At 34.0% G+C, this 72,089-nt stretch overlaps 1 protein-coding gene across 1 annotated transcript; it reads left to right on the forward strand.

Annotated features, from left to right (window-relative positions):
• Nucleotides 1-16,630: 16,630 nt before the first annotated feature.
• Nucleotides 16,631-59,644, forward strand: DSG3 (desmoglein 3). The gene is made up of 16 exons (XM_074277177.1): nucleotides 16,631-16,805; nucleotides 28,794-28,829; nucleotides 29,313-29,444; nucleotides 30,768-30,923; nucleotides 31,151-31,295; nucleotides 35,976-36,142; nucleotides 37,508-37,636; nucleotides 38,355-38,540; nucleotides 41,114-41,385; nucleotides 45,657-45,796; nucleotides 46,544-46,771; nucleotides 49,323-49,589; nucleotides 50,542-50,681; nucleotides 50,989-51,055; nucleotides 53,374-53,597; nucleotides 56,235-59,644. The coding sequence occupies exons 1-16, from the start codon at nucleotides 16,758-16,760 to the stop codon at nucleotides 57,132-57,134; spliced, it is 3,237 nt and encodes a 1,078-aa protein (XP_074133278.1). The 5' UTR covers nucleotides 16,631-16,757; the 3' UTR covers nucleotides 57,135-59,644.
• Nucleotides 59,645-72,089: the final 12,445 nt, after the last annotated feature.

Below are 72,089 nucleotides of genomic sequence, written 5' to 3' on the forward strand. Positions count from 1 at the left end.
AAAAGAAGCACTTTGCTTTCCAAACAGCTACAACTGGAAAGATTGAGAAATATCAACTAGTCTGTTAACATATAGCTCAAGAAAATACTAGGCATACTAAGGAAAGCCCTAAGGGAATAGGATCCAGTTAATGATATTATATTATTTAAATTAAAAATCAGTCCAAAGTATACTAGCTTGATTAAGAAACTGATAGCATAGAATAGGACTCCATCAGATAGAACAGAGACATAAACATTGAATGTATATTAGGAATTAGTCAATACTCAGAATGTACTCATGAAAAACTTATACTAAGAAGCAATTATGTTTCTTTATTTATTTATATTCAATGTCATAATGTATCCTTGTAATCTAATTTATAATTGAATTGTATGCATGTAATATTTATTTCTTTAAATTTTACATTGTACTTTTAACATTATCAGATATTTAATTATTTATCCCTATAAAATATATGTGATCAAATCTGCCCATAAGTTTGTTTCTTTAAACAAAGCTGATAAAGTAAAAATATCTTGTTCCCCAGTAGATAAAAATAATTTGGATCCTAAAAATTTAATAGATCTAGATCTGTACCATAGATTTAGGGCTGAAAGACCCTCCTATTTCACAGATAAGGAAAATGAGATCTAGAAAATGTAAAGTGCCTTGTCCAAAGTCTCCCTAGTTAGTAAGCTTCAGAGGTAAGCTTTTAACCTATTGTCTCTGGAGTCAAAGATCTTGCCCCTGTAGATGGTTACTTCAAACAAATAATACCCCTTGCCTTCATTCACAGTACTGCCACTAGCAAAATGCATATCAACAAATTCTAGGTATTTTTAGGTTTATTTTAATTAAGGAGATGGAATGATTGACACATCCCCCTCTTTGAAAGTGAGGAAGTTTTTTTTTTAATTTCTTTTTATTTTTTAACATTCTTTTCTTTTTAAAATTTTGAGTTCCAGATTGAGCTACATGTGAAAGAACGAAATGCATATTTCTATTTTGGCCATATCCCAAAAAAGAAAAAAATAAAGCTACTTCAACTTTTACTTAGAGTTCACTCTCTCCAGAGGTGAATATCATCTTTTTATCATGAGTCCTTTAGAATTTCTTTTGGATCATTGGATCGAGTGTAGCAAAATCTTTCATATATGAACATCACTGCAATATTGTTGTTACTATTTCTTCTCACTTCACTTTGTATCAGTTTATATGCATCTTACCATGTCTTTCTGAAACCACCCATTTCCCAAAATTTGTTATTTTCTTATGTCAAAATAGTATCCCATTATAATAATATTCTTCAAGGTGTTTAGCCATTCTCTGATAAGCCTCCCAAATGAAGTTTTAATGAAATAATATACATAAAATAGTTTGCAAACTTTGCATCAATGTCAAATATTATATAACTACCCTTTATATAGTTCCCATATGTACCCACCAAGAAAAGTAGATTCCTAAACATTTTGCTTCAGTGATAACCCAAAAATATAAATTCCTGGCATTTTCTTCCATAATTTACTGGTTTTCTCAGGTAACTTAAATATAACTAAAGTAATTCCAGGAGTGATTCTCCAGCCAACAATTATTTGGGTGGAACCTTTAAATGAATTTATCTCTGGGAAAATTTTCCCACCTCTTTCTTTTCTTGTCACATGAAAGATTTAGCAAGAAATATGATTCTTCTGGTAAAATTGGGCCTTTCATCTGTGTTGGCATTATCCCAATTGCCACTAAAAGAGAGCTTTTTAATAAAGGGTTTATTTTGCTATAAAGTAGGGTTAAACTGGGGCTTGATAGAAGAGAATCATGTAATGTACACGATGAATTATGAGACACATATGAGATAATAGATGTAAGACTCTTTGTGAACTTTAAAGTGCTATGTAAATGCTAGTTATTACTATTGTTGTTATCATTATCATTATCATTAGCCTACAGCTACCTGTCTTCCAGAGTGATAATGACTTCATTATCTGAGCCTTCAACTGAATTTCTGCTGAACTCATTGCATATAGAGCAATATAGGAGTGTATTGAGAAATGTTTAAAAGGAGGAGAAAGAAACTGAAGAATTATTTACAACACAGTTTTAAGTTGAAACTGCATTTTTAAAAAACATTCTGAAATCTAGTTAGGAAACCAAACAAAAAGATCAAGACCTGAGAATTTGTAAGGTAGAGCTCCTCATACTGAAATTTAACAATTGGCTCTCCCAAACTGGTTAGAGCTGACTCTAGCACATCCCTAACCAAACGTTAGAAAAAGATTGGAGTATAAAACAAAAGGCTTTAACTCCCCCACATTAGTGGCCAATGACATCCAAAAAAGTCCTGTGTAAATAGGCAAGTACTGTGCAAACATAAAACCTTTTTGGAAAAACTAACAAATCTATTATATTAATGTTTGTTGTTAAATCGTGTTGGACTCTTCCCATTTGGAGCTTTCTTGGCAAAGATATTGGAAGGGTTCATCTTTTTCTTCTTCAGCTCATTTTACAGATAAGGAAACTGAGACAGAGTTAGATGACTTGCTCAAGGTCATGCAGCTAGTAAGTATCTGAGGCAAGATTTAAATTCAAGTCTTTTTGACTCCAGGCCCAGCACTCTGTTCACTGTGCCACATAACTGCCCCCAGTTAACATACTGAGTTTTTCTAAATGCCGCTTGGTCTATCATGGAGAGTAGAATATAATAGTAGTAAAATCAAAATGTGGAATTATCTGGCCACAATTACTTTAGCACCTGAACTATCCTCTTCAACCACATAGACCTGCCAGAGAGGAGTATGTAACAGGGGTGACATTAGGAGAGCCCCTGATCAATTTAATGAGTTTCCCCAATCAATTCCTTTTTTTGAGGGGGAAAGGGAGGCAACTGGGATTAAGTGATTTACCTGTGGGTCCACAGATAGTAAATATTAAGTATCAAGAGTCTAAGGTCACATTTGGACTCAGGTCCTCCTGTCTTCAGGGCCATCTTGCTGCCCCTAAAGGAAAAATTCTTTAAGTAGATAAACATAACTCTAGACTCTTTGTTGACAGCCCCTAAGAATTCCTCTTATGGATCCCCATATCCCAGATATTTCCTAATTATTGGTTCCCTGACCCTAGCTGCCCTCCCTGTAGTCTATAAGAGTGAGCTGTGAAACATATCTTCCCCTTATCTATCACTGATTTTTTTTCTTCTTGCTTATTTTCTCTCCTTTGGATTTCCAAATTAAAGTAATGGAAAGAGAAAATTTTGTTTAAAAGAATACAAACAAATAAGGAATGCAGAGTATAAACAACTATACAAACTGTTCACATTCACTAATTATCAGGAAAAAGAATAGATGTCAAGAATCTCCTCTATCTCTGTTAAGAACAAATAAACTCTCACTGCCACAGTCCATTACATTCATTCCCACTGCCCCCCCCCATTGACTTCTGTCTTTGTTTTCTCCATTCCCTCTTTTCCTCCCCTTATTCTCTCCTTCCTTCTCCTTTACTTGAATCTGTATAGGCTGCCTGACTGTTCGGATAAGATGAATGCCTTACAAATATTTTACTCCCTTGCTAAATTCTGAATGTGTGTTTTTCAGCTTTGAGTTAGTCACTGATAATCTTGAGTTTAAGTATTTACAATTTCAAGAGTTACAGAGTTCAAGAACCAGAAACTGAATTTCCAGAGACAGATTTTCTCAGTACAATGCAATTTGGAGAAGGAAGGATCTTCATTCTCCAGCTGGAGAACCAAACCATGCCATGGTAAGACAAAATATTTGAACCTTCCAAAATCGATTTCATATTGCTATGAGCTGTTCAAATGGGATAAGCCCTAGGTAAACTGGAAATATTTGTTCAGAAGTCCTACAGAGGATCTTTACCTTTCAGAGGAAAATGATTAATTTACTGGGTTATTTAACTGTTTCAAATTTCCTTCATTTGTTTATTTCTTCCCCTAAGTCCTTTATATCTTACACATTTTCCATGTGTAAAGAAAATAAAGATCTGGACTCATATTGTATGTCATATGTGGGAAGGGATTCTGCTACACATGTAACATCCTTTCTGGAATACCCCACTCATACTTAGAGGTTGAATCCCCAAAGACCACTGTCCTCAGATCCAAAGTTCTCCATAGATATGTATTTCTAAAGCTATGACTTCCCACCCTCATGCTCTTTTAATAGTTAATCAGTAAATAAAATTACCTTCTAACAGAGCACCCTTGACAGATCAGTTTACACACCCATTTCATCCAATATGCATACAGGCCATTCTCCAAAAGAATTTTCTTCTAAGGATTACATTCAATATGAAGTAGCTCTGGGAAGGCTGGACAGTATTCTGCATTGGGATTTATAAGAAACATGACAGATCCCAACAGGAGAATTTTTTAAACAATGATATCATTCCCAAAGCTTGACAACATAGAAGTGTTTTACTCCTTGCTGCAATTGAAGAGTAATATTGTAAGAACTGAGTCTTTTTTGGGGGGAAGAGGGAACCTGTTGCCCAAATTTGTCTAAGAGAAAAGGAAATGAACTACACTTATTCAAGTGTTTGTTGGTTATTGTTCATTAGAGTCTGACTCTACATGACTTTTGTATTTTTCTTGGCAAAGATACTAGTTGTTTGCCATTTCTCTCTCCAGAATGTCTCCATCTTACAGATGAGGAACTGAGACAAGTGGGGAATAAGTGACTCCCCAGGATCACACAGCTAACAAGTGGTCTGAGGCCAAAATTTAAATCATATTTTCCTGACATCAGGCCCAGTGCTCTATAGAATAGAACAGCTAGAAGTCCAAGAAAAATTAGAGTTCTTTAAAACATAAAGGGGGATGAGGAAGGTGGAACTGAGAAAGGAGAGAGAGAGAGAGAGAGAGAGAGAGAGAGAGAGAGAGAGAGAGAGAGAGAGAGAGAGAGAGAGAAAGAAAGAAAGAAAGAAAGAAAGAAAGAAAGAAAGAAAGAAAGAAAGAAAGAAAGAAAGAAAGAAAGAAAGAAAGAAAGAAAGAAAGAAAGAAAGAAAGAAAGAAAGAAAGAAAGAAAGAAAGAAAGGAAAGGAAGGAAGGAAGGAAGGAAGGAAGGAAGGAAGGAAGGAAGGAAGGAAGGAAGGAAGGAAGGAAGGAAGGAAGGAAGGAAGCCCTGAGAGAATGTTTGTTTGTAGTATCCATATTGCATAGTTTAAATTCTGAAAATTGGCCCGGAATTAAGTTGTCAAAAGTTCAGTCTATGAAAAATCCAACGGTGCATTTATTTTGCCATTCATAACTCTCATTCCCTCAACCTGAAGTCAATTATCCAAAACTTCCAAAGAGTTTTAATTGTCAATAGTGGCCATGTATATAGAGACTAAATATAGAGGTTGGTCCTTGACAAATCCTGTGCTGAACTCAAAGTCATGAGAATCAATCACTAGCTCTATGTGTGTGACTGCAACTAGACCTTTGATTTCATTGGTGTAAGAAGGAAGGTAAGAAGTAGTTATTAAGTGCTTACCCTATGCCAAGCACTTTCTAAATACTATCTCTTTTAATTTTCACAACCCTGCTCACTTCACTGATGTAGTGACCATCACAAAATTGCACTTTTAGAGAACAATTGTCACTAAATGCTGAAGAAAGTGAATGGGAGGGCTAGCTCACCCTTTATCATCCCCAATGTCCTGACAAACCCCCAAACTAATTCAATATCCAAAAGTCTAAACTAAGCTTCAAAAAGTACATTTTAAAGAATTCAAAGAACTTATAGGTAATATCCTAAGACTAAAGTGGAAATAAGCTCAAGAGGAACAGGAGGCTTTTAAAAACAATCCACAAACAATCTGGGGAATAACATAACTTAACTTGGCTAGCTAGTCCTCAAACAATAGATGTACCTTCCATCATCAGGTATGTTCAATGGTGTGCTGGAATCAGCTATACTAGCTCCAGAGTGCTGCTAATTGTTAAATTTTCAGTGTGAAACTGAGTACTTAACACACCAGAAATGGCCAAATTTTACAAATCAGACTTTGGTCTACTGTTTTGTTAATTATTTGAACTTAAGAAAGTGATAGAGAAAAATATTAACGAATATTGAATTTAAAAATGTGTTATATGCATACTTTTGCATATGTATGTATATTCATGGAGAGAGATATATACGTGAATATATGTAAGTATCTGAGAAGATAGATATTCTCAGAAAATCAATTGTTAAACATTTACTGACACACCCTTGCCTTTATATTTAAAGCCTTTCTTGCTTGGCAGAACTATGCATTCTGCTTGCATAGCCTTCAATACCTTATTCACAATTAGGTATTTGAGAAAATAAAATATATTAGGACAAATATAAAGTTCTGAACTTGAGTTCCAAACCTCAGATCTTTGAAGAAGAAAAAAGAGATATGGCAAGAAAGTAGTTCACATAAAAATGCTCTAGGCTGACTACTTGGGCCTACAAGATCAATATGAATCAGCAGACATATGGCAGACAAAAGTTTCCATAATGTAAATAATACTAATAGAAGAATGAAATTCACTATATTCTCATTATGCATGCCCTGGGTAGCCCATATCTGAATACACAGAAACTATAGCATTCCACAAGAAGGAACATAGAATGATGGAGGGTTCAAAGTCATTCCAAACATGGACCAATTAAAGGAAGTAGAGGTATTTAGTCTAGGACACTAACATAGACTTATGAAAGCACTCTTCTCATATGAGATAGATCATTATGTGGAAGAGGAATTAGATGGTTTTTTTTTCCTGATCCCCAAAGACAAACTAAAACCAATGGATTAATAATCTAATGGAGAAGATTTTTGCTCAATAGAAAACTAAGCCAAAACTAGAACCATCCAAAATCTCATGGTGTTGTAGATTATCCATCATTAAAGGTCTTCAAGTGGAAACTATACAATCACTTTTCAAAGCATAATAAGCACATAATAAACACTTAAATTCTTCACTCATTCCCTTATTCATTCATTCATTCATCCATCCATTCATTCATAAGTAAGATTCATGTTGGAGTAAATGATTTCCTAAATTGAGAGTATATGAATCCTTGATTCTTAATGACTCATTACTGGAATATCATTTTGGGGGATGGGAGCTCATCTTCCCCCTTTCTTTAATACATTAAGAATAATATTTCCAAACCAATGGTACAAACTATTTCATTTTTAATTTAAAATAATTTAGTGGTTTTCCTTGTTCAAGATATTATTTGTTTAAATTCTAAGTCTATATCTACACTAGTTCCTACTATGAAATAAGTACCAATAATCAAAAATTTCCAGAATCATTTATGCAATAGAATCACATGTTTCAAATTATCTACTTCACTAGTATTTATGGAAAAAACACGATTCAAGTCTAAGTAATGCTGCTGCTATTCTTATTGTTCTTCTACATCTTTCCCTTCCTCTTCTTCCTCTTCTCTTCCTCCTCTTCTTTCTTCTCCTTCTTTTCCTTCTTCTTTTCCTTTCCTTGATGGCAAAGAACAACATCATCTTATTCCTTCATATCTTGGAAGCACTTTGTACATATTAGATATTTAATAAATATTAGTTGAAGTTTTATTTGATCTAAATTATTAATAACAACTGACTCTTATATAGTACTCTAAGCTTTACAAAATGCCATAAATACATTATTTCATTTGATCCTCTCAAAAATCTTGTGAACTAGATAATATAGGTGTCATTATCCTCATTTTACAGATAAATAAACTGGCACACCCAACTAGTAATGATCAAAGATGGATTTGACCTTAGACTCTCTAACCCTTTTTTGTGACAAGGCCCACTTTGGCAATCTGGTGAAATCTATTGACCAATTCTCAGAATAATGTTTTTAAATGTATAAAATAAAATAGAATTACAAAAGAAATCAATATTTAAATACAACTAATTATTTTTTTAAAAGTTAATAGACAAGTTCATGCAAAAACTATTTATAGACACCAGATTAAGAACCACTGTTCTTGACCCAACTTTTCTTTTTAAAAAAAACTTTTATTTCTATTTTTGTGGACAACATAGAGAACTATAAACTAGATAGATTCTGAAATGGTAAAAATGACATACTCAGAGAGTAATCATAAATATTCTATGCCAACTTAGAGGGATGTCTCCCATGGAGTGTTATAGGGATCTTTAATTGCCTCTTTTCAATTAAACTTTTTGACTTGGATAAAGAATCTAGTTCTCTTCAATTGCACCAATCCAGGCAACAGAAAAGTAGGCATAAAAATATTCAGAGATCATTTTTTAAATCTCAACAGATTCAAATGCCTAAAATGAAATTTGGCTATACCAAAGATTTACTGAATCCCAAAACTATGACACTCAAGTGAAATGAATCACCTTCATGCCCAAAGGCTTGACAGATTGTCTAAGCAGGTATCCATGGTGTTCTTTCACACCCAAAGCACGGGGTATGGGACAGTGCTAAAACATGGTGTCACTGAAACTATTTAACACTCACAAACTAAATTGGTTTTTGTGACTAACAGAGCAAAGTGAGTGTCCAGTTGACTCAGGAGACCTGTTGTGCTAGGAAGACAGGCTCCAGGTTTCCATGCCCTTTTGTTTTCCTTTGGGTGGAACCTTCCAGGAAAAGCCTGAACATGTTGGTGCTGCCTGGATAGCCTTGAATCAAGGACCACAAATCCAGGGTGCAGAGGTTGACGTGATGATAAAGGCTAACTTTCCTAAGAACCCACAGTAATTCTGAAATTTCTTTAAAGAAAACAAAATGATACTGATGCTCAAAGAAGGAAAACAGTGAATGACATAAAACAATGAAAGCTCATTGGCCAAATAATGCTTTCATTGAAGTCTTGGATTTATTAACAATTTAAATTTGCAATAGCTTCTAGTCAACTACCGTATGTCAATGAAGGGAATAAATGGTGTTTATACAAAAGGAGACCAATTAAACATGCCCAAAGCTGCAGAAAACATGTCTCTGTTTTTGAAGTGAAAGAAGAGTGTTTCATTGGGTTTTGTTTGAACACCAAAGAAATGCAGGTGAAATAAACAATGGCCTTTTTGCCCTGCAGTAACTATACCAGAAGGTGTTTCTTTCCACCTTTCTTTCTAATTAACATTTGGGGATGATTTTGAAACTATAGGAGATAGTGCTAATGCCAACAAAATTTGTAAAGTCTGTGTACAAGTTTAACAAATTTTTTCTAATTAAAATCTTTTTAAATCATCAAAATACCAAATAAGTTTTCCAATCAACCCTAAAGATAGTTGGGTCATGGAGCCAAGGATTGTAGATTTAGATCTCAAGACTGCCCAGTCTAGACTAGAATGTCATTGGAGTCAGTAAAGCAACAGCAAAACGAGGTCCATTTTTTGTAGGGGAGCCCAAAATGGTAGAAACATGAGAAATAAAGATTCATTAATTGTTTATTTTTGAGTATTTCCTGCTGTTAGAGCTTTGGGAAACAAAATATTTGAGAAACAAAATACTTGCTAAGAATCATGACAGATCTCAAAGTCTCTCTTAATTTTCTGTCTGTTTGGTGTTGTTGTTGTTGTTGTAATTGTTCTTGTTTTGGGGGCAAGAGAAGATGTAACCCAGGTCTCACCATACAAATCTCTCTTTTACTGCACTCCAGTCACATCTATCAAGCAACCACACCTCATATCTTGTGGTTTTGAAAAATAGGTACATGGCTCCACCTCTTATTATACCCTATGTATGGGTGGAGTGAAAGAGAAACAATCATCTGTGAAACCATGTTCCTTCAAAGATACCACCAAAAATAATTCTCTTACAATATGATTACTAGATAAACAAAAGGCATAATTTTCCCATTACTTTTAATAAGAGAAAAAGTTACATATGATTTATGACAGATATATAAAAAAGATTAAAGAAATATCCACAATGAAGTCATTTGAATTCTGGAATGATAAAATGTTATGTTCATCTAATTCAAGAACCTCACTTAGATGGGTAGACCTGAAAAAGTAAAGGAATCTTTCCAAAGTCACACACCAAGGAAGTACAGAGCCAGAGTTCAGCTCTCCAGATTTCAAATGTCACATTTTCATCTCATTCTATTTTGGCATTTTTACAATGTCTTATGATAGAATAATAATAATTAGTAGCAGTGATAATAATGATAAAACAGCATTTACATATGCTTTAAGATTTATAAATCACTTTATAAGTATCATATAATTTTATCTTCACAACAAATCCAGGTAATCAGTACAATTATCATTCTCATTTATAATTGCCGAAACAGAAGCTGAGAAGTTGTGACTTGCCTAGAGTCACACTAATAAGTATGAGAGTGAGTTGAACTCAAGTCCTCCTGAGTTCAAGTCCAACACTGTTACCCTATATCTCACTTAGCTGTCTGCAAAGAACCTTAAAAATATCATTTAACCTGAATTTATCAGAGATTTGGAGCTATAAAATCACAGATCCTCAACTGCAATCCCTCTCACTTTATAGATAGGAAACTAAGGCTCAGAGAGCCTTGCCCAAGACATGACTGCCCAAAGTAATTAGGAACAAAGTCAGGCTTTTTATCCCATTTACTCTTACCAAAATCTCTCTGACACCCATTCTTCCTCTCCAGCTTGAAACGAAACTCAGATAATTAGAGTATAAGGTTACATAATACTAGGCAAAATCACAAAACAGGCAAAGATTTTTAGGAGCTCTGACTTCTTAATTCCATGATATTCTTCTTTCTTTCTGTGGTCCCACCTCACTCTGGGAAACAGTAACATGTCACTTCCCCATTTTCTCCCCTCAGAGAAGAAAGTGATCTGAAAAACCTTGGGACCTAATGAGTTACCCCTTTCAGGAATATCAGAAGTTTAAAATAATACCTATACCTACACTAATGTATAACACAATGCCCTCCGAACTTGTAACACAAAACCAGAGAAAGAGAAAAACACTATATTGACTGAGATGCTTTGCTCAAAGCTATTAAAATCATAGCAAGTAAGCAACCACTTATTCTGCATAGTATGAAAAAATGGCATCACACAAAATTTAATACATAAGCAACACAGGATAGGCTGTTTCATCACAGTTTTACTAATATGTAGAGTTTAGATTCCAAGCCAAAAAGGAATACACTGAGTAACAATTGTACACACAAGGTCCTTTAAAAAAAGTAAAGCAGGAATCACAGAAACATGAAATTAGGCCATATAGTTCCTAAGTGAAAATCACATAATTAGGGCCACTAATTAAATTTCTTCCTGAACAAAAGAGAAATGCAAATGTGATCCTTCTTGCCAATAATTTTAGGTGCCTTCAGGAAATTATGCTAAGAGAAGATAGGTGTGATTTCCTATGTAGTCTGAATGAGACAGCAAACGTCAGTGACAGATCATGACTCTTACAAACCAAGTCTGACCCTCAGGGAGGGAACCTTGTTCATGCTCTTTTATTAAACTTAAGGTTCTAAAGTAGATCTATATGAGCAATCCAAAGCAGGGAAATGCCCCAAACTGGTAAATTCTTTTGCATAAGAAATATAATCTGAATGTTTCAATTCAAAATGATAATAGTAACATAATTACTTCTATCTTAGATACATTTTATTATTAGACCAACATAGATAATGAGCACCAAAAATAAAACAACAAGGTAGAATCTGAAAGAAATCTGCATGTTCATTTGCATAAATTAATAGACTAATGAGTTCATAGTAGATATAAAACATCTTCCAGTTTCCAGGAAGGGGCAAAATTGTGACTTTCAATTCCTTAAATAATAATAAGTATTATTATTACTAAAATTGACATATTATAAGGAATTTATTTTTTGTTCAATATCTGTCAGCTTATTGATACAGATACTCCTTTCCCAAGTCTGGATAGCAATCCCTTCATGCCTTTTTCTCAGTTTTTATGTATGTCTTGAAGTAGAAGTGGAAAGAATTCAGGGCTTATAAGCAGAGGGCTTGAATTTGAATTTTGGCTCTTCTCATTATCTTTGTGACTTTGGACAAATCATTTTAGCTTCATTTAATGTCTCTGAGCCCCAGTTTCCTCAACTATAAAATGAGAAAATTGAATTAGATAATTCTTAAAGTCTCAACTTTCACTTTCAGTACCAAACTGGGCTCCCAGAACTAGGTTCAGGGTTCTAAGAGTATCAGTAAGAAGTCACAGCTCACTTTCTTCAACACTGTTAACTTGAGCCCCAACTGGTATGCTTCTTTGCCAAGATTATCAGTTGAAAATTATTTAGTAGCTCTAAGGAGCTTTTAGAAAGGGACATTTTCTAAGACAGTACAATAAAAATAGCTGGCATGGAACACCCCCCCTTAAAAAAAAGTGTGTGATTGGGGGCAGCTAGGTGGCACAATGGGTAGAACATCAGCCCTGAAGTCAGGAGGACCTGAGTTCAAATCCAGCCTCAGTCACTTAACACTTCAGAGTTGTGTGACCCTGGGCAAGTCACTTAACCCCAATTACCACAGCAAAAAAAAAAAAAAAATAGTCTGTGATATATATTTTCCAGGTTCATATAGAGCCCAGAGGGAAATGACCTGCAACTGAAGACTCCTGGATGCTTAAAGTCCTTTTCTCCCTTTAGGGAAATGCTCAGGATTCTCTTTGTGGGCATAGAATCCTTACAGAACTATGAATTCAATCTCTCCTTGGCTACCCATAATACAGATACTGCCACTAACTGATCAAGGGCATTGTATAGGATACCACTGTAAAGGACAAACAACTCTGCACACTTCAAAAATAGGAGGAACTCCTCTAGTCCAAGTTGTTTGGAAGAGAGAAAGGATACCCAGCCATGCCCTTCAGGAATAACTTTCTCAAAGGGTTCAGCTAGAACTCCACACCAACTCCAATTTCTTGAATTCTATCTGTTCTCAACTTTTTTGATAATGTGATGATCTCCAAGTCAAACTTCCCTGGCTTATGCAACAGGATTCTTTTGTGATTTCTTTCTAGTATGGAGGCTTTTTTTTTATTTTTGCATTTAATCCAGTCTTTTGCTTGGTTTATTGAATGAATAAAGCATTTATTAAATGCTTGGTATGTACATAGGAGAATAAGACAATCCCAGTTCTCAAGGAACTCTATTCTTATGTGAGATGTTTCAACTAGAAAAAAGTCAGATAGAAAAGTATCATAGTCCTTAATCGCAAAGCACTTGTCTTTTTTTTTTTTTTTTTTTTTTTTTTTTTTTTTTTTTTGAGGCTGGGGTTAAGTGACTTGCCCAGGGTCACACAGCTAGGAAGTGTTAAGTGTCTGGGACCAGATTTGAACTCGGGTCCTCCTGAATTCAGGACTGGTGCTCTATCCATTTGTCTTTTCTTTAATGTTATCTTTATGGATAAAATTATATCCATCTCTGATGTTGAACCATTTGAAACTGTCAAAAACTTTGGTGACAAGAACATTATTTTCCAGGTCTTCAATGGCTGTGGCATCTGCAGGAACTTATGGCAGGATGCATCTCCACAGAGAGATGCTGTCAAAAGGACGTATTTGGTCTTTGAGGTGTGTGGAAAAAAGTCAGAGCTAAAATGTGGAGGATTGCTCTTAATCCCATCCTTACACTATGATCTATAGACAATCAATTAACAGGTATTTATCAAGTAACTACTATGTGCCAGACATTGTGCTCAAGCTGAACTTAGCATGCAAATGCCTTCCTACACCTCAAGTATCTCATTATAAAATGAGGGGGTTGGGCTAAATGACTTCCTAAAATATAAATCCATGACTATTTATGATCTTTTATTTCTTTATCTGAAACTGACTATTACATGATATAAACTTGAGTGGTCACCAGAAAACAAATACCATACTCCATAACAACCAGTTTGGTCAGGCTTTTTAATAGCTTGTGCTACTCTGACATAGCTTCTGAAAACCCAGGTGTTTTTCTGTTCCAAAATGGAATATTAGAGTATTGATTGATTTATTGATAAGATGGCAACCAGCACAGAAATAATTTTAATTGTAATATAAGGTAAAGTATGAAAATACCACAAGAAAAATATAAATAAAATACTATGGAATATCAAAAGAAGAAAAACCAATCAGGAAAGGTTCCATAAACAAAATGATATTTGAGCCATCTCTTGAAGTATGAGTAGGATTTTGAGAAGCAGAGCTTGAAAGAAAGGGAGTACTATGATTTGGGGTGTATTTTAAGAAGTAGACCTGAGCAAACTATAGTGCACAGAATGCATTCTAGATAAAGTGAATAGCACAAGCAAAACTGAAGAGCTTGAAAAATATAGTGCATATTTGGGGATTAACCAACACTCATGCTTGGCTAGAGTAGAGGATATACATAGGACATTTAATGGGTTCATGGAACTGAAGACTGGAAATGTGGATGGAAACCATATTATGATGGGTTTTTGAATGTCAAACCAAAATGTTTGAACTTAATTTAGTTGGCAACAAGTACCCTTGAAGAGTTTTGGACAGGGAATTGAAGCAATCAGAACAATATAATATTGACCCCTGAATAGACCCAGAACTTCCTTCCTCATTTAGACAAAGCAGCTCAGTATAACCAGGGACCACCCCCCTCACTTTATCTAGAAAGGAGCAAAAGAAACAAGCCATCCATTTTTGCAAAGGGATAATTCCATGTAAAATATATCATTGCCTGGCAGAATCACTGGATCAATAACCTACAATTAGAAGGGACCTTAGAGACCAGTTAATCAAATCATTTCATTTTATAGCAAAGTAAACTGAGGCTAAGAGAGGGGGAGATCACGAGCTGTTGTTGGTGATAAGGAAGAGTAATAATGAAAAATAGCAACACATTAAGAGATATGTCTTAAAGGAGATTGATTTGAGGGAGGAGAAAGCGAAAAGAAGAGAGAAAATGAGGATGGGTGCTGGGGCAGAGAAAGAAAAGAATAGAAAAAAGATACTAGAACTTTTCAGAATTATTCTTTTTATTCTCTATATCTGGAATGGATTTTGCAAATCCTTGGGCTTCATGCATTTCCTGAGAAGGAAAATAGCCCCCTCTTACTTAGGTATATAAACCTAAGTCTTATAAATTTAGCCCAAGATTCAAAACCCTGGCTGTAGGAAGTTCACTTGGAAGAGTTTTCTGTTTCTAAATTCTCCATGAATTATTGAAAGATCCTATAATATCCTCTACCTTCCTGTATCCCCTCACCACCTGCATCTTTGCACAAATCAAAAGGCAATTTTAAGATTTTTTAAAAATAAAGATATTTTAGCCTAGGCTTCCATCTTTCCATGGTAGTTTTAAAAAAAGAGTGGTGTCAGGGAAAGAAGGAAGGAAGGAAGGAAGGAAGGAAGGAAGGAAGGAAGGAAGGAAGGAAGGAAGGAAGGAAGGAAGGAAGGAAGGAAGGAAGGAAGGAAGGAAGGAAGGAAGGAAGGAAGGAAGGAAGGAAGAAAAGAAAGGAAAGGAAGGAAGAAAAGAAAGGAAAGCAAGGAATAAAAGGAAAGTAAAGAAAAGGAAAATTTAAAATGAAAAGCTGTATAGACAATCACTTCCTGGTGCTAGATGAGAATATCGCCAAAAAATGCAGTTCTACTGCTGGAAAAACCTGCAAAAAACCTCAAGCCTGTTCTTATGAAATTCTAGTCCAAGTTAGTGGCTTTCAAAAAAACGGATGAGCTAATTCTTCTTCAGAATCAACCCAGATCAGACTCTCCTCCCAAAAGCTTTGTCTCCTTTTCCTAAAACCGAAAAAATAAAAATGTGGACAACCTGAAAAGGAAAAATAAAAGAGGCAAATAGCAAAGGAGATTCAAGTCAAAGGTTAGAATAGGGAGCCCCTTTGAGTCCTCAGATTTTGTGATTAGTTTCCTTCTGGCTAGAAAAATTAAAGATGCCAATTACTTGGTTAATTTATCTGTAATTCCAAATGTTTCCAAGATAGAACAAGAGTTTCCATTTCAATTTTATGTCTGAGCATGTCTATGTCTATGTATGTCTATACTAATGTGATAAAATCAATATGAAAATATAAAACATAATTACTCAATTATATAATAATGATATTAATTTATGAATATAGCATTTTAAAGTTTACAAAGCACTTTACATACATTATTTCATTTGGTTTTCACAATAATCCCCAGAAGTATATAACTACAAATATTTTTTTCTCTATTCTGTAGATAAGAAAACTGAGGGTCAGAAGCATCAAGTCACTCGCCCATAGTCAACAGAATCAATAAATGCCATGACAGGATTCTAACTCAGATATCCTGACTCTAAGACCTAACCTCTCTCTACTATATAAGGCAATATATTTTTCTGGTTTCTCCAATCTTTTTTAAACTTTTTTTTCTTTGTTTAACTTCTTGCCCCCTATATGTATTTATACTGTATACATCCAAATTTCATATAAAAACAAACTTTTAAAAAAGTCTAACTATAAGGAGAAACTTGGCATCTTCTTTCTCATTATGACCAAGAGCAGCTTTTTGACTTCCATGTGATGAATTTATTATTCACTAGGCATCTTCCTATTACACTTTGTCTTCAGCCTGTGAAATTTCCTTTCAGCTTCCATCAAAGGATTCAATTCACAAGAAATGAGGTGTGTCTAAGGTTTTACCTGGAAGCAAAAATGATGCAAGCCTTTCAGGTGAGACCAACCCAGAGCTTTAGGGTGGAGAATTACATAGCTGCATGTGTACACTCTAACCTAATGAACCAGACACACTACTGAGATATAGCTTCTCCAAGTTTCTATTTCAAGAGGTTCAATAGATTAGGACTGAAAGAGATACTCATTGGGATTTGTTTGCAAGAGAAATCAGAGGCTATGGGTTGGCTTGCTTTAAATGCTGCAGGAGTTCTGGTCATTTTAATGGTAAGTTTTTTCTTTACTATCAGTAATTACAAACTGCTCCTTACATGTTATTTGCTTCTTTTAAAAAAGTTTTTATGGAAATGTTGGGTCCTACAGATATTGAGGAGAATCTATAAAAAATATAATGATGTCAATGAAAAATGTTTAAATTGAATTTTAACGGTTGAGTTTAGCCGTATTATTTTGTTTTTACTTTTCATTTGCATGTAACAATTCACATTTGTAAAAGAGCCAATTTTTTCATTTTTCTCTAAAGGAAATGCCTGTACCATCTAAACATACCAATTCATAAAAGAATCTTAGGAATTAAAGGAAATTTAGTTATCAGCTCATCCAATGTCTAGCCTACAGTAAGGGTTCTGAGTAAACAAAATAGATCCAGTTCTAATTCTCACAGTTGTCTAGACCAGATATCTTATGTCTGTTCTTGACCCCTAAAAAGTTTTTTTTTAAGATATCTAAGTTTGCAGTTGGAATTATCTTTAAATCAATGTTTTATTTTATTGGAATTTAAAGTATGCTCAATGGAGAAAGCAATAGATCTAAAATTAAGAAGACCTGAGTTCAAATTCAATCTCAGACATTAGATGTAGGACCTTCTAATTTCTTTTTGCCTCCATTTCCTCAACTATAAAAAAAAAAAAGGGAATAACAATAGGACCCCCTTCCCTGTCTTGTTATGAAGATAAAATGAGATAAATTTTGTAAAAAGTGTTTAGCACAGTACGTGGAACATAGTAGGTGCTTTCTTCATGCTCATTGTCTTCCCTTCCCTTGCAAATGGATGGGTGGATAAAGAAGCCATTTTATCAAAAGCATTTTTATAAAATATAATAAACTTTTACTAAGAAAACATATTATGCCAATACTAACCATTTTCCCACAAAAAGGAGTGAAGCCAAGTATCAATTTTTGTAAAGGTAGTTTGTAGTTTGTATTTTAGTTGTTATATGTATGTGTTTCAATATCTGCAGAGACCCAATATGTGGTTTAGACATAGATATGTGGGATATCCCAAAAGTCTTAAACTTCACTAAACTATTAAAGCTTAAAACTGCAGTAAGACTTTTGGGACATCCTGAATAAAATAGCTATAAATGGCATAAACAAAAGAGTGCTGGAACCAGCTCATATTATTGACTCTCAAAAGCCAACTGTTAAATTTTCATTGTAAGCAGTCATTCCTTAGCAATTAGCAAACACTACAAATCAGACTGGATTTATTGTTTTGTTGATTGTCTAGACTTGAAAGTGATGGGAAAAACATTAATAATGAAGATTAAACTCAAAAGCGTATGAGTATGCATATATATTTTATTGGAGTGCTCTGTTAAATATTTACCAGCACACCTCTGAATATAAATATAGGATGATAATAAACATAGATATATCTAGATCTAGATATACAGAGATACAACATTTGGACAGCTAGGTGGCATAGTATACAGGATCACAAAGAGTTGATCATGATGAAATGACTGAACAACAAAAACATCAAATATATATATATATATATATATATATATATATATATATATATATATACACACACACACATATACATGAAAATCAAATCTATTCAATTTTCTAACTCTAGACTGAAAAAATGTTATCTTAGATATTTTATTTTGTCCATTCATTTAACTCCTATCCAACTTTTCATGGCCCCAGTTGGGATTTTCTTGGTAAGGATACTAAAGTGGTTTGCCATTTCCTTTTCTAGATCTTTTTTCAGATAAAGAACTGAGACAAAGCCAGTGTCATGCGGCTATTAAGTGGTTGAGGCCAGATTTGACTAATTCCAAGCCCAATGGTCTACCTATTATACCACATATATATATATATATATATATATATATATATATATATATATATATATACATATATAATTATTATTATTATTATTAATTAACAATTATCTTTCTTTAGAAAAAATCACTTAGCCTAAGGATATTAATAAAGTGCTTGGTACATCTCAAAGTGTATTATATATATAAATGCTGATGATTACTGTTTTTATTATTATGATCATTATGGTGAAATAAATCAGGAATATAAATCAATAACCACATGATCTAGCTTTTTCACCGACTAGTTTCATAGATTTCTAGTTAGAAGAGATATCAGAAATCATCTAATACAACCCTCTTACTTCACAGATGTGGAAATTAAGGTTCAGAGTGGTCAAATGGATTTCTTAAAGTCAGAGTAGTGGGTAATATGGACTGGTCTAAAACCCAAGTCTTTTTTCTCTAAACCAAGGGCTCTTCCCCCCATATAATTCCATGTCATTCTGGGCACCAGAAAAAAATTATTTTGTACTGAGGAAATTAGAATAATTAGATCAATAGAAAGTGATAAATGTTGGTTCAAAAACAGAAAGAACTTTCAATTACAAGAGCTTCTGATAAGTGAAAGGGTATGCCTTTTGAGAAAGTGAATTCTCAATGATTGAGAGAATTAAACAAAGGCTGTATTTGAGTCTAAGGTTGGTTTCCCAATTGCCAAGATTCACTTTTTCTAATATTACATTTCTATTGTTGTTATCTCATATTTATCTATTTCTCAAGAATGTTACAGACAACTTAGAAGTTTAATGGTCTTTCCTAACAACTCCAAGGAGTAAAGAACTGGTCAAACTGCAATTTCATACATAATCAAAGTGCCCATGTCAATAAAAATCTTATACATACATACATATATATGCAGTGTACATATATGTATATATACATATATGTATACATATATGTATGTGTATATAAATTTTTAAGATTTATGAAACATTCTCCATTTAATAACCCTGCAAAAGAGGTATTCAAGGTTCATTATCATCATTTTACAGAAGAAAAAACTTAGGCTTGGAGTATCTTGCTTACACTCACACAAAGAGTTAATGTCAAAACTGAGATTTGAAGCTAAGCCTCTAGCATTCTTTCTATTATACCATACTGCCTTAAGCTTTTTGCAAGCTCCCTCCAACTTGTTACTTTACTTCCTGGGTAGTCTTAGACGGTAGTTGGGCAAAAGTCAAGACTACTGTTGAAATCTGTTTATTAAGACAAGCTCAAAAGTCCTACTTTTGCCATTATGATCCACAATTGGGACTTCCTAGGATGTGAAATGGTTTTAGGACTTTTCTGCTTTGAAGAGAACTCTTAGCCTTGAAACTGCTCTGCTCCCACAACTGTAGTTATGACCAAATCTCTAAATTACAATCAGCCCTCAAATGTGCTGCAAAAGCAGTCATAATCCAAGGGCTGTCATATCCAGGCCTGAATCCTCAGAAATTCTGAAAGTCTTGAAGAGTCTACAATACCCTAGAGTAGGGAATGCACATCCTCACAGCAATGCACACAGCAAGCTACAAGAAATGCTCAATATTCCATAATTTCCTGAAGTCCCTACTAACTGGATATTTAGCATCCTCAAGTTCATCTTGGGGCACACTCAAAATTATTTTGTGCAACATCAAGCAACAAGCAAGCATTTATTAATATGCCAGGCACTGAGGTAGGTACTGGACATACAAGTGCGATGAAGAAAAAAATCCCTATTTTTATGTTCTAATGGGGGGGGGAGACAATATGAAATATACAGCATAAATATAAAGTGAATCAAAACAAATACATACAGGGAATACATACTAAATTGTACAATAAAACTAAAATAAACCCAACAACAACAATAAAACTATAAGTTTGGTGGGAGATCAAAAGAAAAAGAGATCAGCACAGTTTTGAGTGATTCAAGTTGGGAATTTACAGACCTTATCCCTGATCATGATGTGGTGCTCATTTTATGATTTTGGGCAAGTCATCTCTTGAGCCTGGCTTCTTTATCTATCAAATAGAAATTATAATATGTGTCCTCCCTAGCTCAAAGTCTAGATATGTAAAGAAAATAAGATTATTATTTACAAAATATGCTTGCAAAAGTATGCAAAATATTATTATGAATATTGTCTTTATTAAAAAGAACAGAAATAATGATTATGATGATGAAAATGGCTATCTCCTTTAATGTTCTGATTGTTTTTGACCATGAATATTGTGTTATTTTGACAAGAAATTATGCTTAGTTTGATTCCAAAGAACAACAAAGACATTTTTTTAAAAGGTAACTGTAAAGTTAACAATAATGAAACAGCAGAAAGAATAAAAGGTGCTAATTTGTCAGCATGGGTGTGGAAATTTGACATTGTGTCAAATTGTAAGTCCTATTCAGCATTTCAACTTTCAACTCTATAGTGTAGCATCTCCAAAAAGTTTAGATCCCACACCCTAGGATTAAAAAATGTTTAAGCATGAATCTCCAAATGTGTGTATGATCAATTTATAAATTATATTTGTTTCTGTTCTAATAATTGTTTATACTGTAAAATTTACACAAAGCACAGAAATTTAGAAAGGTACAGATGAAATATTTAATCTTTGAGTGAGTGAAGAGTCACTGGAGTTTACTGAGTTAGGGGATGATATAGTTAGTAGGGAATGTCATTTTTGTAGGTATGTGGACTATTCATTGAAAATGGGAAAGATCTGAGGCAGGGAAACCAATTAAGAGGCTGTTGCAATGGTTTAAATGAGATATGATAAGAGTCTGGAAGGGGTTAGTAGCTATGTGAGTAAAGAGAAAGGACTCAGACATATTGTGGAGTTAGAAATGACAAGACTTGACAAATCATTCCGTAGATTTGGTGATTTGAGGATAGTGTGAGCATTGTAAACTTGGGTGACTAGAAAGATGGAAGAAATGAGGCAGTTTGGAAGAGAATTATGAGTTTGGAGAGGAAAATAAAATATAAGCACAATCTGCCTATGTCTCTTCATATGGTTATTTTCTCCCATTAAAAACAAACAAAAAAAAAAAACGTTTGGAATCTTACCAGGCACTCCTCCATAACATGGAACCCACTAGCAGATGGTAAACAGTAACCACAAAGAGATGGAAAGGAGGGACAGGATATGGAGATGCTGGGGGGAGAAGAATAGAAAAAGAAACTTTTCCTGCCATGGTTAGTCAGTACAAGTGTCTGGGTCAGGTAGGTAAGTAACCACAAGGTAATCACCTTGTTGAACCCACCCATAACCTACACAATCCTGAAAAACCAGAGATAAGAGGTGGAAATAGGACTGTTTAAGAGGATGGTACAGTTATATAGGAAATAGGACCCAGGTAACTGCCTCCCATTGATTGATCATGTATAACGTGGAAATCAAACCATAGACTTCCCCTCCCAGGATTATTCCATATATTCCCATTTTTGGAGATACCTTATCCATTGACTGATTGGGGGCAGGAGAGAGGGGAAATTTTTCTAATATTAGAACAAGTCATGCTATTTGTTAAGGAGTCTTTTTTTTTGTTCAAATACATTTCCATGTATAATGAAAGTGTGCACATCTAAAAACAAACATTTAGGGGCAAAATAACCTCTCTATTTGGGAAATGCTTTTGATCCATGGACAGGATTTTAATCTCCAACATTATATTTTATGCTTTACAATAAAGCATATTTTTGCCAAATACTCGATCTGAAAGCATAAATTTTTAGGGAATTTAAATTTGTTTTGTTTTATTTATAATATTAGATTAGTCCACATTCTATGCAGATTAAGTTTAGAATTTTAAACACAAGAGGAAGAGAGTTGGTTTTGAAATTAGAAAACAGGATCTTCCTCAAAGTCCTTTTTTGGCCTTGTACAACCTATGAAACCTTGGCCTAATCACTTTATATTCCTAGAACTCAATGTCCTCATTTGTAAAGTGAACCAGATGATTTCTAAGGTCTTTCAAGCTCTAAATCTAAGATCTGAATAATCTACTGTTCTGATGTAATGTTTTCAAAATTTCGATAAAACTTTCTCTAATAAAGACATGAGAAGACAGCTCCCTACCTCCTCCATTCCTTTAGAAAGATGGAGAAGAAGGGTGGAGAGAGAAGGGTCTACCAGTGTAGAACTCTGCATATATTTGCATCATATTTTTTGGAGTATTAATAAGTTTGGTATTGTTTTCTTCTTTTTTTAAAAAAGTAATTCATTGCTATAAAGTATAGCTTCTTGCAGAGTGGGGAGAGGACAGATGAAGAAGAAATTTCAAAACAATGTAAAAACAAACAAAAAAAATCAAAATTGTATTTTTTTAATTCCAAAAGCAAATATGTCTAGGTTTAAAAATCTGGGGAAAGATTCATAGATGTGTAGAATTCTAAAGCTGAAATATATCATGAATTTTTAAGGCTCTCAATACCTAGGGGTCTCCAACATGGAAACTATGACCTCCCGATGCCCATGGTCTAACCTCAAGGAATGTGTGAAAAGTCAATTAGAAGGAAGGAAGATGAGACATATCCTATTCACTCCTAGAAAGCCTATCACGGAAATTGTCTCCAATGTGATCATACCTGAATTTGACCTCCTAACACTCCCAAATCTTCCCCAATCTCTTAACTGTACAAGTTTCTAACCTTTGACCATTCTGAGCTAGATGTAGGTCCCTTAAAGCAGTTATAATCTAATCACAACCCAGATAATCCAAAATAGCAGCTGCTATACACACATACAGCACACATACACACACACACACACCCTTAGCCTGTTTATTTCTTGACTGTGTCAGGACCCACAGGGCCATTTTGAAGAGTTTTGGACTCCAAGACAGTGGCTGGTAAAATGTTCTATTCACCATTTTTCTTCATGTTTTGGGTGAGCCCAAATGAGTCATCCTGTAGCAGATACGTTGTGACAATTCTTTTCCTTCAAATTTTCCCTTCTTGCTTACTTCCTTGACTCAGTTAAGGAAACCTTCCAGGTTTACACCTTAAATATAATCTCAAACTTCCCAATTTCCCTCACACACAAATCTAATCAGTTATAAAATGGTCATTTCCATTTTCACATCTCTTGCATCTGTTCTCTTTTCAGTATTCAGACAGTTCTCATTACCTAGTCCAGACTGTCATCACCTCTTAACAGAATTACTGCAATATCTTCTTAGTTTCCTTGCCCAGTCTCTCCTATCTCCAATCTTTCCTCCATACCGCTGCATACCTCCTAAAACTCAAGTCAGAATATGTTATTATTGTGCTCAATAATCTCCAGTATTTCCCTACTAACTCTAGGATCAAAAATTATTTCATCCTCTTTTCACGAATCTATGTAAGATTTATACATAATTATCAGGTTAGTTATACTTGTATTATGTATATATGTTATATATATATATATTACTTATATACTGTTACATTTTTATTTATTTAAAATATTATTATATTTTTATTTATATATGATATATAGTATGTTGTATATATAATATATTTATATATAATTTATAAATAAGTAGATCTACATGTATTTGCTTAATTTTACTGACAGGACATTTGATCAAAATGTTTGAAGGCCACTGATCTAGTACCTTCATTTTATAAATGAGAAAATTGAAGCCCAAAGAAGTGGAAAAGTTTGTCCAAAAATCATATGGCTAATAAATAACAGGGTCAGTATTCAAATCCTGATCCAACCAACCATTATACACTATCTTAAAGAGTTTTTATTTCAAACCCCTCATTAAGAGATAAAGAAACAGAAATACAAAGAATCCAAGTGATTCATAGCTTGCCCACATTTAAATAGACAGTTAGTGTTAAACTTAACACTATAGCCCAACTGTGACTTCAAATATCCTAGATTTATAATCATAGAATTATAGGATTTAGAGTTAGAGGAGAAATTGAAGAATATGTATGATCCAGCTTCCTAATTTTGTAGTTGAGGAAACTGAGGTCTAGAAATACCAAGTGATTTGCTAGTCACAAAGATAGTAAGTGGCAAAATCCAATTTTTCAAAAAAGGAAGGGAGAGAGGGAAGAAGAAAGAAAGAAAGGAAATAAGAAGGGAGAGAGGATTTTGTTTTTCATACTGAGTTGAAAGGGAATTTTTTTTTAATAACTACACAAAAAGACAAAACCCTAAACCCATGCAGATTCCACACAATCCTCCTGATTTGGGCAGAAGCATAAGGCAAGACTGAATTATTTCTAATAATTTACATTTGTAAGGACATGTACAGTCAATGCCTTCCTTAATCATGGGGTCCATGAGATCTAATCCAGATACAAAGCATGATTTAAGAAAGCTTCTATCTACTCAAAATCATAAATGTTAACCTTTCCTTCTCCAATTCATTTTATAGATAAGGAAACCTGTAAGACAAACAGGTTAAGTGGTTTGCCTAAGGTCACACAGCTCGTGTCTAAGGCTGGACTTGAACTCAAGTCTTCCTGACTCCAGTCCCAGCATTCTATTCACTAGGCTACTTAGCTGCCCCTAGCATATGTTAGCTCTAGAATTTCCAGTTATCTAAGTAGAAGGGAGGGGTATTAACCTATAGGTATGGAATAATTATGTAGCCTCACAGTGTCAGATGGTTCTGTTTATCTTTTGTTGTTAAAAGGGAAGATCTGAAGAAAGGGGTTCTTAATTATCTTGCACTCATCCTTCACATCTAGGCAGCTCTCTTTAGATCCTCATTTCTCCCACCTTTTTTGCTATCTCCCGGTCTTCTGATAACCTATGTTATTGCTATACAAATTTTTCAAACTATATCAAAGAAGAATTTTCAGCTCTTTTTAGCACATAGTCTTGTTATTTTGTAATTTAAGCCAAGAGAGCATCCAGGAAAAAGCCTTCAATCTTACATTAAATACATTTTTTTTAATTCTTTACTTCTGAAGTGATACTCTGAAGGGATACATCAGTTCCTTATCTAAATTAGAATTTTAAAAAAGCCTTCCAACTACTTTCTACTCCCAATATGTCAATAGTAGTCCATTCAAATCATCACATGTACCCTAAGAGATTCAGTGAGCAAGAGAATTCTGCACAGCAATGTTGAAGTGAAGTATTAGCATTCTTACATACCTCACAGTAACAAAATACCTATTCTCTCTATTTATGAAGTAGAGTTGTTGTGGTAGTGGTGATAGTGGCAATCTTCATTGTTCTTATTATTGTTGTCCCTCGGGCTGTGAAATGCTTTTATGTGTGTTTTGGTATGGTAATTTTAGCTCTTGGTCCTCCTTTTTTAGTCACAGCAGGACTCAGGATTCACTAGGGATGCTACTAGACATTGAGACCTAGAATGGTCACATTTGGTATCATTCTCTGTACTTGGAACAACTTTCTTTTAAATATGAGTTTGTATTTAACATCTTTTTAATGAGTAAGGTCCTTAAGATCCTGGGGCTGCTTTCCTTTTTGACCTGGCTCTGATCTGGGGCATGCTAGCTGATTAATCTCTTAAGAACTAGACCCACCTACCTCAAGCTGAGCCGACACACAGGAGACTTATCCAAAAAGCTTTGCTTATTAAATCATGGAGTTTGAAGGTGACCAAATAATCTCTGCCTCATGATTCCAATGTTTCCCATCCATTACAAATACATTAAATGAAACTGTTAATTCATTTTCCTTGTTTTATCTTTCCTTTGGACATTTCATAGGAATATAGAAATTTGGGTTTGTGAGGATTTGTGTATTTTTTAAAAGAATTTATAAAGTACTATTGTCACAGAGAATTTGAAGTAGGCTCAGTGGGAACTAACTGTACTTTGTATACCTATAGGAAAAAAGCTAATCCTCTGGGTGGTATCAGTATAACCATGTCTCATAGCTTATGAATTGTGACTCTTGCACTTCTTCCAGTAAAGAGAACTATATTCCCCTAAGCTTTTTTCCCAAGGACTTAATAGGAGGAGATTACAAGATGGTTGCTTAATAAAGAACAGCAGAAGTGAGACAAAGACATGACCAGACCTGTTATAACCACATTTCGTAGTTTTTATTCAGAATGACAAGCACATGTCCCTTAAATATGAGCTTCATCCTAATGCCATTGTCAATCACTCAGAATCACTTGGGATGGTATTCTTTGTTCCTTGGTTCTATCCTGGGCTATAACTAGCTAACAAGCTTTTAAGAGTTAATTAATTGTTTAACCATCAATCTATATAATTACAGAGCAAGCAGACTTTGAATCAGATTTTTTTTTAATTTAAATTTTTCTCATTTTATACTTCTTTCCCCCACTGTGCCTTCATGGAGTCACTACTTAGTACAGCTACATATTTTTTAAATAAGGTTTCCCCAACATTTTAAACTTTCTCTTTAATTCAAGTAGTCATTTAACCAATAAGTAGTGACTAGTGCCTATTAATAATTATCTCTTATTATCTAAGGAATGCTTAGAACTCTGCTAAATTCTATGGTAAATAGAGAATAGTAAAGAGTATAGTATTTGGCCTTGAAGATGTCAAGAATTAGTCAAGGAGGCTATATTCACCTAATAGAATTAATGGCAAACCATAAAATATCTGTATCGAAGTCAAAGGACATGAGGCAGACTAGAAATAGTAGGAGTTCAGTGAAGGCAAGATGAATGAGGAATGTAATCTCAAGTCAAAATTCCTGGAAGAGGTGAGACATAAGCTGACTCTTTTAAGTATAGGTAAACTTTTAATGGGAAGAAGGAAGAAGAGAGAGGAACAAGATAAAAGACAATTTGGGAACAGAGATGAGAAGGATGAATTCAAGGAAAAAGGAGCCAGCAGCTCTATAATTCATTATTTTCTAGGGTTTTTTCTCTCTTTAAAAAAAAAGGCTATAACATCAAGGTCTTAAGTCTTTAAAATGTATTTTGAACAAAATTGTAATAAAAACTAACTACAAAAAATGTTTGTTATACTATGTGTAGCCATGATTCCACCTTCAACAATACTAGTAGCATAACCCTGGGCACATCATTTAACCTATCTGTCCCTCAGTTTCCTCATCTGTAAAATGATGGGGTAGAATTTGGTAATTCTCCATGTCCAGTGGTCTATCCACTGAGCAATTTAACTCCTACCTGTCTTATACTCTGGGCAATGGGGCATTCACCATTCACTTGTTATAATATTTTGACTCCAGTAGTATGAATGGGTAAGTGTGGAAAACAGATTAGCAATACATGACAAACTACATTTTTGTGAATTTGAAAGGATATAATCATCTTTATATTGATTGCCTTGACCTTCACCAGCTATATTCTCCTCACCCACCAATATCCAATAAAAGATATCTTTTTACCTTGAATACCATTAATTTTCAATGAGAAATGGTCAACATAATCTTTAAGCCTGCCTTTTTACTATGAAGTGAAAGGGACTTTGAATTTTTTAAACAAGACATTTTGACATTTAATGAAATTCATGATAATCACATTCTTCTTTAGTTTCAATAGCTTCAGGTATCCATTTTTATTTAGAAGGCGATAAGAAATTTGGAGAGCTCCAGAAACAGACTGCTGGGCATGTTTTTGCAAAGTCAATTAGTTTATTTCTTTATTAGTAAAATGATCCTTGTCAAGTAAAGAACAGGAAGAACTTGTTCCTGGGAACATGCATCGTTTCCTGGCAGTGACTTCTCTTCAACTCTTGTTCATCAAAAACCTGTCCTTTGTGAAATAGATATCTGTATATCTAGATCTGGAAAGGCATCACATTGCAATGGATAGTGATCTTGGATTCAAGCAGAACCAAATTTCTAAATATTTAAAGCCAGATTTCTATATATTTCTATATTGCAATTCATCAAATGCATTTTTTTATTTAATCATCAACTTGTCATGTATTGATTATGCAACCATTAACAAGTCAGTTAACTTCTCGGTACCCCCTAAATACTATAGTCAGGCTATAAGTTACAAACAAGTGACTGATCTACCATAGCAGAAGGAATTTACACACCAGAAGTGCCTTATATTAATGAAATCACAAGTCTAGACTCAAAACATCCTATGTGTATATGTGTGTGCATGTATATCTGTAATGTTATAGGTACAAAAACATACATGAATATATAAAAATATACATACTCATAATAATGATTATAATTTTCTTCTTAATTTCAAGAACCTAACTTAGTTCTAATTTTCTCTCAATATTTACAGGTGGTGATAGAGGTCAACTGTACATTCTGGGTAGAGGTAATGTATGAATACATCATTTTGACTGAAATACAGATAAAAATAGTTGAGACAAAAAATACAGGAAAAAATAACACATAACACTTGTGCAAATAAATGTTTTATTGGGTTTCTGCCAAATTTCTAAACAATATTTAAAACCAGATTTCTATATATTTCTATATTATAATTCATCAAATGCATTCTTCCATTTAATTATCATCTTCTTTATCCTAAATAAATAGATTAAGCAATACTTGTATACTCAAAACTCTTAAATATTCTGAGGTGTTAAAAAAAAATGAGCGCTTCCAATCTCAAGGAGCTTACAACCTTGTCAAAAATATTTAAGTACTTCTTTTGCAGACAAGTAAACAAAGATTTGATCCTAGGTCTTTTGGAGTTTAATATATATATATATATATATATATATATATATATATATATATATATATATATATATATGGACAGAACCTTTATTTTCTTTTGGGTTTTTTGAATAAGGTAAAAGAACAAAATGAAGAAAGTGGCACAGCCTTGCAGAAGCCCCTCAGAAGATATAAACGTGAATGGGTTAAATTTGCAAAACCTTGTCGAGAAAGAGAAGACAATTCAAAGAGGAATCCAATTGCTGTTGTAAGTTGCACATGAAATAGAAGTAGAAGTACCAGAAAGATTAGACTTAAACAGGAACAACAGGAAATGTTACATTTATTAATCATTTAAAATAACAAAAATCATTGTGTTTATTGAGTACCTCCTAAAGGTACTGGTTTGATATGGAGAGGAGCCATTATCTGTCATCATAATTTAGTTGGGGAATGAAAATATATTCATGAAAACTGCTAGAGAAGATTGCAAAATTGAATGTTTCTAAATGCCAAAATTAGTATGAATAATAATTCCTATAAGGGCTTCAGGGAAGGGAAGATTTAATATGAACTGGTATGGTCAAAAAAAGGTCTATGGGAGATGGGGTACTTAAACTGAGCCTTGAAGAATGGGTAAGTAGCGGTGAAGTTCTAAAGGAGTCACATGAGCAAAAATTAGTTGGAGTTGAAAATGGTCCTGGCTGGTTAGAACAGAAGATTTGTGTTGGAGAGTAGTAAAAGAGAGTTAGATGAGTAGGGAAGGCTCTGGGACAGACTTAGATTGTAGAGTACATCAAATACAGAATAAGAGGAGTTTTGTAGTCTGACCTCATTCTGCCATCACATTCTACTACCTAGCTATTATGACATACAAATTAATAAGTTTTTGGCAGGAATATATATGTATAAATATATGTACATATAAGTGTACATATATATGTGTATATATATATATATATATATACATACACGCACACATATAACTATGTTTAATAGGACTGCATTTGGCCTCAGAGGTCATTTAATATAATCCACTCATTTTACAGATGAAGAAACTGAAGAGGTTCAAAGAGTATCAGAGACAGAATCTGAACCTTGATCTCTGATACTAAAACCAATCATCTTCACTTGGCTTTCTTTCCCTTCTTCACACTTAACCCCTCAGATCTACAACCAGAGGCATTATAAAATGCTTTTAAATAACTGAAAGACCTAAATTCATTCTTGCACATATTTTAAAGATCTCTGCTCTCTCTTATAAGCATAGTACCCATACCTCTCATTATAATCCTAATACCCAAAGACCTCCTTAGAAAATTGAGATTATGCATGAAAAACAAATGATCCCTTCTTGTCATCTTTAGCAGTTTACATCTGAAATTAAGTTCCTCATTATTTCCAGATGAGGAAGAAAATAAGTACAGATAATAAATGAAGGCAGAGATACTGTCCTCAATAGAGAAGGGAATGATTAATCAGAGTTCACAATGAAAAGTTTTTCAAGAATAAAGAAGAGAAGGAAAGGGATTTGTAAATTTTTTTAAACCATGATTTAAACCATGATAATTTTTTATATATTTTGATGCAGATTACTTCAGATTTTCAAGAAACCCAGAGAATTACATATCATATTTCTGGAGTGGGAATTGATCAGCCGCCTTTAGGTATCTTCATTGTTAACCCCAGAACTGGAGAAATTAACATAACAGCAATAGTTGATCGAGAGGAAACCCCAAAGTTCCTGGTAAGTGAAATTTATCTAATATCTAATATCTAATAAGCCTAACTAATATCATTCCGAACTTCCCCTTCTATAGTATGGCTGATAATTACACTAGTCTTTTTAACATTTAGAAAGCAATATTAGTGCTTGTATTATAATGTATAATCAGTCAATTTATGAAGTATAGCACTTGGAAATATAGAATTAGGCATTTCCTCTCATTGTGAATATTTTTATTTTTCTTCTAGATTACCTGTCGGGCTCTAGATGAAAGGGGAAGAGATGTAGAGAAGCCTCTTATACTTACCGTCAAAATCTTAGATGTCAATGACAATCCTCCAGTGTTCTCACAAAGCATATTCTATGGTGAAATTGAAGAAAACAGTGCAGCAAGTAAGTCTTCCACAGCATCCCCATTCCAGAGTTCTTTTCCAAGTTACACATCATTAGGGTGAGCTGGGTGGATCCAACAAACTGCAGATCTTATTTCCCAGAATAATCCATTGAAATTAGTAAGGAAGCATTTACCTAAGTTTTATAAAGAAGGAAGTTTATATGAAGTACAATTTATCCTAGACCACATAGCAAAGTAGCAGTTGAACTGGAATAAGAGTTCACCATTCTAGATTTTCAAAGTTATACATCTGATATATAGCAATCTCTTTGAAGTATATTAATAATATTAATTAATCCTGCATGTCATCAGCAGGATTGATAATTTGTACATATACCTATAAATTTAATCCTGATCTATGAAGATAATGATAGTCTACTGCATTGTTTTAATAAAGGATAAAATTAGTAGTATCTAATAGTATATAGTTCCTGAGATGGGTATGTTTTTAAAAGGAGCAATTAATTTGATGACCAGGAGTCAAAAATTCTGTCCTGATGCAATTTTAGAAGTGATAATGAGTTAAGCTATTTGGTAGTAATGCCAAAGAAAGGGAAAAGGATAGTCTGTCAAGAAACTATATTAAATGTTTGACTGGAAAAAGAGGAATGTTAGAAAGAGATATTTTAGAACCCTTGGAAAAAATCTAATTAACCATGCAACTTTGGTGACCTGAGCCAGTGAGAAATATGCTGGTACTTTGCTAAAAGTATAACCTAAACCTTGATTCTGGTTTCTATTGAAAAAACAGTGGATGAAAAGAAAGAAAAAAATCCTGACCATTTTATAGTTATAAGAGAGTATTACCTGACAGAAAATGGGACTGGTGCTTATTAGCATTAGCCTGGCACATACTAGGTCCTTAATAAATCCTAGCTGACAGAGTAACAATAACCAAGGCAGGATGAAAAGATCTTTGCAATGGGGTATCAAAACAAGTTGGTGACAGTTCCAACAGTTGGTACTCAACAGCATAGAAACAACATTTTAGCACCTACTGAAGAGTAATTAAAGTCAGAAATTTCAAATAGAGGTTTTGGAATTAGTCTCTCCTTGTCAACAATATGATTTGTAGTACTTGATCTAAGTGCAAAGAGTCTCAGAGCTCGGAGAGTTAAAAATGAATAGATCCCAAGGGTATATCATATAAGGTGGATGGATACAACAAGGGACTCTTTTTGAGAGGACTTTGTAAAACAAAAGTAGATTTTTTAATGACAGGAATATTCATAATGGTATTTTTGCAAGTATTTTTTGATAAGGAGTACTACAAATATATCCAGCTCTTTGATAAGGAATGCTGCAGAGCTTGACACAGTTCTGGGAAGCCAATTGTTAAATTTTGAAAATCAGAAAATTCTAAAAGTCATGACTTGATTTATTCTTCTGTTGATTTCTAGACTTGAAAATAGTGAAAAAATTAATAATATAAATTAAACTTAAAAGTGTAGCAGGCATACTTTTTCAGGAGAACTGGTTCTCAAACATTTACAAGTACACCTTTGAGTGTAGAGTTTAGAGAAAGCTCCATTATCAAAAGATAAAAAATGAAGACTTTCAGTCTAGGGGTTAAATTAAATGACATGTAGCTGACCCAAAGATTCAGTGATCCAGGATCTGACTTCAGGTTACTTATTCAGTTATAGGAGGATGCTAAAATTAATGTCTCTAGAAACTCTAAACCTAATGAAAACACAAGAGTAAATGACAACCATAGAGGTCATTTGTCCAAAGAAGAATAAGGAAATTTTGCAGATAAGGAAACTGAGATCTGACGAGGATAAATGACTTTCCCAAGATCATACAGGTAGTAACTGGTTTTGGTCATTTGTTGTTGGAAATGTTAATAGTTATAATTTTTAAAATAACAAATGCTAATTTTAAATATAGCTATTTTTATAGTTTGGTTTTGTCCAAATAAAGCAAAATGTTGCGCATTAATCTAAAGAATGAAAGAGCAGTAGGAAAGCAGAGAATATATCTGACAATACTCCTCTTTGCATCCTCCCAGGCATTCTGTTTCCAGGCATAATTTAAAAGCATAATCTTCCTCTTTAATAAATTGTGCAAGACCTAATTGGCATGAGTGGGTTGTAGCAAGATTTACATATCTGGGATACATGTTTCCAAGGCAAGACAGAATCAAGGCTGTTGATTTAATAGATTAATTAAAGGCTTTTGCTTTTAACAAAGCCTACAGCTAAATTCAACACAATTTAAAAGTTGTGTCACATAGGATGAAAAACTATAATCACAGAGGGTTTTGAAGACAACTATTAGCTTGACCTGTGTTATATGAAGAGAGCAAGAAATTATGGTTGTAAAAGAAAATGAAGTAGATGATAAGATTTGAAAGAGTAAAACACACTCCCTCTAAGAAACAGACATCACCTGGAAATTTCATTTTTTTCTCATTCAATTTGATGTTATTCTATTTGAGGAAGTTGCAGTTGGAAAACATGGCTGATGGCAAATCAACTCTTTTTATGTTATCCTTGATACACAGACAGTTGTGTATTTCCCTCTAGATAGATAGGTTGTTGATGAATGAATTGGATCAAAAGATAAATAGATAGATATATAGAGTATTTATTCAACACAGCCCTATGTTTTAGGCATTATGCTAAGAACTGGACAAAGAAATATAAGAACACAAGAGAGCCCCTGACTTCAGGGAGCTTACATTCTAACAGGGGAAATTTTGTAAGGGCTTGTTGTAAGGCAAGGTTACATGAAACACCTTGATGTGGAGATATCTGGTAAATGGCAAGAAGGTAGAGATCTGGCCTCTGGCAAGATAAGCCAAAACCTTACCTTTCAAAACTTGGTGATAATAGGAAAAGTGAGCAGGGAAAAGGAAAAGGGTGATATCTAAGGCTCCAGTGGGAGAGAGATGAGGAGAATGACCATAGAGCTGAAGGTATATGTAGAAACAAGTGGTAAAAGGATACCTGGGCAACAGCAAAACAAGGCAAAAGAGAAGAGAATTGCTTGACTATTCTAAATGACAGTCTTACCATTCAAACCCACAGTTGTCTTCTCCCTCTTTGATCCTTGCAGCACATCTTGAATTTGCCATTCATTGGGCACTGTGTAACAAGCTATCACATAGTGCTGTTTTAATCTTGACGTTAAATATTTTCCTATCTCCCTCCCCAGGCTTTAAGTTCTTCAAGGGCAAGAAGGCATATTCCTTTTGTATTTGCTGCATCTATTATATCCCTGTTGCCCACCCAGCACAACAAATACTGACTTCCCCTCAAAAAAAAAAAAATACATTTAAAGCATCAAATTGAATTTACTGAATATGGAGCATAGTTTCAATCTGGACTAAAATTTCCCCAATTCCTAAGTCCAATAAAAGTGAATTTAAGCCATTCCTGAACTTTAAGCCATTCCTGAACCCTGAAATAGAAATTTGGCAAAGATAAGGTCAGGTTCACTTGCAGCTGCATAGATATAAAGGCATAATTACAATCACCAATAATCAAAAATAGCCAAAAGATTACTTCTATATGCCTTCAGTTCAATTCATAAAACATTTATTAAGTGTTCTGACCATTATGCTAGGAATTAGGGAATATGTAATATTTATATGATACAGTGAAATAATCGTGATGTACAACAATGAAAGATACATGCAGAAAAGAGGCACAATGTGCTCTATGAGTTCTGAAAGGAAAAGGTAATTGTCCACTGGTAAAATCAAAGGAAGGATTTCATGGAAGGAGGAAAGGTATTTGAACCAAAATTTAGAGGAAAGGAAGCAACATGGAATAGACGTGCCCTTGGAGGTAGCCATATTCGAATTCAAGTTCCAAATAGGGTGGGGAACTCTCTAAGACTACAAGTAATAGATGCAATAGTCATTTAGCAATGTAACCATCATTCTGTCAAGGCATAGGCTGGCTGCCTTTAAAGAATGCTAAAAATCATAAAAGACCTTGAAAAGTGTATTTTTCCCAGTTCAAGAACAAAGAGAATCAAAATTAGAGAATTTTCAATTATTTTTATTATTAACTTAAAAACCTTTTTTATTATACAAATAATACTTCAACTTGTGCATACAAAACCCTTGCATCAAAGTCACAATAGTATTAAAATATATTGGACAAAAAAGTGTGCTTCTAACAAAACAAACTAGCCCTCAATGCAAAAGTGCATTGTCCTGGAAATTAGCAAATGAATATGACAAGTGTTGTCTTAATTAATTGGGCAGTGAGAGGTTAAATGAGTTACCCAGGATCATCCATCAGTTATGTGTCAGATTTTCAGATCAATTACCTACCACTGCACAAGGCTTTGTACATCTTTATTTACAAATGTTCATATAAATCAGCTCATTTGATTCTCAGAATCTCAGAACTGGAAGGGACTTCAAAAACCATCCCTAAACAAGGATTTTCTTTAAACCCTCCCCAATAGGAGTTAATCTAGTCTTTGCTTGAAAATTTTTAAATCTTCTGTAGGCTGCTTTTTTAGCTATCCAGATCCCATGCCTTTAAGAGCTTTAAAAATCTGACTCAGTTAAATCCTGATTATACTATTATATGTAATGTGATATAAACAATAAATATTTTTAAAGTACATTAGGAACATAATAAAGTTTTGTTGATTCTTTTGTGTGACTACAACATAATTCTATAAATATTCATTTTTTTCAACTTTTCTTTCCCTAGATACTCTGGTGATGGTGTTAAATGCAACAGATGCTGATGAACCAAATCATATGAATTCTAAAATTGCCTTCAAAATAATCTCACAAGAGCCTGCGGGACAACCCATGTTCCTTCTAAACAGACATACTGGGGAAGTGCATTCAATGACCAGTACTCTTGATAGAGAGGTAAAAATATTTTTGTAAACATCCTTGCCAAAGGATTTCAGTTGAACAAAGTCAGAACAGAGAATTCCTTAAGTCTATATTTTTTTCAAAATACAAAAAGAAGAAAGAAAAAGTTAGAACAAAGCCAAATTGGTTAGCTTGGATATGATTTTATTGTGCAAAATACAACCCTCATAAGGAAGAGATACAAGATTTCTACGGGTGATGGAAATTTAAATTTCTGAATGAAAGCAGAGCAATGTAGAAACATAAGAGTGAAAGTATTGTACTGAGAACAAATTCACAAGTTACCAAAGAAGAGATTCTTGAACAAAAAAGAAAGATTTGCGGGGGGGGGGGGGGGGGGGGGGGAGGGTAATTCATTTCAAATTTTCTCTGGAATTTCAAACTGCAGTTCTCCAATCTTCCCCATCTGCTGCTCATTACTACCTTTTTTTCCTTTGTCTAACTTCTCCAACTTCTTTCAACTAAACTTCTCTTTTTATAGTAATCAATATTCTTTATCACTCTCCTTTTTCCTCTTGAATTTCCTATTTTTGCATTTTTCTCCAATTTTCTCTGCATTGAGTTCTAGAAATGGAGAAAAACAGAAAATCATTATACATGAAGTGGAAAAATCAGTTTCCTCCCTTAGCTCTCAAGGGTGTAGCCCCCATTACCTTCTAACCATTTCTACTCAAAAAATAATAACTTTTTATGGATCACATGCCATATTGTGATCTACAAGGCCCACAAGGCAACAAAGTTACCTAGAATCTACCAATGGGGCATCCCATAACTTCATATTCATGATGGCTGGTTGACGATACCATAGTCTGATCATTAAGTGTAATCTAATATTTTTTCTGAAACTGAATATTCAAACCTTCTACTCAATGAGAAACAAAATAATTTTCAGTAACACTTTTTGACTGGACCTCTCATTTCATTAATAACGGGAGTTCCCACTGAGAGCTTCCCTCTAAGAATTTAGGTCAGTGATCTCTCTGGAATTTATAGTCTCAAAGATTTGTCAGGTCTCTAAGAGGTGAAGTCATTTCTTTATGGTTTCACAGACAATATGTATCAGAAGTTCTTCTTGAATCTAGTATTCCAGATTCCAAGGTCAGTTTGCTATCTACCAGGCTGTCATAGCTTTTCTAAAGCACTTTAGTGTAAATACAACACACACATCTTTCCCCAAATGTGGATTGTATAAATCTTAACTACAGCCTACAATCAGTGGCATTTTTCACTATTTGACAATATTGTTCTTCTCTTTCAAGAAGTTATTGATTTATACAAAAATATTCTTGTTCTGGATGCTCAAACTATTATATTTTTAAAGTTTGATTATTTTTTTTCTTTTTCTTTTATTAAACTCAGAAATACAGCAAGTATAGCCTGCTTGTAAGTGGTGCAGATCTTGATGGAGCTGGACAAGCAACTGAATGTGAATGTCAAATTACAATTAAAGATGTCAATGACAATTTCCCATATTTTACAAACTCACAGGTATGTTTTTACTTTTTGACAAATCTATGTTATATATACAAATAGGCAGACAGACAGATGGATAGATAGATAAATAGATAGACAGACAGATAGATAGATAGATAGATAGATAGATAGATAGATAGATAGATAGATAGATAGATGATAGACAGATTTGTATTCCTCCCTATATGATTAGATGTCACTAATCTTGCTTGGAACAATCTCACTTTCAATAGTGCCTAGCACAGTGTTGTGCAGATCAGTAGCACTGTGAATAAAGTGGTGCGCTTGAAGTCCAGAAGATTCATTTAGCCTTAGACATTTACTAGTTGTGTGACCCTAGGCAAGTCACTTCACCTAGATTGCCTAAGTTCCTCTTTTGTAAAATGAGCTGAAGAAGAAAATGATAAACTACTCTAGTACCTTTGCCCAAAAATCCCAAATAGGTTCTCAAAAAATCTGACATGACTGAAACAAGAAGAAAATGACACAATATTTTACACTTCATGCATGTTTATGATTTGAAGTGAGTTAGTTGACACCATTGTGATCATAGGTATGCATTGAGTGGGCTGGGAATGTCAACACACTTTAGGGAAGTATTCCCATTGGTCCTTATACTTTTCTTTCAAATGCCCTCCTTCTAAATAGAATACCTATTTGAGGAAATAGTATAAATTTCTTTTATTAAAAGACTAGTAATTTACCCTTAATGAATTCTGCAACTCTTTTTCAGTCTTCAATAATAATTGAAGAAAATACTCTTAGGTCTGAAGTGATTCGGTTTCAAGTAACAGATCTTGATGAAGAGTTCACAGATAATTGGTTTGCTGAATATTTTTTTACCTCTGGAAATGAAGGGAATTGGTTTGTAGTAGAAACTGATCCAAAAACCAATGAAGGAATCCTGAAAGTAGTTAAGGTATGTTGCTTTGTTTATAGAGGGGCAGAGGGAGGAGAGACACAGTTAGGGATAATTTGGCACTTGATTCATATAGGGGATTCCTAGTGAGGGAAATGACAATATAGAACAACTGCAATTTATACTTAAGAGAGTTGTCTGAGGACTCTGAGAAGTTAGACGATTTGTCCAGAATCACATAGCCATTATTTATCAAAGGTGGGTTTTAAACCCACCTTCCCTCTTATTAAAAATATTAAAATTAGATTCTTAATAATGATAATACCTATGACTTTCATATCTAGTATTAAAATTATAATCTTAATTGAAACTACTACATTTGCCACTCCAAATTAAGTGAATATACTTGTTCAGTTATTTGTAGATATTACTATATTTATCTACATACAAATTACATTATCATAAGAATTTAAAATAAGATGAATATATTAATAGGACCCATTGCAAACATATTCAAGTCTAACACTCAAGAAAGATGGCCTAAATAGATTATGGGATAGGATAATGAGGCGCTTCTTAAATGTCCCTCTAAATGGGTTCTAGCTACATGAACCAAAAAAAAAAAGATTACTCCTGGAAAGTGGAAATGTATTAACTGAAACTTCTGCAGGAAGAAAAATAATTGTCAGAGGAGACTACCAGTGGAAAAGTATGTTGCAAGAGATAGAATTTCATATATGCTAAAGAACAACAAATAGGTTGTTGTGGCCAGGTGTTAGAATGTATGGAGGGGAGTAATATATGACTGGAAAAGTAGGTAGGAGCGAGGTTGTGCAAAATTTAAATGCCAAATAGGAATTTTTAATTATTCTAAATATAATAGAATCTATTAAAATTTGGAGAGCAGTGGGGTGACATGATCAAACCTGTACCTTAGGAAAACTACTCTTACAGTTGTGTAGAGAATGGATTCCAGAGAGGGCAAACTTGAGGCATGGAGAACAATTTAAAGACTTCTGTAATACTTTAAGCAAAAGATGTTCAGGTGATGAGGTCCTGAACTCTAGTGCTTTTGTGAGTAAAGAGGAAGGATGGTGAAAGTAGTGACATGATTAGGCAATTTATTATATTAATGGGATAAGTATGTGTGAAGAATTGACCATGTCACTGAGGTGCGGAACCTCATCCATAAGAAAAAGTTGGTACCCTCAACAGATCAAGAAGCTTAGCAGAGGAGAAGTTTGGGGAGGAAAGATACTAAGCTCTCTTTTGTATATGTCACATTCAGGATGGTTACTAGACATTCAGTTTGATTCACCCACCCACTGATTCATAGGATCTTCTTGAAATATCAATTCTAGTCTACCCCAGTTTTATGTAATATGTCTCTTTTGATTATGTTGTCACTTTCCATGTTGATAAAATGATCATAGGTCATCTCCACCCACTTACTAGCTCTGTGAATAAGGACAAATCCTATTTCATTTCTATCAGCTTTAGTTTTCTCATATGTAAAATGGAAATGATAAAACTTGCATTGTCAGCTTTACAGTATTCACAGAACCATAAACTATTAGAGCTAGACATGACTTAGAGAGATAATCTAGCCCAGACGCTTTATTTTATAGGTGAGAGTTAGGTGGACTTGCCCAAAACAGCCTAAACTGACAAATCTAAGGGTCAATCCAGGTTTTCTCACTTCAAATTTAGTTTTCTCTGAGGCAGGCATTTATTAACCTTAAAATGCTATATAAATATGAAATATTATTCATAACTTTTTGCATTTGCAAATAAACAATGAGCAAAAATAGGAAAGCATAATGAGAATTCTTAGGCTTATTAGGCTGGACAATCTTTCCAAAGATCATTCCATTGTTAATGTTCCCAGGAAGGGTAGATGATCTGTTCTTAAGCTACTGAATAAATGCCCAATTGTACTATAGCATGGGTGATGAACCTTTTTTCTGCTGAGAGCCATTTGGATATTTATAACATCATTCATGGGCCACACAAAATTATCAACTTCTAGAACTCAAGCAGTGGGAGGTTATTCTACCAAGTTTTCAATTCATCATCATCTTCAGCTGATTAGGCAAATGATTTTGTGGGCCTTATATGGCCTGCTAGTCAACTGGGCCGTCCCCATTCCTGTCCTATAGGATCATCTCATGCTTATCACATCTATGAAATTCTGAAAGTCAAGATAGAGGAGCTGCATATGTAACTAATGAGGAATCTGTGAATAATGAAAGAATACTTGGATATCTATGCATCATATATTAGTTTGGTATAAAGAATTTAAGAACCAATAGCTCCTTTTCTCTGAATTGTGCAATGATTTCTTCATTTGGATTGATATTTAAAGAACATGGATCCATAGCACATGACAATAAAATATTCTAATTCCCTTTCTATGACTGCATTGCCTGGTAGAAACTGCTAGGATATGGAATGAAAAAATTTGGTTTTAAGTCATGCCTCCTAACAGTTAGCTCTGTGACCATAAGCAAATGCTTTCATATTGTTGAGTTGCCGCACCCAGAAAAAAGAATAAAATATACAAAAAATTAAAGATGTCTATCTTGAAGGATTTGACAAATACTTCCTTTCTCTCTCTCTTTTTTTAATTTCAGGCTCTAGATTTTGAACAATTTCAAAATATGCAACTTGTTTTAGCTGTTAAAAACAAGGCCCCATTTCACCAGTCAGTTATTTCTCTGAATCAAATTCAGTCAATTCCCATCAAAGTCACGGTAATAAATGTAAAAGAGGGTATTGCATTCCAGCCTACTTCAAAGACTTTTACAGTTAAGGAAGGCATAAGTTATAAAAAACTAATCAATTATGTTCTTGGAACATATCCAGCCATTGATGAAGATACTGGCAAACCTGCATCTTTTGTCAGGTAAGACTAACTTTCATGACAATGTTTGTTATTCCTTTAAATCATCGCAGTTTGAAATAACGTCCCAAATGAACTCATTTCAAGATTTTCAAAATAATCTGTCTTATATTTAGGATCTTTCACAAATGTGGTGCATGGGAACATTCATTCATAAAATTCAATATATGGTTATTATATTTTACAACTTAATAATAAGTAGGAAAGAAAAATTTCCAAGTATAAAAGTTATTTAATATTCTTATTTCCTCATAATTTTAAGGTATTTTATAAAATAAGAGATAAAGAAAAATATAGAATAGCATTTACCCAACTATCCACTAAATAAAAATCCTAATTAATACAAGTTCAACTGTGATTTTTGTTTAAATATTGACAAATAAAAAAATTTTTTAAATAATCATGGGCAACTTGGAAAAACATTTAAATAGTTTAATTTTAATAAATAACTTTTTTCAATACATTTAACTTATATCCAAAATATACATTTAAATTTTTTAAATTAACTACAGATTCTAAATTGAATATTTGCAATTATTTGTAACTAGACAACTTTTATGAAAGACATATAAGATCATAGAATTATAGATGTTCTAGAACATGTAGGGACCTTTATGGTCATGTGGGTCAACAGATAAGGAAGGTACACCAGCTTTAAAATTTTTTGAATTCATCAATTTTAACAAGCCCCACATTCTCTGCAAAAATAAATAGACTTTTAAGATATTTGCACCATTTTAACAATTAACAACTATGAACTTTTTCAAACAAAAAAAAAAAAAAATCAAAGGCAGAATTCCTAAAGGATAAGGAATAATCCAAATGGGTTAGGATGAATCAGACACTAAAGGAATGCATTCTGAAGGCTATGGGCTTTACTTAAGATTTTGATGGAAGGATATGGATTTGTGAGAATAGCAGAGAGGACATTCCTAGAAGATGAAAGGGCATATGTGAAAAAGATCATATAGGGGAACAGACTAGATTAGCTCCTCTGGAGTAGGGTTTAGACAGTATTCCTCTGGGAGAAAAGAGAAAGGGGGAGAAAGAGGGATAGTAATAATGAACACTGAGAATCAGGGAGAAATCGTTAGGTTTTGATGCAAAGGTTATAGGTTATAGGGAATCACTCTTGAGTTTATGTCATGAGCAAAATGATGTTATATAGCATAAATTAAAATTTTAAAGCCTCCTGAACATAGAACCAAAAGACCTATGTATAAGTCCCCTAGCTTTGACACTTACTAGTTGTATGACCAAGGCAAGTCATTTAAATTATTTGAACCTGAGCATTATTATCTTTACCATGGAACAAAGATATTTATTTGGCTCATCTCTCAGGATTGCTATAATGAAAACAATTTGGTAGAAAACTCACTGTATTTGGGGTCAGAAAATCTAGTTCAGTCTAGGCTTCTGGGTAACAGAGGAAATCTAAAGTTAGAAAAAACAGAGTTCAAATTTATCCTCATATGCTTTTTAGCTCTGTGACTCTGGCCAAGCCATTTAACCTCAATTTCCCCAACCATAAAATGGGGATAATACTAGCATCTACCTCCCAAGGTCATTGTGAAAATCAAGTGAGATAATATTTGTAAAGCACATAATCTGGCCCATGATATGTTGTTTAATACTTTCTTTCCCTCAAATCAGTCCCAAATCTGCCATTGAAAATCTCTGGGACTTTGGCAAAACCCTTGGGTAGTCGCTTACCTCTGAATCTCATTTTACTCCAGTCAGAGGAATAAACTAAATGGCTTTATAGGGTCACTTTCAGCTCTAAATGTCTGACTCTTCATAAAATGAAATATTTAAGTAAAGTACATTACTATTTATGAAATATTTAAGTAAAGTTACATAAGCTGGTAGTAACATAGAAAGAGAGGTAGGTAGAAAGGATTGGACTCTAAGGGAATATGAATTCCTTTTGAATCTCCCTTATTCCTTATGATTCCCCTTATGTATCAAATAAATTCCTGGACTCATCCTATACAATGAATTACATATTCAATCTATATCTCTGCCCCCTCCTGCCAATTATCTGGTATTGGTCCTCCCAATCACCCTGAAAAACTATTTAATTGTTTACAATATAAATATTTAAAGATACTAACATAAATTTTACTTCTTTGTGGCATAGCATTTACTGTTTTAAGTCATGTGCTTTCCCCTTGTTTATTACAAAATAGACCATAAAAGATAGATTTTTTTCAATTAATTTTAAGTTCTTAATTAAAATTACTATATCGACTATGTGCCAAGCAATATGCTAATACAACAGTTCTTGTTCTCAAAGAGCTTAAATTCCACTGGCACATTTCCACACAGAGAATAAATACAAAATCAATATAAGGTAGTTTATATGTATGCATACCTACACACACACACACACACACACACACACACACACATATATATATATATATATAGATATAGATATAGATATAGATATAGATATAGATATATACACAGAATAAATCCAAAATTAATACAAGGTAGTTAAATATCCGATAGTCCAGTAGGACAGGGCACTCACTAAAAGTTGGAGAATCAAAATGGGATTCATTTAGAAAGTGAGGCTTGATTTATCTTGAAGGAAGGGAAGAGACAAAGTTGGAAGGAAGTGTATTTTAAGTAAGAAAAATAGTCACTGCTAAGACATAAAAAGGACAGCTAGGTAGTGTAGTAGCTAGAATACTGGTCCTGTAGCAGATCTAAGTTCAATCTCAGACACATACTAACTGTGTGACCCTGGACAAGTCATTTATACCCCATTTGCCTCAGTTCCTTATCTATAAAATAGAACACACTGGAGAAAGAAATGGAGTATTTCTGCCAAGAAAACCCCATAGACAAGTCCAAAGGTTTACAAAGAGTTAGACGTGACTAAATAACTGAAAAACAACAAAGGCATAGGAACAGCAGGTGGAATGCCATATAGGAACAACTATCTTTACTGGATTGTAAAGTACAGTAAGTGGAGTAATGTCTAATGAGGTGGGTTGGGACTGACTTGAAGGGTTTTAAAAGTTAAACAGTAGAGTCAAAAGGCAACTATTTGAGCTTATTGAGGAAGAAAGTAATATGGTCAGAAAAATCATTTTGTCAGCTTTGTAGACAATGGATTAGAGTTAAAAGAGACTGAAATTAGAAAGACCAGTTAGGAGAACATTATTATGGTCTAGACAAAAGATGATGAGAGCCTGAATGTGCTGGGTATGAGAAGAAAGGAGCCTAGTGCTAGAGATGTTGTGGAAGCAAAGATAACAGTATTTGGCAACTGATCAGATATGTGCTAGAGATGCTATGGAGGTAGAAACAACAATATTTGGCAACTGATCAGCTATGTGGGGTAAAGGAGAGTGAGAAATAAAATTCCACATTGAGCTTATGAACTTAGGTGACTGGAAGAATGGATATATCCTTGACCAAAATAGTGAAAGTTGAAAAGAGTTTGAGAAAAAAAAGATAAGTTCTGTTTTGGATGTGTTGAGGTTGGAATCTCTCCAGCCATCCAGTTTGAAATACTCAAAAGGAAATGTGTGATTTAGGACTGAAGCTCAGGAAAAAAAAACTGGAGCTAGACAAGTATATAAATCATCTGCATAGAGATAATAACTAAACTTATGAGAACTGATGATATAAGAGAGGTAGATAGAGAGAAAGAGACAGCCAGACAGAGAGAAGGAGAGGTAGAGAGAGAAAGAGAAGAGAAAGGAAGAGAGAGAGACAGAGAGAGACAGAGACAGAGAGAGAGACAGAGAGAGAAGAGAGACAGAGAGAGAAGAGAGATAAAGAACACCAACAGAGAGCTAGAGAAGAGGGAGGAAGAGACACAGAGAGAAAAGGAATGGGAGAGAGAAACAGAGATATAGAGAAATCAAGAGACCCATGAGAAACAAGAGAGAACAAATTAACAAAGTAAGGACTGTGAAATTATATTTGTCAAATAATTTGATAAAAATATTTTTGTTTCAGTTCAATTTTCTTTTCTTTAAGGATTCAGATTCTTGTTCATGATAATCATGAAAAAAAATTCACTCTTTCATTTTTTCCATTTATATCACTGTAGTCATTATACATTATTATTTTCCTGGCTTTGCCAATTTTACTCTGTATCCATTCAAATCTTTCCATGCTTCTCTAAATTATTCATCCTTATGTTATTTTTTTCAAATGTTAATATTACATAATCAATATAGAGCCACAGTATTCAACTGATAATATGTAGTATTTTATATTTGCAAGTATCTTCAAGGTTATTTTTTTTTCAGATATGCCATGGGACGTAATGATGGTGGTTTCTTAGTCATTGATTCAAAAACTGCTCAAATTAAATTTGTCAAAAACATTGATCGAGATTCAACATTCATAGTCAATAAGACATTAACATCTGAGATTCTGGCAATAGATGGTAAGAAAAAAAAGATTCCAATTACTCTTCAATATATCAATATAATTTACTTAAAATTAAAGATGTAGAAAACCAGATTGGCGAAGGTTTTGTTTCCCAAAGTGCATTAAATAAACAAAAGATGTTTCCTTTCCACATGCATTTTAAATACTATGATACAATGTTTTAGAGCCCAAAACTGCCATAAAAATAAAATAATGATTTCATTTTCCTGGTCTATGCTATTGTGGACATGGGACCATTTTTAGGAGAATTCTACTTGCAGCAAATCATAGATATCATTCATGGGAGGAAATATCACTGGCTTTAGAATTAGAGTTTTAGATTTTAGATTTAGATTTAGATAATTTAGAATTAGAGAATCTAATCTTAAATCATACATGGGAAGATATATACCACGTATATGAATTTGAACAAGTGACAACCTCTCTGGGCCTTAGTTTTGTCATCTGTCAAATGAAAGAATTAGACTTGATGGTTCTTTAGGTCTCTTCTATCCTTAAATCAATAATCCTATGATTCTTGCTTCAAAAAAAAAGCTAAAATAATATACTACATACATTAGTCATAAGGCTTCAAAGTTGGAAGAATATATAAAATCAGTCTGATTTAAAAGTCATAATATTTTACAATTTTTATATTTGCCAATAAAACTTCTCATGAAAGTAGATTCTGTGAAGATGTGCCCTTATGTGTACCTGCAGATGCTTTTTACTTTTTTTTAATTCCACAATGTTATTGTTATAGATAGCACAGGAAAGACATCAACAGGCACCATAATTGTTAAAGTACCCAATTTCGATGAAAATTGTCCTAAAATTTTCACTGACAAGAAAACAGTTTGTCGTACATCTGCATCAGCTATTGTCACAGCTAAGCCTCTGCAAAACCAGCCAAACACTCAACCCTTCAAATTTTCCCTAGTTGAACAGCCTGTGGAGACTCCAGCAATATGGAGTATTACAGCAATAAATGGTGAGTAAAATGATTTTCTTTTTAAATTTTTTTCAGTTATCAAACATTACTCTCATCTCTCCACCTCAAATTAAATGAAAAGAAAACTACAACTTATATAACAATGGACATAGTTAAGCAAAACAAATTTCCATATTGGCCCTCCAAAAATGTGGAAACGGTTTGTCATACATCTGCATCATTTATTGTCACAGCTAGCTCTCTGCAAAACCAGCCAGACACTCAACCCTTCAAATTCATTCTGCATTTCGAATCCATCACTACCCTATCATAAGAGGTAGATAGCATGGATCATTAGTGATGCTGTCAGATGGTGGTAGGTCATTGCACTGATCAGAGTTCTTAAATCATTCAAGGTTGTCTTTACAATGTTGTCATTGTTATTGCATCAGTTATTCTCCTGGTTCTGTTCACTTCATTCTATCCATTCATACATCTTCCTGAAATTGTGTCCCTTGTTATTCTTATGGCAGAATGATATTCTATTACATACACATGCCATAATTTATTCAGCCATTCCCAAATGAGGGGTACCCCTTCAGCATCTAGTTTCCAGATCTTCAATGCTACAAAAAGAACTACTATAAAGAGAGAATAAATTGTTCATTTCTAGATCAGTAGGCCCTGCCCAATCACAACTAGAAAACCCATTAAAAATCACAATGTCATTTCTTTAGCTTAAAAATGTTTAAAACAAAGCCCTTCATTGGCTCCCTATTGCCTAGCAAGTAAAATCTTGTGATTCTGTGGACTCGATGGTGTTGTCTTTCCCACACTGTATGGCATAAGCAACCAGATTATAATACCATTTTTCTACATGTTCTAATCTTTCGATCTTTATTGTTGATGTTCTGTTCTTTGCTGACTCTATACACTTTCCATGATGATTTCCTCCGCTCTATTCTTGTAGAGAGTATATCTTTTAGATCTCCAATCAAGATATCTACTGATTATATCTACCTACCTGTTATGCTGGGATAACAAATCCAATCTGTCCCAAAACTGACCTCATTAGCTTCTTCCCTAAATCTAATCCTTCTTCTAACTTTTCTATTTCCATTGATCATGTCACCCTTCTCCTACTTATCTAAGCTCATAACCATGAAATCATCTTTTATTCTGTCACTTCTACCATCCTTTCTATCTAATTAGTTGCAAAGTTTCATCAATTAATCTTCCCTTCACAATATCCCTCCTTGGTTCCCTGCTTTTGGCTCCTACTATGAATGTCATATTAAGTCCCCTCTCCTTTTTTTTTTTTTTTTAACTTGGATTACTATATAATCCTTCTAATTGCCATTCCCACCTCTAGTCTCTCCTACTCAAATCCTTTCACCGTACTATTGGTCAAGTAATATTCCTGCTTTACTCTGATCATCAAAAACCTGCTGCAACTTCCTATTGTCTACTCAATAAAATATTACATCTAGTGCTAGTATTCAAGGCCTCCTACAATTTGACTGTAATCACCTTTCCAGGCTTATCTCATGCTCTTTCCCCTATATTCCAGACAAAATGGGACTACTTTCCATTACTTCTCCTTATCCTATGCTTTCCAATGTTTTTGTCCTTGCTAATGTGACTGATCCCCCTATATCTCCAGTTATTGATAAAGTACAATTCAAGTGTTAACTCCTTCTTAAGACTTCCCTGACCTTCCAGGTAAAAGTGATCCCAAATTTCTTATAACATTATTGCCCAGATCTCTCTTTTGCACATATTCCACTATCCCTTATATCAGTCATCTTTGTACATGTCTCTTTTATTCCTTTTTCTTTAGGAGTAGATTTAGTGCCACACCTTTCTTTGTAGCCTTTCTATGTCCAAATGATTTGAATATAACAGACACTCAATAAATATTTGTTAAATAGAATGACCTTCTCTCACCAAGTCAGGTTTTTACATACTTCAGAATTGCTAAGAAATAGGGAGGTCTACCCGTTGGGGGAAAAAAGCTCTACTTCAATCTCACAACGTGATATCAATTACAGTCCTGTAGACAATCTTGAAAGGTCCAAATGATTATTTAAGAATGAATAAATCTTTTCAATTTCTTCTTAGATTTCCCAACCTCCACTCTATTCTTCTGAAAGCTAAGTCAGAGTAATTATGGAGAGAAAGGGGGTTGGGGGCTAGACTGTACTGCTATCTCTTACTCTAGCATCTTAATACAAACAATTTCATAAGGACTTTTAGGTTTACCAAGATTTTATTAATACAATACTCCCCTCCACAACATGGTACTGTCTCATGAGCTGTCCCATAACCTAAGGGCCTCTGGTGATGAGCCTCTCTGAATTAAACTTAGATAGTCTATAGTCAGTAATAGAACAAGAATTATAAGCCTTTCTAACTCTGTAAGACCCACAATAATTGGTATATCATTGCTGCAGCCTTGTAGATCAAGGGTTAGCTCCATATCCCAAAGAGGTATGAAAGGAAGACTTTACGAGTAGAACAGCTAATTTGACTTCCTTGAATGTTATTATAAGAAGACAATTTTAAATTTGTAATAACAATTATTATGTCCCGTTGTTTTATTCCTCTATAGATACCTCTGCAATTTTGAGAGCCCAGAAAACACTATCTACTGGAACATATCCAGTGTCTCTCATAGTTACAGACAAGCAAGGTATGAGTTGTGAAATACCTGAGACTCTGGAATTACAAGCCTGTGACTGTGATGAGAACCAAAAGTGTTTTGAGAGGGTTCCCTTCCCAAAACCTGGCGATACTAATAGGCAAAGAGGGAAACCATCAGTACACCTTGGTCCTGCTGGCATTGGTCTACTCCTTCTTGGCCTTTTGATGTTGTTGTGTAAGTATTACATTCCATTATTGCATTCTAGTTCTACTGTGGAAATTTAATTGGGAAATGCAATTTTTAAGTTTGTAAAAGGGAGAGGCATATTTTGGAAACTTTTTAAAAATGCAATATTTTTTAAATAATACTTTCCCCAATAGTATTATTCCCATGCAGGGGCTGAATGACTGCTACAACTAGCTTACATGTAAAATATATTTATCAGTGACAAAAAATATCTAATGCTCATTTTAATTTGAAGAACCATAACCATTTTTCAATATGATAATCACTGGAAGAAATGGCCTCTTAAGAGAATTTGAAAGTGTGGCTTGTCATTTCACAATAATTTTTATCATTTCATCTCAAAGCAAATGATGTTTTTCCAAGTAAGCAACAACACAAATTATTTAACTCATAGTATAGCAAACGAAACAATGGATTTAAAATTAGGAAAAGCTAGATTCAAATACTATTTCAGATACTCACTAGTTGTGTAACACTAAAGAGGGAGAAGGGAATCACATAACTATTCAGATTTAGTTTCCTTTTCTGTAAAATGAAATTCATAATACTTAAAGGACATAACTAGGTAGTTAGATCATGTAATAGAAAGTTTAGCCTGGACTCTGGAAGATGAGTTCAAATTATACCTCAGAAATTTGAAGCTGGGTAAATGACTAACTTCAATTTGCCTCAGTTTTTCACTTGTAAAATGAGGATAATAATAGTCTTGTCTTATAGAGTTCTTGTGAAAATTAAATGAAATATTTGTAAAATGCTTAACAAAGTTTAAAGTACCATATATTATTATTGGCTAGTTTATTTAGTGACTTAGCCATTATTATAATCTAGGAAGCTAGGAAGTAGAGAAGTGCTATAAAATGTCAGCTATTATAGTTCTCACTGGCTTCTTTTGGATTTCAGATATAGTTTTCAGTTTAAATATTTTTCTCGTTTTTTATAGTGGCCCCCCTTCTGTTACTATTTTGTGACTGTGGGGCAGGAGGCCTAGGTGGTGTTGGATCTGGATTTGTTCCTGTGCCAGATGGGTCTGAAGGAACAATTCACCAATGGGGAATAGAAGGTGCCCAGCCACAAGATAAGGTATGTCAATATTTGTAAAATATTCATTTAAATGTGATTTTAAAAAATAGATTTGATTTGAGGAGGGTAAAGGAAGAAAGGAAGAATTGGAACCAAAATGTGAATGGTTTGGGAGCCTCACTAAAAGATTTAGTCAGCACTACATCTCTTAAAATTTTCTATTCTTGAGCAAAAAAAAAAAATTAATTATTACTTTCATAAAAATGTATTTTGTGTATTTACATTTGTAGAATATTATTACATATCAATATGGCTAGAGAATCATACCAATTCATTTTAAAATAAGGATTTTTCTGGTGATTTGTAGGAGATCACAAATATTTGTGTGCCTCCAATAACAACAGCCAATGGAACTGAATTCATGGAAAATTCTGGTAAGTAAAATTTTTTTCCACTAGACAGCAAATTTGCATTGGTTTCCACAATTGTGCACTCAATTTCCCTTTCTCACTCATCTAAAACTGAGAGGAAGAATGTTGTAAGCCAATCTAGGAGACCAGTTCTACCCAGGCTGTGACTCTTCTAGCTGTGAAACTATGATCAAATCAGTTAACTTCTCAACACTTCACTAGGCCTAGATTCTCTAAGACCATAAACTATCAAATGAGTTCTTCTGGATTCCCTAAGAATCTCAAACTCAACACATCTAAAATTTAACTCATTGTCTTCACCAACTTCCCAAGTAAAACTCACTTCTCTTTCTAACTTTCCTACTCCTGTCAAAGATATCATCCAGTTTGAAAATTTGGAGTAAATCGTGATTCTTTTCTGTCCTCCTATCCCCATATCTAAATCAGCTACCAAATATTTGTCTTTATCCAACAGTGTGCTGGTAAATGTTTAATGCATACTTTTAAATTTAATCTGCATTACCAACATTTCCCCCTTCACTTTTTCAAGTCTAGATAATCAACAAAAAAATAAAGGAAGGCCTGATTTTGTTATGTTGATTTCTAACTTGTAAATGCTTATACTGAAATTTAACAATCAGCTCCCATGAGCTAGATCAAGTTTGTTCTAGCACATCTCTGCTTTTACCTGTTTTCTGCATCTAGGTGTGTGTCTTTCTCTCTCTCCCGCCCTTCTTTTTTTTCCTCTCCCCCACTCCTGCCCTTCCCTTTCCTCCTCTTTCTTCTCTTCTTCTTTTCTTTCTTCTGTCTTTTTGACTCTGTATATCTCTCTAATTTGTCTCTCTGTCTCTGTGTCTCTCTGTATCTGTCTCTGTGTGTGTATCTCTGTCCTGTCTCTGTCTCTCTCTATCTCTTCTTTCTCTGTTTCTCTCTGTCTTTCTCTGTCTCTGTCTCTCTTTGTCTCTCTATCTCTCTATCTCTGTCTCTCTTTTGTTATAGGATTATTACTCTATTTCAAATTAGCATTACCTCTTCTATAGACTTCTATGGACTGTTACAATAGCCTCTTCCTCCCTCTCTTTCCCTTTACCAAGCCATCCTCCACACAGTTGCTGAGTGAATATTCCTATAGTAGAGGTCTGACTATTCTGCTCAGAAACCATGACACTTCAGTAGTTCCATATTGCTTGTTTGATTAAATATAAACTCCTCTATTTGAAATTTAAAATCCTTTTAGAATTTGGTTCTAGGTAATCTTTCAAGACAAAATCCACATTTCTGCCTTTCATGCATTCTACATTTAAAGCCAATTTATCTGCTTGATATTCCCTATGCACAGCACTATTTTTTTCCCACCTCCACATATTTGCACAGACCGTGCCCCTATGCTTGGAACTCTATCTATCATCTCTGTGATTTGGAATTCCTAGCCTACGTCAACTCTCCGTGGAAGTGCTCCTGATCCTCTAGGTTGTTGTACCCTTCCTTCCCTCCCCCTAAAATACATATTTATCTTGTAGTTATTTTGTATTTTCTTATCATATGTACATAGTCACTCTACCATAATTCTACCTAATAGGTAGAAAACAAATTCATTGAGGGAGGGGACCATATGATTTTTTTGTCTTTGCATGCCCAGGACTTAGCACAGTCCTGCCTACACAGAGGAGGTAGCATGGAATAATGGAAAGCACATTGGTTTTGGAGTGAAAGGCCTTGGATTCAAATCTTGCCTTTGGTGTATGATCGTGGGCAAATTTTTTTTGCAATCTTAAATCTCAGTTTACTCATCCATAAAATGAAGAGATTAAACTAGATGGCTATTGATGCCCTTTCCACTGCCAGATCTATGATTCCATCATCCTATACAGTATGCATATAATCTATGTCCCTTTTCTACCATTTCTATACCAGGCTAATTCCTCCCCTGCCTTTCTAATGCTCTTTTATATGTTTTATTAATTTAAATTAATTTTTAATCAACTTAAATCAAAGTTTAAAGACATATGTTAAATTGAGGAATCAACATGAATCAGTGGAAGCAATGTTTATATGAGAAATTCCCCAGATTAACAAACTCATAGGTCCAGAGCAAAGTTATCTTTCAAAACTGTTTTTAATAATAATCTATAGTTTTCAATTAATTTTAATTAAGTTTAGATTTCCTTTTTCCCCTTAGTGACCCATTTTTGCTTCTGACAAATAGCAGTAACAGGATATGATTAGGTATAGAATTGCATTTTCTCTCCCACTATGAATTTACTTCCTCAATAATAACCCTAGCATTACAAAGGATAATGATAAATCATAGGACTGAAGGTAATTTCCTCCCCAATTTTTAGAAGTTTGTACAAATGCATATGCAGCAGAGACCATCACAGAAGGAACTTGCGGTATAGAATTAATGACCAGACTTAGGGCAGCTTCCGGATCAGGAGGAACTACAGGCCTGGGAGGTACTGGGTACTCAGGAACAATGAGGACAAGACATTCCACTGGAGGAACCATTAGAGAATGTACTGAAGGACCAATCAGCATGACTTTCTTGGACACCTATTTCTCTCAGGTAATTGGGTGAATATGTTTGTGGCTATAGGATAATATATCATATTGAAAGTCTTTTCTTTGAGTCCTGATTTGCTTTTGTAATGAGCTTTACAGAAAGCTTGAATCACAAAACATTTTTAAAAATTATTTCTACCTAAATTAGCTAAGGTATTTAAATAGTACCTGTCACAGAGTAAATGCTTAATTCATTTTCTATTAGAAAAATCATTGTGTTATCTTTATGATGCTTTCCTTGATATACCAGAGATAAAACTGAAATTCAATGCCCTCTTAACTAAAGATTACCACACTAAATAAATTCCCTATACTTAAAGAGTCTACTTTCCTTATATTTGGAGGGGTATGTCAATTAAGATATATATGATTGTATAAATAAGTAAACTCAAATCTTCACTTATTCTTGTTGGCTTCGGAGTCAGATTTTTGAGGTATCAGGCATGTGTTGTGGTTTCACCTCTGAAAGAATTCAGACTCAGACAGTCTCCAACCCAAGCAAAGATATTTAAGTAATATTTATGCACTCAGTGGGCAGACTAAGCTCCCTGAAAGAGTCAGTAGCCTAGAAAAGCAAGACAAGGATTTTTATATAGTAAATGCTGTTGAATACTTCATAAGATATGTAAATTTTGAGGTTATAATCATTTAGCCTCTTTTGGTCCAATTTCTTGTCCTAATGTCACTAAATAGTATAAAACTATACAGGTGTGATTCTGGTATTTATTCTTAAACATATCTAGTGATACAAAGAGAGAGAGGGAGATTATCTAACAAAGTAGAATGTTTCATTAAAAATAAACTTAATTTTTAGAAAGTTCATCTTACATTGAGCAGAAGTCTATATCCCTATAACTTCCACCCACTGGCTCTTCTGCTTACTGGTATTAACAAGATGTCTAGTCTCTCTTTCATAAGATAACCTTTCAAAAACTTTCATATAGGTGGATATATCCTTAGTGTTTTCTTTTCCAAACTTGATATTTCCAATGCACTGAATCATATCTTATGACATACACTTGAGGAATCTCACCATTCTGATTATCATTCTCGAGATGTCTGCTAATTTGTGAATGCCTTTTTTAAAATACAGTACCCAGGACTGCACATAGTATTCCAAAAACGGGCTGACCAATCCAGAGTAAAAAACAATCCTAGGCTTCCTAAAGCTATTTCTGTAAAGGCAGCTAAAATGGCATTAGACCTTTGGGCCGCTATATCACACCAAAAATTTACATGTACCAAAAAAAAAAAAAAAAAAAAAACAGAAAACAAAACCAATAGTTGCTTACTTATAATATACTTTCTCTTTCAAAACCTGACTTTCAACAGTAAAAATAGATTTAAATAAAATACCACGTTAAATCTATTGACTTCAATGTTCCCACATAATAGCAGTGGGTAGTTGTATTAAGCTTACTTGGTCTTGTCAGACTCTCAATTATATGTCAACTACATATCCATGAAGACAATACATTGGTTGATTATCCGTGTAAGATCTACATATGGCTGTATTTTAACCCCTCTGTAGGAAATCACCAACTGGTACAATGTTGTTCTTTCTCTTGATTTCTGTAACAAGTTTTCTAGCACCTGCTATTTTTAAAATTTTAATAAGGGAGGCAGCTAGGTGGCGCAGTGGATAGAGCACCAGCCCTGAATTCAGGAGGACTTGAGTTCAAATCTGGTCTCAGACACTGAACACTTCCTAGCTGTGTGACCCTGGGCAAGTCACTTAACCCCATCCTCAGAGAAAAAAAAAGTTAATAAGACATGATTTTACAAGAGAAAGTATATAGTTGCATATCACTAGGAAGATTTCATACCTGTTATATAGCTTTGGCAATTCAGACTTTCTTCTTTCCTTTTCCTGCTTTGTTATCATTTTCAAATTCTTGAAATTAGTATCAACTGTATCTATTTCATCAATTCCCACTCTTATCCCTACCCTTGGAAATCCTCTTTTAAAAGTGGAAATCCACAGTTTGGGTCATTAGAACACAGAGATTCACTTGAAATGTACTTTATGGAAAATTAGCTGGAAAGGGGCAGGCAGGTATATTATTTGAAGGGAACTTTTGTTTGTTTTTCTACTAAGCCCCTTTTACTGAAGAAAATTTACTTTGATATAGATGAGCACTCAGAAACTAATCATTATATTTTTGTTAAGGTGTAAAAGTCTCTGAAAAGGTTGGGTTCTAAAATTACAAGGGGACCAGCTCTGGATCTGTACAAAAATACGGTTCACAGGGATCAAGAGAACTAGCAAGAACCTTAGAGAGCACATAATCCACTGTTTGTATCATTCAGATTGGAAAGACAAGAGCTCAACAACTAAAACCATCTCTTTCCCCCCTTGCCCATTCCCAACAAAATCTCACAATTACTTATGAATGGTAAATTTTTTTGATAACCACATCTTTTTTGACACATTAGTATCTGTACAAAGAGATATAATTTTTATTGCAAGGATATTATTCCAGTATACCCATTTCCCCATTTCACCAGGGGGTGAAAATTTGTCATATATAAAATAAATTATAATTGTTCTGCTTTATATAAAGAACATGACAAGGACCAACATTTGACCAAATTAATTTATTAAAATTATTCCTTTTTCTCTATTCTTCTCTGTTTTTAGAAAGCAGTTGCCTGTGCAGAAGAAGAGGATGATCAATTAGTAAGTGACTGCCTCTTAGTCTATGATGATGAAGGAGTAGAACCTCCTAGTTCTCCTGTAGGATGTTGTAGTTTTATTGGAGATGATTTGGATGACAGCTTCTTGGATTCATTAGGACCAAAATTTAAGAAGCTGGCAGAAATAAGCATGGGTATTGATAATGAAACTAAACCCTCTGAGGCACCTGGGAAAACAACTACAACTGAAACTCCTGGATCAGTGTCAGCGTGTGCCACGTCCACAAATGTTTCCTGTCAGCCTACCACCAATGTTACCTGTCAACCTGCCACAGGAACTTTCTATAGCAATGAAACTTCAACTCTCTCTGCCTCTGGTTCTGCCTTGGTGCCTGCAATTCCAATACCTGATCCTTTGCTCCAGGGTAATTTTTTGATGGGTGAATCTTATACTGCTTCTAGTTCATTCTTGCAGCCTTCCAATTTAGTCTTTGATTCTCAGCTCACAGAAAACATGACAGTGACAGAAAGAGTTATTTGCCCCATTTCAGGTGTTTCTGGAATTCAAGGCAACCTGCATGGTGCTACTCAGTGCTGCTTAGCTGAACCTACTCAGTGCAGCTTTCCAGGTCCTACTCAGTGCAGCTTACCAGGTCCTACTCAGTGCAGCTTACCTGGTCCCACTCAGTGCAGTTTACCTGGTGCCACTCAATGCAGTTTACCTGGTCCCACTCACTGCAGCTTACCTGGTCCCACTCACTGCAGTTTACCTGGTCCCACTCACTGCAGCTTACCTGGTCCCACTCACTGCAACTTACCTGGTCCCACTCACTGCAGCTTACCTGGTCCTACTCAACTAGCAGGATCATGTAATATAACTTGCACAAGAGATTCATGCTCTTGATTGATATGACCAAAATTAAATGGGATGAAATAATGAGCAAACTTGGCCATTTTAAGCTATTATATAGCCCCAAAAGATTATTGGCTATTTTCATCCAAAGTATAGGATTACAACCCAAATCTTAAACTCAGACAATAATAAGTTGTTACGGTTGATATAACATTACTTAAATTATGACATCAAAAATTATGACACCATAAAAAAACTGTGTGAGGAAGTTTTGAATCATTCTCTTTTTGCAGTACCAATAAGGGCAGCATAACACAGTACATAAAGAACCAACAATAGAGACAAGAATACTTGAGTTTCAGTTTCCTCTGACACATAACTTGCTCTATGACCATGGAGAAGTCAATTAATTTCACAGTCTGCACATATTACTCTCTAAGACACTAAATTATAAACAAGTTTCTCATGTGTATTGGTAGAGTGAGTTTCCAGGCCTTAATCTGATAAAATTAGAGGTCCTATCAAAAAAAGAATTAATTAAAGCAAAATTAATAGACTCCAAAAGCAATTTAGAGAATTCAGAGAATTCAGTCCTTCCAACTTTGAAGGAAGAACAACTGAAGTTTCTTCTTGATTTTTATGCCTTATTGTGTTGTGACATCAAAAGCTGTCTTCAAAAGCACATTTAGCTGCTAGGAGAGAAAAATATGTAATTTCAATGTAATCCTGTCATCATTTTTGTAACGTATACATGAAGCCACAGTAATTACGCACTGAGCTTTTGGTACATCTCCTGTAATGATCAGAAAATAAGCAAATTATATACTAAGAACATGCTGACATTTAGAAAATTTCAGAAGTCTGTAAGCAAACTGTGAGCAATAATATACTCTATCACCTTAAAAAAAATCCAAAGATTCCATCTTATACTTGATATATATGACCTCAAATTACTTCTCATAAATGATAGAGGTAAGCATGGTAATATTGTTTTTTTTTAATGGCTTCATTTTTAAAAGTGGAAGTGGAAAGATGTCACTTATGTTAGTTGTCAGCTATACCTATAATGAGATGACACTAGAGTTCTCATAAGTTCATGGACGTCCTAACTAACATTTTAGGAAACTTCATCACCAAATCATCTTCTGATAAATTACATGCATGTGGCAAAGCATCAATAAGGACCACTTCTTAAATTCTAGTGGCAATAAAAAGCTCTACAGCTTTGACGAATGTAACATTTTTGTGCCCTGTCAAAATCAAGTCAGTTGAGTTTTGAGAGGTTAGAATATATTGCCATGAAGTTGAATGTTGTTCCTAGTTTTTCAAGCCTTTCTACTCATTCAAGAAATTCAATCTTTAGATTATGCAGATTGATATCACCCACCCACTTTTTTATACATATTCTTACCTTATTTGAGACTCTAAAGATTATTATAAAACTGCATTACTTCTAGTTTTTCATGAAATGTAAACCATTTGCTTATTTCCCTCAGTTTCTAGACACAGTCATGCAAATATGTTGTTGCTTTCTTTAGATTCAATTCAAAGGAACAGAATTTGAGAACTGCTTATTTTAGGATTTTTCTCTATAGGAGAACACCAACGCTAGAATTCATAGAGGAGAATGGACACCTTGTAGTTCTATGGCCCTTAATAAATGTTTGAGTGAATGAATGAAAGACATTCAGTCCAACTCAATAAATATTTACTGAAGGTCTTCTCTGGAGTCATACCCACTCTACTCTTTCAGCATAAAGGTATAAATGGCTTACCATCCCCCTGTGAATATAACGCTAGAAGACAAGAGAAAGCTGACACAACACTGCCATTAAAAAGAAACTGGATATAGGGAACATACAACTTTGGTTCTATGTACATGAAAGTATACAATGCTTCATCAGTGGCTAAAGTGTCTATCTGGTAACCTTCAGGGTCTCTTTACCTCCTTCCCAATCCCAGAAGACCAGATGTTTTATGTAGCATTATGTACATTAACAAGAAAAATTATGTACATTAACAAGAAACAGAAGAAATAAAAGGAATTGCATAGATAATGAAGAGTACTGGATTAGGAACCAAAGATATGGATCACAGTCTTTCTCCATCATTAACTTGCTTATGATTTTTCTGTATCTCCTTTTGGCCTCAGTTTCTCTATCAACAAAATTAGGTGGTTGGACTAGATGATCTATAGGTCCTTTCTGGTTCCATAGTTTTATGAACACTTTGGGGGGAAAGATTTCTATTTGTTGTGGAAGGTAGAATGTTGTTTAAATAAAATGTTTATATAAATGAAAAATTAAGATGAATTTGTGTTAAATGGAAAAAGTACTGTTCTTTCAGTTTATCATTTAGCTTTAAGTTTCCATGTTGAATTCAATTCAACACTAAAATATTGCTTTGGTGGAGGGGTTGCTTTTTTCACCAAAGTAAAATTTGAGATAAAGGCAACAAGGAAAAAAGTGTGATATTTTTATTTGTATGTATTATTAATTCTAAGTAGAAAATGTGTATCATTTAACAATGGAACTTTGTTATATTAAAATATTTTTGCCAAATATCTGTTTTGCAAATGTTTTATTAATTATTTTGCATAAGGCAAAGCATTATCCACAAATCATAACTGTGGAACTCATAGCTACAAGAAAATAAGAGTATGCTACTGGGAGGTAGAGAGAGCTAAAACTAAATACTGATTTTTTAAAATCAATATTTCATTCTTTTTCAATATTTCACTGTCACCCTTTCTTATGCCTTATTATTTTGAAGGTATCAAAAACCGTCTTGAGAAGTGTTGCTAGGAGAAAATTTTCAGTATAAGTTCAATGTAGTTTGTTTTATCTCTTAATGGTTAGAAGATAATAATTGCACCAAAAAAGGCACAGGGATAGGGATAGCTCAAACCCTGTTCATCCCCAGGCAACACTGGGGACAAGCAAAATAGGAAACTTATGATTGGCTACGGCTGTTGAAAGTGGTTTTTTTTTTTTTCTTGCAATCTACCATTAAGCAAAACCCTAACATTCCATTTGGACAAAGATGAAAAAAATTAAAGAACAGATAACAGAGTTGCTGTAGATGAGAGCAGGAGAAGGGGAAGAAAAGGAAGGGAAAGTATCCCTGTTGTGCTAGACAAATCTACTAAACCCGGATGCTTTCACACTAGATCTGGATTACATTCAAAGAACCCCTATGCTTTTTTTTTTTCTTCTTTAATGACTTTTATTCATTTTTTTATTATAGCTTTTTATTTACAAGATATGTGCATGGGCAATTTTTCAGCATTGACAATTGCAAAACCTTTTGTTCCAACTTTTCCCCTCCTTCCTCCCACCCCTCTCCCCCAGAAGGCAGGTTGAGCAATATATGTTAAATATGTTAAAGTATAAGTTAAATACAATATATGTATACATGTCCATACAATTATTTTGCTGTACAAAAAGAATCAGACTTTGAAATAGTGTACAATTAGCCTGTAAAAGAAATAAAAAATGCATGTGGACAAAAATAGAGGGATTGGGAATTCTATGTAATGGTTCATAGCCATCTCCTAGAGTTCTTTCTCTGGGTGTAGCTGGTTCAGTTCATTACTGCTCTACTGGAACTGATTTGCTTCATCTCATTGTTGAAGAGGGTCATGTCCATCAAAATTGATCATCATATAGTATTGTTGTTGAAGTATATAATGATCTCCTGGTCCTGCTCATTTCACTCAGGATCAGTTCATATAAGTCTCTCCAGGCCTTTCTGAAATCATCCTGCTGAACCCCTATGATTTTAAAGAGAAAAATGTTGACTATTGTTAAAAGTGCCTAGCTGATGCTACAGAAACATTTTTAATGTACACAAGCAGATAAGGTAAGCATAAAAAATGTTAACTATTTGCATAGCTCTGCCCCACTTCCAACTCAGGTACAAGTCAAGACATCATCCTCCTGATGTCATTGGTCCTCTTCAGGAATGAAGGATGAAGAACAATAACCTATTTGCCACTTTTATTGGAAACACAAGGAATAAGAAGAATAAAATCAATGTTTTATGACCATAACTTTTGAAAACTACTATTGGCCCAATTATACAGTAAAAGTACTATTTGCTTTTGGTGAGCTAGAAGAGTCAACTTGAAGTGACTAAGAAAGAAATACAAGGTAAGAACATTTCTTATTTGAAAGTCTCTAAATTATTATCTGTTCACATGTGGTGGAAAACTCTATGTGGGAGGGAAAAAAATCAGAAGAAAATAACAACAATAATTCAAATAAATTTCAGGTTCCTGAAGCTGAACAATTTTTTGAAACTCCGGATCTCCTTTCTCTGATTATCCTGAACCTGAATTTGCTGACATTTCAAGTATAACGTAAGACATTGAGTTCCTTGAGTGTTCTCTTTCCCTTTGGATTATTTTATTTAATTTCATTTTTAAAGTTAACTTTTTGGCAAGCATTCAGAAATCTCATTGTACGTTAGAAAAATAAGTTAGAACTCATAAGGGAATAAAATTCAAGGGAGGCATGGAGGGAATGAGAAATATCTATGATATCTAGAAAGATGCCAAAGAACAATACTGTTGTGTCAATGAATGATGTTTATTAAAATTAGTGAAATAAAGCAAGTACAATCAAATATGGTAGAGTGCAATCCAAATGCCACTCTCCCACTCTTTACCATATGGGCCTTGACCAACCTCTTGGATTTGGTAGGTGTCCAGAAGCAGCTATTCCTTGCCTAAATAGAATGTGGGAGTTGTGACAATCTGGTCTCCCCCATTAAAATGTGATTTCATTAAGGGTATGGACTGTTTTTGCTTTTAAAGAAAAAAAAATAAGTATCAAACTTACCGGTTTAAAAAATTCTTTTCAACTTATTTCATTGGCCATACTATGCAGATGAGCAAGGAATAAATTATCAGAGTTTAGATATGCAGATAACGCCTCCATTGGTGATCATATTTCTTTCCCCATTGATGTAATGTTCCCCAGACCAGAAACTGACCCCTCTGAGAAGGTTGACCAGAGATTGAACCCTAGTGCCCCAGTAGGATCTAAGCTTCTCAAGAACAAGAGCTATATTTGGGGATGGGTTGTAGTTTGTGATTGTTTTTCATTTTCCCAAGTTCCTCATACAGTACCTGCTACCTAGAATCATAGATTTAGATGCAGAAGAGGTCATCTAGTCTAAGCTCTCTCCTGTTACAAATGAAGAAACAAGCTTAGAAAGATTTAGTGACTTGACTTTAATGCTCAGACAATAAATAACAAAATCAGAATTCAAATTCAGGTCTCCTGTGATTTCACAGTTTTCTACCATACCACACTTGGCACTGAATAAGAGCTTGTTGAGTTAAAGGCACAATATAATTCTAGGCTCCATAGTTTAAAAGTAATAAAGGAAATTTTGAAGAGTCTGCAGAACAATAAAAACTATTGAAGAATTAGAAAAACCAGAACTAATTGGAAAGATTAAATTAGTTGGTACAATCTGGCCAAATAATAGAGAAAATAATGGATACTTAGGTTCTAATTTCAAGTGGAGTTAAGTTGCAGATAATAAGGACCAGCTCTTCTTTCATCTCAGCACAATAATATGCATGGTATGGGTTTCTGCAAGGAGCAACAAGGCTAGGACATGTGGTTGAACAACAGTGACCTCACAAAAATGGAACAGAAGCCAAATCGTGGGGCAGTAAGACTTTTAAATCCTAAGGGGTTAGAGGTAAAACTTCTAAGTCCCTACAACAAGAGAGCCAAAAGGAAATCAAGCCCCCTAACCACACCAAAGAGTATAGTTTTAGGGCCTGAATTCTCTTATTGGCTAATTGCAACCATAGGTACAGGAATCTAGAGAACATGGCTTGTCTAGGCCAGCCTGAACCTGGATTTATGCCGCCCTGTTTGTGTTTGTTCTTTCTTGATCTTAACAATGCCATGATAGACATAGCCAGGTAAGAGTCTGCCTTCTGTCCAGAGGTCCTGGGTCTCACTGGGTTAGAATCCCCAGCTATTCCAGTACTCTTGGAAAAGACAGCTCCTAATAAAAAGTATTATCCCAAGGACTGATTGTTTTACCAAAAGACCTAAACCAGAAGTTATTTGGACAGCACAGAACCAAGGTAAAATGCAAAAGGCTTCCTTTTTCAATCTACTTTTTGTTCTGATAAAGTTAAATTATCAGCCTCCCAGCAGATTCTAAAAGCAATTACTGAAATCTGTTTAAGTCATCTTGTTACTATGTGCTGTGAATCTTCTGTGTTTAGTATTTCTTTTATTTGTAAGAATAAATTTCCTGTCCCATACATGATTTATGTTGCACAATTAGTGCCATTTTACTTCCTAATTTTAGAAAACTCTTTACATGTGAGCTAAATAATAAGCTATATCTTGGTCCAAGTCACATGATAAGTCAGCAAAACTGAGATTAAGTATAAAATTCTAGAAATATTATATTTGTATAAATCTTAACATAAAAACTAAATATTTCATGGGATCAATGTGTTTTTATATTCCTATTTCTGTGAACCATTAAGGGAGCAAGATGATACAACTGGCAGAGCTCACTTCCAACCTCCAACTACATGATTCTGGGTAAATCATTTAACTTTTGTTTGCCTCATTTTCCTCATCGTAAAATTGGGATAATAACAAGACTTAAGAGTATTGTCAGAATCGAATGAGAATAATTATAAGCACATATCACAGTACCTGACAAAGTAAACATTATGCAAATGTTAGTTATCATTATTATTTATAGTACCTCTCTCCCAGGATTGTTAGATAAAATGAAATAATATTTGTAAAGGACTTTTCAAATCTGAAAGCATTATAGAAATGCTAGGTATCATCATCGTTATTATTATCCTTACTATGAAATCTATGTTTTTTATGTTTTTGTGACTAGTTTGGCAGGATATAATGAAGAATGGGTATCTGTTGTATTTGAGAACACAATAATCTGCAAATAATTTCAAGGACTTCTAGACCTGTTTTTCTTAGTTCTTAATTTTCTTTTCAAAATAAGAACACAACAATGCTTTTAATTAAAAGTGAGGGGCAATGAAACAACTAGATGGCACAGTAGATAGAGCACTGGCCCTGAAATCAGGAGGACCTAAGTTCAAATCCGACCTCAGATACTTAATATTCCCTAGCTGTGTGACCCTGGGCAAGTCACTTAATTAACTTCAACCGCATCCACAAAAAGAAAAAAAAAAGAAAAAAAGCAATGGTCAACATAACTTTTATCATTTAATAATGTAATATTATAATATTTAGGATTATAAGGGGATATTTATACTTGGATGCATAGATGGATCTTTTTGAGAAATCAACATTGTAAGCACCCAGATTCTTAAACTATCGTTTTAACAGAGGCTCTCCCAGAGTTATTTTAAGATTCACATGAGAAAAAGGGTATATAAAGCTGCTTTACAAACCTTAAAGCTATCTTTCTCTTTCCATACTGTTCTTTCTTATCAAAATGTAAGCTCCTTAAAGCTTAGCTTTTTGTATTTGAAATCTTAATATTTAGCATGATTTTTGCCAAAGTAGCCCTCTTTTCCTTAGGAAATCAATGCTCAAGGAAGTCATGCTCAAGAGTATCTTCCTGTGGCCTTCAGTCCCTCACATAAATGTTAATTATTTTCATTCTTGTTGCTATTATTATTACTCCATCCACTTTCACTAACATAGTTTCTTGCCTTATTATTTTCATCTTTGTCTTTCATAAATCTCGTCTTGAGGAACCATCCAATATGTTGGAAGCTTTGTGCTTTAAAAAGAATTATTATTATTATAACCATCACTAAAAAGATGAACAACTACAATTATAACTGAAGACTACCAGTGAAGCAGAGTTCCATATGTTCTATCTCCCTCTTACTATAAAACCAATACCTATCCTTTCCTAGTTATTAATTTTCTTGATAGTGTCTTTTGTTCCACTTATCAAGTGAAATAATGATGGAGAGCATTTTTTTACCTCACATTTTTTACCAATAACATATAACAACCTACTTACACTTCCTATTAATTTTTTTCTTACTCTTCAAGTCACCTACAATTTTAACTCTTCCCTGAACTATCAATAGGACAAAGGTAGAATTAAAGAGAGGAGCCCTTCCATACAAAGTTAAGCTTTAAGTCTTTTCAACATGATAGAACCTTGTTTTTCTGGAAAAGATTCTAAAAATCCTGCATTGATTCTATATTACTATGATGCCTCTGAATAGCACTTTATAAAAGGTGGATATGAAAACATTCTATATTAATCATTTTGTACTCTGAACCTAATTTTTCCACCCAGAAATTGACTATTCTTTGAAGGCAGATAATAATAAAAATACTTTATATTTACTTAATGCTTCACAATTTACAATGTTCTTATAGTGACACTGTGGAATGATGAAAGAATTATTATTCATATTTTGCAGAGAATGATACTCAAAGTTTAGAGAATTATTAATAAATTATCCAAGGTCATGTAGAAATTGTCAAAAAACAGGAACTTACATCCAGCATATACTGTAACTCCAACTCTAATCTTAACCTCATTATTCTATGACACAAACAAATACATCAAACTCAGTCAGCTATATGCATAGGGCATAAATACATGTAGTCGACTTCTCTGGGACTGCAAAACAGGTCAAAACATGTTGCCCCTGTTCCACTGATTCCTCTTCAAGAGTATGAAAACATCATGTGCCTGTCAGGTTGGAGTCATAGCTACCCTTAAATATCATACTAGGAAATAATTAGCAAAGAAAAACCTATTAACAGATACTAGATCTTTACTAAAGGAGCTATCATTTATGTAGTATGGGCTTCCAACAGAATTGAGGGGAAGAAACAGGGAAAAGGAGTCTTAAATTTTCTGACCTATCTGGCTGCATTGTTCAAATATATAAGATAACTATTAACTTCCCACTTCATTTTAAAATGTGTTGAGAGAATTTTAAGGTTTTTTTTAAGTTTTGTTTTTTTATTCTAGGAAGACTTAAAATAGTATATAAAGACTGAGCAAAATGTTTTGAAAAATATGACCCATATTTCATACCAAAAAAAAAGATGCTACCCCTTCAGCAGGACATTCAGTTATTTCACTAATGACAATAATGGTTTGTGCTGAAGCACTCTTGCTTTTTTCCATCTTACATCTCTTGTGATCAGTGGTCAACTAATATGAAATGGTTAACCAAAGGTAAACGTGAAATTTGTAGTTATAAAACAGAGTTCTTCTTGGCACAAAGCTTATTTAGCCCACTGAAGCAAGCTGACCTCAAAATTATAAATACATAGATATGTATATAACTTTTATATTTACTATTCCAGCTTCTCCTTTTAATGTCAAGTTCCTTCCATATTCCCAATGATCTTTCTCTTTGTTTTCTCACTGATCAAACCTGTCCTTAACTAAGTATTAATTTGAACCAATTGAAAAAAACTAAATTAGCACAAAAAGGAAAATGGGCCTGAATACCTCAAAGATTACTTCACAGGACATATACATTTCAATAGTGGACAATCCCTTATAATTCCTCTCCCTCAAAATGGAGCTAAATAATAAAATTTGGTGGACAAACAAAAATATGGCATATGAACCATGCTCTCTCAGAAATCCTTCTAATCATAACAATAGGCAGATACCTCTTGGCTCTAGACATAAAGTCAACTTTGTATAGAATTGAATTAGTGACATTTAACTTTGTTCTCATCTTCATTAGACAAAACAACAAAAATTCAATCTATGGTCCAGCATCCCGAAGAATTTTAGAATCTAGAAACATAGAAACAAAAGATCTTTATCTAAACTTTCTTTTACCCTCACTAAATAAGGAGGAATTAAAAAATATAATCTATGCATTGGTATTCCCAATTATTTGTTAAATTTTATTCATTATATTCTGAACTTAAGAAATAAAACAAACATTTTTATAGTAGAATGGGAAGAAAGATCACTGTATCCATTTTTATAGACAGATTCTCAAGAACTCTGTCAAATTTATAACATGAGTCAATTGATAGTCAAGGGATATGAACAGACAGTTTTCTAATGAAGAAATCAAAATAATTTATAGTCATATGAAAAATGTTTCAAATCATTATTGATTGGAGAAATGCAAATTAAAACAACCTTGAGATATCATTTTATTTCTGTCATATTGGCTAAAATGACCGAAGGGAAAAGCAAAAAATGTTAGAGGGAATGTGGGAAAATTGGAACACTAATTTATGTTCATACTTCCAATTATTAGGAATTCTAGACAGAAAAGCATTTAATCTACTTATGATTATATGTTGTATCAAAACAATGCCAATTTCTCAAGCCATTTGGTAACTTGTAATCCTCAAAGCAATTTTTTGCAAAGGTCATTGTTTTTACTCTGTGTCATTTAACATTTGAGCTAATCTGCAAATTTACCTCTGATTTCTTTTCACTGCTACCAAAAAACAAAAAAGAAAGATAATAAACTGGATGTACTTTCTTCCTCTTTCCCACCCACTGAAAAATTAAGTCACCAGCAAGTTTTGTTGATTTACCTTTATTGCAACTGACTCAGCATGAAAGGGGTGTGGCTCTATCAAAAGTTATGATAAAGTTCAAAAACCATTTAACCAGGTATCTTGTTAGGAAAGTTCTAATGACAGGATGTTATGAGAAAATGGCAAACAACTACCTAGCAACAAAGACTGAGTTTCTGACATAGGTAAACAATGAATGTTAATCATGATAGACAAGGGATCTTCAAAACACAAAAATCTAAGCACAAACTGGTTAAATATCTGGTTATTATACTCAATTCTCAATTAACTGGAGTAATTTCTCTCTAGTAACCTTTTTTGTACTCAGTTCTAGGTCTACCTTTTGTTAGAGAACAGAAAGTGATCAAGGAGTCTATCTATGGACTATTCCAGTAAAAAGTAAAGAATAGATAATGGAGGCAAAAGTTGTCATTATCCTAAATCTTTGCATAGTTGACATAATTTTTCAGTTCATTTTCCATGTGACAGACACTTGACAAAATGATTAGTATCACTTTTCATGTTTATATATTTATTCACTTTCATTATAAGAAAGTATCTGTGCATAAATAATAATTTATCATTATTTCACCCCAAAAAACCCTTTGATAATAAGTCAATATGAAATAGCAAATCTAGTACCCCCCCAAAAAAATCAAATTTTCAAATTGAATATAAGGCTGAAGTGAAGAATTTGGCACATTTGGATCCTTTTCTCTTATGATATAGGATTTATTTAGCATCTTCCTCTCAAGGAATCTGCCATCATCACTTTCCTTCAGAATGGGGCAACACAACTATATCATGGTTGCATCCTCCAAACTACCAGTTTATTCTGCTGTAGTCAACTTTTTCTCATGCCAAATAAGTGAAGTAACTACCAAGAAACCAATCTCTGCTTTGTCTTTTTCAACCAAAAAAAAAAAAAAAAAAAAAAAAAAAACCCTCTATCTCCATTAATCTTATCTAGTCATCAATGACTCTTTTTATCCTAGCATTCTCAATAAATACTATTCCTTTCTAGCATCATTGCTGATAATTAATCACTTCTGTCTATGTTAGCCTAGGCATCCCCCTTATCAGCTCAAGAATTTCCAGAAACATCCTCTGTTATACGTAGCTTTACTCTGAATTTAAATTTAAAAAAAAAAAAATGATCCTTGGTATTTAACAATTAACATAACATTTTTCAGCTAGCAAAACAGTTTTTGTTTTTTTGGAGGTTTTTTGCTTTGGGTGTTTTTTGGCAAACACTGAACAAATATAATTATTCCCATTTTAGAGATGGAAAAACTGAAGTTTTAAAAGGTTGTGACTTACCTATGATTATACAGCTGATAAGTATTTGAGACGAGGCTTTAACCCATATCTTCTGATTCTGTTCTGTACCATATATTATACTATCTTTCAAATATACCTTCTTAATTTACATGTTTGGGGAAGGCGCTAGTTGTCTGCTGTATTCTCTTCCTATCTCACATTTCAAAACAACATGTGAAAGATAACATATACTTGAGGGAAGGGCAGCATTACCTGATACAAAATTATAAATGAAGTATATATATAAACTTGTATTCACTGACACCTCAAATACACTCATATTGAAGTAGTGCTACCTTTGAGACCCCAATATTTTTTTCATGTCATGTCCCAGACTTGGGAATGATGTAGTCACTTTAGGAATATGTAGCATAATCTTGGAGAATGTGTGTGAAAGAAAGGAATTTGAGACTGATATCTTTATTCCACTAAGCCATCCTTCAAGGATATCTGGTTTGTTATTCAAAAGTCTGGGCTGCTGTCTTGTACCTAGTCCCAAACTATGTTTCTTGAGAAACATCTTAGTTTCATGAGAAAAGAAAGGAGGGTCCTTGTTAGTCCCCATCACCAACTTCCCACCAATCATGTGAACCCCAATCCCATGATGTCAATGATACCTACTTTTTAATTTGTTCTATATTACCCAAAGCCCTATAAATTTACCTGCTTGCTCCTTGCTCATCTTTCTTCTTCAATAATAGTCCTTTCCCACCTCCTGCAGATGACTAGTATACTCTTTCTTCCCCCCCCCCCCCCCAGGCTGGGATTAAGTGACTTGCCCAGGGTCACATAGCTAGGAAGTGTTAAGTGTCTGAGGCCAGACTTGAACTCGGGTCCTCCTGAATTCAGGGTTGGTGCTCTATCCACTGTGCCACCTAGCTGCCCCAACTAGTATACTCTTGATTTCTCTTCCTCTAATTACTTTCCCCCACCCCAAAAAAATGTTTAGTTTTAAATTAACCCTGAGAAAGAAAGAGAGAGGTGGGGAAAGAGGGGAGGAGGGAAAGAGGAAGGAAGGAAGGAAGGAAGGACCTGATAAATTTATTAATATTAAAGTATAAATGATTTACAATAGATTGAAATATTTTTCTCCTAGATATACTGACATTCTAACTATATCTTTAAGTTAAAGAAATTAAGTTCTAACTTTGGAGTTTGGGGATCAATGGTTAAGAAGAGAAATATTCCTAGGAATAAGAGTCTTCTTGGTTGCCTACTCTAACGGTAAGATTGACTTTTGGTATTCCTTTAGTTCTATATTGCATATACAACTTTAATAAGCAAATAATAGAAACTTCAGTAAGGCTACAAAACCTTCTATTAATGTTATAAGATTTTTAGGCAATGCATGACCAATTACATAAAATCTATAAAAATAAGAAAATCTATATATTAAAGTTTCAGAAATGTTTAATTTTGAATTATCTGTTGTAGCAGATTCTATTTTATAATTTCTAATAACTCTTTCAATTCTCCTCCTTACCAAAAAAAAAAAAAAAAAAAAAAAAAAAAAAAAAAAAAAAAAAAACAAAAAACCCTGAGGCTTTCAGAGAGTATTATAGAGAGATAAAACAGTTACTATCAGCTTAACTCATAGGGAGTGTGTTCTGTCTTGGAGAGATCTGTGGCGCAATCAGGCACTGTGACTCACCTGCTTTGTGGTGATTCCTCATGCTTTCGAGTAGGAGTGGTTTTGAGGAATACTTTCATGGCTGAGAGAATTCTCTTTCCATCTAATGTCCTGTGAAGCTTGTTTTTGCTGAGTTAGTTATATCCCGAAGGTCTATTTCAAAGAGTAACCAAATTTTTTTTGTTCTTTTATCATTTATTCTACAGTTTTTTCATAATTGTTTCCTTATTTCCATCTATCAGATTGTACTGTCTTTTTCCTCTTTTTATGTCTCCATTGTGCTTAACACACAGCGTAGTGTTAGTAGTGCTTGATAAATGTTTAAGGAATAACTATCTGACTAACTTGATTAACTTTTTCAACATATTCTCTTATCTTTAGCTTCTGTTTACACTGCACCACTCTGGCTTTTCTCCTCCTAACTTTTTTGGTTTCTTCCTTTTGCTATCCTCTAAAGTTCAGTATTTCCTAAATTCCGCCACTAGCTTTCTATTCTTTCTCACTCAAATGACTTTATTTGTTCATTCTGCAGTTGAGTGGTCAAATGGACTAGAGTTGAAGTCAGCAAGATCTGAGCTAAATTGCTGTTGAGTCATGCCTGACTCTTAATGACCCTATTTGGAGTTTTCTTGGTAAAGACACTAGAAGTTTGCCTTTTTTTCTCCAGCTTATTTTACAGATGACGAAACTGAGGCAAACAGGTTTAAGTAACTTGCCCAGGATCACACAGCTAGTAAAGTATGTAAGGCTGGATTTGAACTCAAAAAGATTGATTCCAAGTCCAGGACTCTGTGTACTATGGCACCACCTATCTGCCAATTACTATTTGTGCAACTCTGGGCAAATCATTTTACCTTTTCTTTGCCTCAGTTACCTGTAACTATAAAACTGTTATCTGTAAAATGAAAATAATGATAGTACCTACCTCACAGGATTACTTTGAGGATCAGATGAGATAACACATATAAAGGGATCTACAAACTCTAATAGCACTAAATAAGTGTAAGTTCTTATGTATTTTTTAAAATTCCAAACTGATGTTGCCAGCTTAGGCCTTTCTCCAAAACTCCAGGCCCAATTTCCAGGTAACTGAAGAAAATTACCCTAGATTATTCTCCCAATCGTTTATAATCAATATGTCTAAAACTGAGCTCTTTATCTCCTAATGATTAAAACAATATGATCCCCATTTTACACACGTATAACAAAGAGATGAATGTCAAACCAATTGGAAAACCAGGATTTAAAGCCATGTCTTCCAACTACATATCAAATGTTTTTTTTCAATATTCCATGCTGTACTTTTCAGACCATAATTCAGATAATCTAATCTGCTCCAGGGAAGGACAAAACTCTGCTTAGACACTGATTTTATATATATTCAACATTTTGCATCTGGATGTTTGGGAGAATGTTGGTACCATGGATTGAAGTAGGGAAGCTGGTTTGAGGAAGAATATAATGAAGTTTCCTCCTCCTAACTCTTTTTTTTCTATGCCTGCTTGCTGGATTTTCTTCCTTTGACTACCTTCTAAA

Source organism: Sminthopsis crassicaudata, chromosome 1 (assembly GCF_048593235.1).
Source record: "Sminthopsis crassicaudata isolate SCR6 chromosome 1, ASM4859323v1, whole genome shotgun sequence".
In the NCBI taxonomy this organism is placed as follows: domain Eukaryota; kingdom Metazoa; phylum Chordata; class Mammalia; order Dasyuromorphia; family Dasyuridae; genus Sminthopsis; species Sminthopsis crassicaudata.

Excerpts from the sequence above, each read along its gene's own strand:
- DSG3 (XM_074277177.1), top strand. The coding sequence starts at position 16,758 with ATGGGTTGGCTTGCTTTAAATGCTGCAGGAGTTCTGGTCATTTTAATG. Across the intron at positions 37,637-38,354 it reads CATATTTTACAAACTCACAG|TCTTCAATAATAATTGAAGA; the intron begins GTATGTTTTTAC and ends ACTCTTTTTCAG. Across the intron at positions 51,056-53,373 it reads TGAATTCATGGAAAATTCTG|AAGTTTGTACAAATGCATAT; the intron begins GTAAGTAAAATT and ends CCCAATTTTTAG.